The sequence below is a fragment of the Nicotiana attenuata genome, unplaced genomic scaffold (genome assembly GCF_001879085.1).
Source record: "Nicotiana attenuata strain UT unplaced genomic scaffold, NIATTr2, whole genome shotgun sequence".
NCBI classification, from domain to species: Eukaryota; Viridiplantae; Streptophyta; class Magnoliopsida; order Solanales; family Solanaceae; genus Nicotiana; species Nicotiana attenuata.
This window is the reverse complement of record NW_017670530.1, coordinates 466,981-539,069: the sequence shown is the minus strand read 5'-3', so window position 1 is coordinate 539,069 and position 72,089 is coordinate 466,981. Positions and strand designations below refer to the sequence as shown.

Genomic DNA, 72,089 nt, shown 5'->3' with positions numbered 1-72,089 from the left:
ATCTACGTTGTTGAAGCAATAACAAGCTACATATTTCTAGGTCTAATTATATTCGATTACGATTTACCTTTGATTCATTTTGATTGTTTTTTCTTACAAAGTAATTAGTATCTTTTGAGCCAAACAATTTGGCGCCGTCTGTGGGGATTTCGGCAATCGAAACCATAGTTCATACCTAGGATATCAAAAAACAATGGTCACCGTTCTTCGTACTCCTCAGAAACCGAACGATGGCAGAAAGAGAAGCACGGATGAAAACAATAGCAGATGTAGCAACCAATCTCATAGGCCCGCTCAACGAGGCCGGTAGAGAAAACATCATAGGCGCAACACCTGGTAGTGCACCAGATGGGGAGATCTCACCCTCTTCACTTGAAGACTTAACAATTCTGCACGAGAAAGGGGCTTCTACATCGGCCGCCAAAGAAACACCCCCGGTAGTCAAGAAGCTACTGGAAGAGTGGTTGACAAACACTCTAAGCAGTTTGCTCGAGAAATTGCCTCAAGGCAACACCAAGGACTCACCGGCAGCAGACGTCACTACTGCCACCGGAGAACTTGGCGCTTTACGAGCAAACAACACTCATGTCGATGTCCAGGCCAACGATGGTGCACTCGCGGCCATCCTTAAAAAGATGGAAGAAATGGAGAATGAGAACAAAGCACTTCGAGATCAAATGAAAGAGCATCAGGAAAGAGTGGACAAAATTCCCGGTGCTCCTAAGTTACTACCAAAACGCGACGTAGGAAGATTCGTCGAACAGCCATACAGCAAAGAGGCTGCCCCTCATCCGATCCCAAAAACCTTCAAGATGCCACCTTACTTGAGAATATATGACGGGACTACGGATCCCGAGGACCACCTGATCCATTATGTGACCGCTGTGAAGGGCAACGATTTGTCAAAAGAACAAGTACCATCCGTATTGCTGAAAAAGTTCGGAGAAACGTTGACAGGGGGGCCCTAACATGGTACTCTCAGCTGCCAGCTAGGACAATATCAACATTCGAAGAAATGGCGGATAAGTTCGTCACCGCCCATGCAGGAGCAAAGAAAGCAGAGGCCAGGGTCAACGATATCTTCGCCGTCAGGCAAACCATAGGAGAGGGACTCAGGGACTTCCTGGCCAGGTTCAACAGGGTAAGGATGAGCCTACCAAATGTATCGGAAGGCATGGCTGTCGCAGCCTTCCAAAACGGGCTGAACAGAGATGGTTCAAGGGCGACCAAAAAGCTACTGAGCCGACTCATGAAATATCCCCCCACCACATGGGAAGAGATCCACAACGCCTACTGTGCCGAAGTACGAGCGGATGAGGACGACCTCAATGGACCGACCCAACGGCTAACGACGATACAATCAGAAACAAGAAGGGATCGACGCAACGACGGGCGACGGGAACAGCTCCCGCGCTTCAACAAAGAAAGGCATCAGCCCTACGTTAGATCCTCCCATCCACCACCGCCGAGGTACACAGAGGCATTGCAACGACATGTTGTTCCACTCCGGAACGAAAAAGGTATGCCCCCTTTATTATCTGCCCATAACTTTTGCGTGTCTCCCTCAGAAATAGTGTACGCACTGGAGAAACTGGGCACCAAGATGTAATGGCCGCAGAAAATGAAATCAGATCCTACAACAAGGAGATCGAATGTCCTGTGCGAGTTCCATCAGGAAAGAGGACACAAAACCGAAGACTGCATAGGTCTACGACAAGAAGTAGTCAGGATGCTGAACCAAGGACACCTGAGGGAGCTGCTTAGCGATAAGGGAAAGACCAACTTCGCACGAGGGCGGGAACAACCCCAAGGGCTGCCGAGACCACCTTCGCCAACACGCACCATAAACATGATCGTCGGAGGCGGCGATGATTCAACAATCAACCACGTAAAGTTCACCACCACGCACAAACTGAAACGAACAATCGCCCATGAACGGTATGACGACTTCGAAGAGAGTATCATCTTCGATAAGTCCGATGCCGACGGTTTGTCTTTTCCTCATTATGATGCTTTGGTCATAACTTTACGTATTGCCGATACTGATGTTAAGAGAATCATGGTTGACGACGGAAGCGGCGCCTGTATTATCCATCCAAGAGTCCTCATGCAAATGAGACTTGAAGATAAGATAATACCGCGTTGCATAACACTAACTGGTTTTAACAATGCAGTAGAACGGACCTCCGGGGAGATATCATTGCCGGTTTTGGCAGGGGGAGTCACGCTGGAAACCACTTTCCACGTCATGAACCAGGAGACAGCCTACAACGCCATCATAGGACGCCCTTGGATACACGCCATGCGAGCAGTCCCTTCAAGCTTCTACCAAGTAATCAAGTTCCCCACCCCATGGGGAATGTTTAGCATTCGGGGCGAGCCGCGCACCGCACAAGAATGCTACCGAATCGCTCAAGACTGCGCCCACACCAAACAGTTGGAGGGAGCAAGTGCGGAAGCATAGCAATCAGCCATGTCGGGGACTAAGGTCGACCCGACAATGGAAGTCATCGAAGATCCCGACGTCGTAGAAGCCTGCAAAGCGACGGTCGAGGATCTCGACCCAGTCCAACTGGACGTCACCAACCACACAAAGAAAGCCTACATCGGGCACAGCCTCTGCGATCCAAGTAAGTACCGTGAATTTCTAACTAACCACGTGGATCTGTTTGCCTTTTCTCATTCAGATATGCCGGGGATCCCGAAAGACATCACCACCCACAAGCTGAACGTCGACCCGCTGTATCCGCCCGTGCGGCAATTCAGAAGAAAGTTCAACGCTGCAATCAACGAGGCGGTCAGTGAAGAAGTAGATAAGCTACTGGCCAACGGGTCCATCAGAGAAGCAAAATACCCCCAATGGGTCGCTAACGTCATCATGGTCAAAAAGAAAAATGGGAAATGGAGAATGTGCATAGATTTTACCAACCTTAACAAGGCGTGCCCAAAAGATTCATTCCCGTTACCCCACATCGACCAGTTGATCGACGCCACGGCAGGACATGAACTGCTAAGCTTCTTAGATGCCTACTCCGGCTACAACCAGATCATGATGGCCGAAGAGGACCAAGAAAAGACAACTTTTATCACCCACCAAGGGACGTATTGCTATAAGGTGATGCCCTTCGGGCTCAAAAACGCAGGGGCAACGTATCAGAGATTGGTCACCAAAATGTTCAAAGAACAGCTCGGCAAAACCATGGAGGTCTACATCGACGATATGCTAGTGAAGTCGGCAAAGAAAGAAGACCACATCGACCATCTGAAAGAAGCCTTCGAGATATTAAGACGGTACGAGATGAAGTTGAACCTAGAGAAATGCGCCTTCGGCGTGGCCTCGGGAAAATTTTTGGGTTTCCTCGTGTCACAACGGGGTATCGAGGTCAACCTGGACCAAATCAAGGCAATAGACGCAATACCTGAGACTTTGAACAGCAAAAAGCAGGTACAAAAGCTGACGGGGCGAATAGCCGCCCTATCCAGGTTCATCTCGAGATCCTCCGACAGGTGCCACAAATTTTTCAACATACTGAGGAAAGATCACGGGCTACAATGGAACGAGGAATGCATCGAGGCCCTGAGAAAATTAAAGGCATATTTATCTTCACCACCGCTGCTAGTCAAAGCGAATCCAGGCGAGCCTTTGCTAGTATATCTGGCGGTATCCGAAGTCGCCGTCAGCGCAGTCCTGGTTCGCGAAAACAAAGGTACGCAGTCTCCTATTTATTATATCAGTAAAACCCTGGTGGATGCCGAGACACGGTACCCACACCTCGAGAAACTGGCCCTGGCACTGGTCGTAGCTTCACGAAAGCTTAGACCCTATTTTCAGTGCCACCCCATAAAGGTAATAATGACCTTCCCCCTGAGAAGCATCCTATACAAGCCTGAGCTGTCTGGCAGGCTCGCCAGATAGGCCATAGAGCTCAGCGAGCACGACATATCCTATCACCCAAGAAACGCCATCAAGTCGCAGGTACTTGCCGACTTTGTCGTCGATTTCGGCACAGAGGTATTGCCGAAGGCGGAATTGGAGGCCATTCGTGCTTCCTCCATTGCCGACCTTTGGACTCTCTACACTGACGGCACCGCCAATGCCTCAGGCTCGGGACTGGGACTCGTTCTCGAAGTCCCCATGGGCGAAGTGGTTTGCCAGTCCATACGATGCCCCGAGATGACTAACAATGAAGCCGAGTATGAGGCTGTGGTTGCAGGTATAAAATTAGCCGTCAAGTACGGGGCTCGACGACTTATCCTCCATTGCGACTCCCAACTCGTGGTGAACCAGATCACCGGGACTTACCAAATCAAGGAGAAGAGACTGCAAAAATACCAATCGGAAATCCACAAGCTAATGCTTGAGTTCGACGAGTGCCACCTTGAGCAAATCCCTAGGGCGCAAAATGTCGAAGCAGACGGCTTAGCAAAACTGGCCGCAGCCACCAAAAATATCAACAAAGGAAGTGTAGTCACCCTCCTCCATTCGACCATAGACCACGCTGAGGTACTCTCTTTAAATCTAACCTGGGACTGGCGCAACCAGTTCGTCTCCTATCTGCAGGACGGGACACTCCCACTCGACAAAAAAGAAGCCAAAAAGCTCCGCGTACAAGCTGCCCTGTACTGCCTAATAAATCACGATCTCTACAAAAGGACGTTTGGCGGACCCCTCGCTAAGTGCCTGGGGCCGTACCAAACGAGGCCAGTACTCGAAGAGGTGCACGAGGGTCACTGTGGCGCACATACCGGTAACCGCGCCCTCGTCCGTTGCATTATTCGAGCCGGATACTACTGGCCCACTATGAAAAATGAGGCAGCAGAGTATGTTCGCAGGTGCGAACAGTGCCAAAAATACGCCCCCATGATACATCAACCGGGAGAGCCCCTCCACTCAGTAACCTCACCTTGGCCCTTTATCAAATGGGGAATGGACATAATCGGTCCCTTACCAGCCGGACGAGGAAAGGTACGGTTTCTGTTAGTTTTAACTGACTATTTTTCCAAGTGGGTGGAAGCAGGTGCGTACGCCCAAATATGCGAACAGGAAGTTATCGCCTTCGTGTGGAAAAATATCATATGCCGTTTCGGCATCCGCAAGGAAATCAGATGCGACAAGGGCCCCCAATTCGTTGGCAAAAGGACAACGGAGTTCTTCGACAAATGGCACATCAAACGAATACTCTCCACTCCATATCACCCTGCCGCCAACGGACAAGCAGAATTCTCCAACAAAACAATACTGAACATACTAAAGAAGAAACTCGAAGAAGCCAAAGGGCTCTGGCCCGAACTATTACCAGAAGTACTGTGGGCACATCGAACCACGCCCAAATCCAGCACGGGAGAAACTCCGTACTCACTGGTCTACGGAACTGACGCGGTCATACCCGTCGAAATCGGAGAACCAAGCCTGAGATATTCACATACCTGCGGAGCGGAAAACGACATGAATAGACTCCAAGACCTCGACGAGGCCGAAGAACAAAGGGATATGGCCCACATAAGAATGACGACTCAAAAACAACAGGTCTAAAGGTATTACAACAAAAAGGCCAAAATACGACCACTCAAAGTAGGCGACTACGTCCTCAAGGCCAAAACTTTGGCGTCAAAAGATCCGAGCGAGGCGAAACTGGGCACCAATTGGAGCGGGCCATATAAAATCACGGCAGCGGCAAGCAAAGGAGATTTCCAGTTAGAAATAATGGAAGGAAAAACACTTCAAAACAACTGGAACGTCGCCCACCTCAAGTACTTCCATTTCTGAAGGGCGTCTCCGAAGTCGTACTCTTTCTCCCTTACCCGAGTTTTGTCCCAATCGGGTTTTCTCGGGGAGGTATTTAACGAGGAGGCAAAGGAGACACCTAGAGATATCTAGAGGCAGGTTTATCATATCGGCCACTCGACTTTCTCTCCAGGTCGATATAATAAAGGGACTAGCCTAGTTGGATCTCCATTATGTAAGCGGCTAAGGCCACCTTCTCCATTATGTAAGCGGCGAAGGCCACCTTCTCCATTATGTAAGCGGCCAAGGCCACCTTCTCCCTTAGGTAAGCGGCCAAGGCCACCTTCTCCATTATGTAAGCGGCCAAGGCCACCTTCTCCATTATGTAAGCGGACAAGGCCACCTTCTCCATTATGTAAGCAGCTAAGGCCACCTTCTCCATTATGTAAGCGGCCAAGGCCACCACCTCCATTATGAAAATGGCCACGTTCCATCGCCAGTAAACGTCGACCCAGCTCGACGACAACGGATAACGCTTCAACAACAGTTGAAGTTACATCCTATGGGCCAAAGGCCATCACCCATAATCGTCGACCACGCTCGACGACGACAGATAACACTTCAACGATAGTTGAAGTTACATCCTATGGGTCAAAGGCCATCGCCAATAATCGTCGACCACGCTCGATGACGGCAGATAACACTTCAACGACAGTTGAAGTTACTTCCTATGGGCCAAAGGCCATCGCCAATGATCGTCGACCACGCTCGACGACGACGGATAACACTTCAACGACAGTCGAAGTTACATCTTACGGGCCAAAAGCCGTCACAACCGATGCGGCGACCAAGCTCGACGGTGACAAACTATGTATAAACAAAGAATAACACAAAAGAATAGCAACAAAAGTATAATTCTTTCACTATGACAAAAATTATATACATTTAGTCCCATGGAGGACTCCCATTACATTCCAAAAATCTTAAGGAGCCTCGCCAGATTTACCGTCGCCATCCGCTTGCTCTCCTTCTCGACCATCGCCACCGAGACGGTAAGTCTCATTAAACCATGGGTCGGACTCGAGCCGGTTGACGTCCTCCGAAGTGTAGCCCTCTCGGTCAGGAGAGTCGGAGCTGTACCCACAAGCTACACGAGCGGCACGAGCCTCGCGCCACTGCTCCTGAACTTCCTCTTCAGAGGCACGTTCCGCAACAAGAAGTTTTTTATACACGTCCAATTTTGCCTCCGCAGATATCCACACCTCGTGTGCATCTTGGGTCGCATCCCCGGGACGTGGCGGGGCAGTACGCCTGAGGACATCGATCTCAACCGCCTTAGCTTTGATAAGTTAGGATTTTAACATGATTATACCCCTACTTCCTATTGCTTTTGTTATGAATTGCCACAAAATAATCCCAAAATCCTTACAAGTTGCGCTTGATTGCAGGTTTGAGCGACAAGATGACAAATGTCAAAGATCGGCTCAAAACGGAGTGAAAGCTGCCAAGTGTCAAAGACCAATTGAAGTGGGGAACAAGAAGACCTAGCGCGGACCGCACTGTTTTGCCACGCGGCCGCGCTCGGAGATTCAGAGACTAGTTCATTCAGGGGCAACCTGCGCGGTCCGCGCTCCTTTTTACGCGGTCCGCGTAGATGAGATTCAGAGAGATAGTGTTTTTGCCAAAGTACTACCACGCGGCCGCGCTCCGTTTATACGCGGTCCGCGCCCGTCCTGAAACGCGGCCGCGCTCCATTTCTGCGCGGTCCGCGGTCTCAACTTTAGAGAACAGAGTTCAAGAGTCCGAGAGCCAACGCGGGCGCGCTCACTTTTGCGCGGTCCGCGCCTACCCCTCAGAGGCATTTTTGTCCAGATTTTCTAGCTCGGTATAAATATATCTTTTTGACATTTTTAGCTCATGTTTTAGCTGCTGAGCGAGAGCTGCGCTCGTGAGAAGTATTTTGTAGCCTATTTTGGCAATTTTACTCTTGAATATCATAGATTTTAAGTAGTAATCAATTATTATGTTCATTTCATCATCTATTTCTATTGTTTCTTCTTTAATTATGTCTAGCTAAACCCATTAGCTAGGGTTGTGGCTCAACCCTAGTGTGGGTAGTTAATGGGTGTTGCATTCTAGGGTGAGATTGAGATTGGGTATCTGTTATTTGGGTTGATTTTGTGTTTCAATCTAGAATTTGTGGTTGCAAACATGAATTCAAGCTTAGTGGGTCTAACTCTTCTTGAGAGAGAGAGTCATATGACCCTAAAAGTTAACCCAATAAGGAATTGAGATGGACCCATGAGAATGGTAGTCCCAATTAACGGGTTAAACCTCGAAAGAGTAATTACCCTACTTGAGCCCTAGTTGCCCGGTCTAATTGGCCTACCTAATTGGTCTCGAGAGAGTCAATTTGGCAAAATTGTTCTCTCTACCAAGAGGTGTGAGAACGAGTGCAATTGTGCAATGGCTATAGCACTAAACCCAGATTTATCAATCTCCCCTTAGTAGCTTCTACCCGTTAGCTAGCCACCTAGGTAGTGTCACAACCCTAGTGCCTTTTTCCTATATCAAGCACAACTTAGCAATATTTCCTTAGCATAATTTTGCTTTAATCTTTTAGATTGCAATAATAGTTTTAAATATAAAAACCCCCAAAAATGTTAGGAGTGCAATTAGAAGTACGAACGCAATTCTAAACTAAGCAGGCAATACAACTCCATTCCAAGCTCCCTGTGGAAATTCGACCCCGATCCACTATTCGGGTATTAGTTATTGCTTCCCACTCTTCCTACCATTGTGTAGTATTGAGACGACCGCGATCAGTTACAGAGCCCAATTGGCCTAAAATTCCTACTGTTGTTAGCATTTGAAATTTTGGGTATTAGACAAAGATAGATTTTGTTAATTATGGGTGGGATTACTTGCGTATTAAAAATATCATGACATAGTTTCCCAACTGAAGGGCCTATAATATTTCAGAATTTTTGGTTAAAAAAAAGGGTGGAGTCCGTCTGGTCCTGGAGCTTTAAAGGGTTTGAAGGAGAAAATGGCTCTTTTAATTTCCATATCAAGCAAGGGTCTGTCTAATGCACTAAGGTTTAAAAGACCAATATTTGAGCTATAGTTTAGAGGACTCTTCCTGCTTGTATTGCTGTGTGAATTGGTGAAAATATTTTTAAAATAATTTTGGACATGAGACATAATTAAAAGGGGATCATTGATCCAATTTCCAGCATTATCTTTGAAAAAATTAATCTTGTTTCGTCTCTTCCTATTTGAGGCACAAATGTGGAAAAATTTTGTATTGGCATCACCTTCATTTAGCCACATTACCCTAGATCTTATTTTCCAATAATCTTCCTCAATCATCAGAAGATCATTATAATCCCCTTTTAAGTCTTTTTCAAGGGTTTGGAGAAAATGCTAGTAGCATAACTTTTGGAATTTTGTATACCATTTAGACGAGCTAGAAATTTCCGCCTTTTCCCCATAATATCACCAAACGTCCTAGCTTTCCAATCTCTAATGCATTGAACAAAATTTTGACTAGATCTAAGGTAGTTAGGGTCACACCAATTGTTTCTAACTATAGGCGGGAATTTCGAGTGTTTATACCAAAAGGTTTCTAGCCTAAATGGTTGTTTGAGTAGGGTTCTAATTCTAGGTATTAGTTCAATTAGGATAGGGTTATGATCCGAGTATATTTTAGGAAGATGAATTATGAAACATTTAGGGAATAAATCTACCCATTCATCATTCCCAAATACTTTGTCCAATCTCCATTATTAGACCCTTATTTTTTATGTCTATGGTTAGACCAAGTATATTTGCATCCCTTGAATCCAAGATCAATGAGTTTGCAACTATTAAGCTTAGAACAAAGGAATTTAGCTCTAGTATCGTTGAGAGGTCTGCCTCCAAACTTTTCATTAGCACCAAAAATATCATTAAGATCTCCTCCCACCATCTAAGGGCCTATATGATTTCTACTAATATTTTCCAGATTTTCTCACATAACATTTCTATTATAGATATCAGTACTAGCATATATTGTACTAAAAAGCCAAAGTTTACGAATAGGAAGTACCTCTATCATTGCATGTATTTCTTGATTCCTACGGACAGAGTTTTGGACAGTCACAACCTCGTGGTTATGCAGCACCACAATTCCTCCTGCTTGACCATCAGCTGGAACCTCTATCATCTCCGTAAATCCAAAGTCGTTAAGCAGTTCCACATGATTTCCCATTCTAGTTTCTAGTAAAGCCACCATGCATGGTCTATGGGTGTCGACCATTTCCCTGAAATTTCTTCTAAAATTTTTGTTATTACCACCCCTCTTATTCCAAATGATGATATTAGTTGGTCGATTCATAGAGACATTAAGGAATTGATTTGCTGGCTCCCCGTTTTCCCTCACTGCCCCCAGTATTGGATTCCTTCTCAATGCTGGAACTAGTATCATTGCCCTGTTGCCCACCATTGGATCCTGAGGTGGCCTGATGTCCATCGAGCATTTATATAATGCTAGTGGGCAGTTAAGTACGTGCCTCTTCTCCTGCATCTCCGTAAAGAGAAATACTTTTACCCCGTCTAGGTTTGAGAACTCTAGGACTCATTCTAAGATTATATTGAGTGGTTACTCATCCTCCTCCATCTCTGCTTCTACTGGTTCTAGGTTTTGGGCAGGTTGATGAGGTGGTGATGGAGGTTGCTGGGGTGGTTGAGGAATATGAGGCTCCTGGACTGGAGGAGGGTTCTCCCATGGCATGAATAGGATTGAGTTGAGTTAGTGTTTCTGGGGGGAAAGAATGACATATCTAGGAGAGCATTCTGTGGGTATATTGGGTTGAAGTGGGGTGGTAGATTCCAATGGTTTCTCATAGCATGCACTAGTTGTGGGTTTACAGAGGGAGCTAGGGGTTGTAGGATGTTGTTTAGCCATACTTGATTAAGGTAGTTGTTCATGGCTAACCCCATGCCCTCCGCTACTAGTTAAGTTAAGTATTGTGTGTTGTGTAGTATGACAATTGAGTCCTGGCCATTGATTTGGAGATTGAACGACACTGCATGGCCCATAAGTCCCATTTCCATCCACGACACAGGTTGGTAGTCTTGTGCTTGTGGAGGTTGGACATATATTATTTGTGGATTTTCTAGTTGAGGGGAAAAGGGTGGTAGATTCTCCATGGCAAGTGTTCTGTGTTGCCGTAGAATTTGTATAAGTCTGGGTCGTCTCCTTAGGGTCGATGGAATTCTGGGCATTTTAAATAGAGGGAGGAATACTTAAGGTCTCCAAATCAGGCGTGGAAGAGGGGCTAGGGGTAGCGTGTGAGGGATTGGGTGGTAGGGCAATGATTTGGGTTGCCGATTTCATGGCTTTTGGATGCCCAATGCCATTATTTATAGGCTTCTCTTCCATGGATATAGTATCCATTGCGTGGCTATGGCTATAAAACATTTGTAAGACTTGGCTATCCTTTTTTTCCATTTGACTTACATGCTCAGGGAGGGAAAGATTATCAAATCTTAATGAAAGATTGTTGTCCAGATTTTTGGTTAAGCTAGGGTAATTACTAAATTGTTTTATTTCTTTGGTAGTAGGGGCAGTAGAGTTGGTATTAGTATAAGGGGTAGTTTTGTCATTTACCCAATTTTCTTGCATGGCTTTGTTTTCAATTTTTTGGGGGGTAGACACGTTATTTTCCACCATGTCAAAATCTTCATTTGGGGTGGACATTTGTTCATTTGCATGGCTATGATTTGGATTATTATTAAACATTTTATTTCCATGAGTAGTTTCATTGGTGGTTCATCTAAAACCATTTGCTCATTATCTAAAAGAGTGAAATTATTTTTTATTAGTAAGGTGGTTTTTGGTTTAGCTATGGTGGCCGGATTTTTTGCCTTAGCTATGGTAGTTGGATGTTTTGCCTCCTTTATTTCCATTGGAGTAATGGATTCCTTTGGATCCATGGATTTATATTGTAAAAGCTTTGTATCTAGGTACTTACCAGTGCTTGCATTGAACATCTTAACGGGAATACCTGGACCATTGTTGTTTTTGACCGGCTTGCTGATTGCTTATTGATTACCTCTTGAGACTTGTTTTCTTCCTTTGTTGAAAGATACTGTCGTCCACTCCTCTTGCTGATTTTCCAGTATTGAGGTTGTTGGTTGTTCCTTGGTTGTTTCTTTACTGGCCTTGGCATCTAATTTAATATATAAACACTGTTTTGTTGTGTGGCCTAGTCTGCCACAGTTAGTGCATAGGAAGTTATCTCCCTCATAGTGAATGTGTTGTTTATGTTGTCCAACGTATAGGAAGGGTTGGACTAGGATTTCTATAGGGAGTTCAACACAAAGTCTTGCATATCGTCCCCTTAGTGTGGTTGAAGTACAAACGTCAATCCTTAATAGGCGACCAATTGCATTGCCAATTTTTTCAAGTATTTTGCCATCATAAAACTCTGTAGGCAATTGTGGGAGCCTAACCCATACTTCCGTTGTTGTTAGTCTCTCTTTTGATGCCACAAAATTTGGTTTCCACTCAGTTATGGAGAGAAAATGACCATTGATGAATCAAGGTCCTTGCTGAATAGCCTTCTCCATGTTTTCTTTATTTTTGAACTTAATTATGTAATAATCTTCTCCCAGATCAATCAGTTGGATATCTTCCGTTGGCCTCCATAAATCCTGAATTTTCTTTTTTAAGTAGTGGTGCAACATACGTTTGCCCACTAACTTCACTATGCATTTTTTCAGGGCTCGTAAATTCTTTGTCTATCTTCATCTGACAAAGAAATAACTTTGATGCCTCGTGTGGAGGAGGTTTCAGATTGTTCAATCCTACCCTCTATAGGGGTATTCTCTGCTAACTCCATTTTTTTTTATTTAGAGTGGAGTCAAACATCATTGGACTAGATGTTGTTAGCATTTCTTTGAAAGATATTTTATTTTGTAGGTTGTTTTGTGAATTGTCATGATCAATATCAGGAGGTTTGGGTGGTTTTTGGCTTGGGGATTCATGATTCTGGAGTTTCATCTTGAGAGAGTTAATTCCTTCTTCTTTTTTGAAGTTACAAATATAGGTTAAAAAGAAGTTTGTTGGAAGCTGAAGTTATTTTTGGACACCAACTTCACTTAGAGAAATTCTTTTCTGAAAGCAGAAGATGTGAGAGTGGAGTGATAATTTAAAAACCTCACTTGAATTACACATTTTAAACCAACAGTTAAATATTTCATTCGAAAACAAAAATTTCATGGACAAACAAGATATTTGTAAATAATTATTTTTTTTTCGATTTTACTATTGTCATTAAATAGATATTTCTCAAACTAATTGAAGTACTTATAAAAGTCAAATTTAGTTTCCAAAGTCTCATTAATAAGAATAATTTAATTAAGAGAAATTCTTTTCTGAAAGCAGAAGATGTGAGAGTGGAGTGATAATTTAAAAACTTCACTTGAATTACACATTTTAATCCAACAGTTAAATATTATATTCGAAAACAAAAATTTCATGGACAAACAAAATATTTGTAAATAATTATTTTTTTCGATTTTACTATTATCATTAAATAGATATTTCTCAAACTAATTGAAGTACTTATAAAAGTCAAATTTAGTTTCCAAAGTCTCATTAATAAGAATAATTTAATTAAAAACACATAATTAATATTCTGTTAAGGGGGTGTAAAACGCAAATGGTACAAATAGGATGGAAGAAGTAACATGTTTGCATCACTCTTGTTGCTGTTTGCAAAAAAGTCAAAAGAAATAAATGCATATGCGGAGTTAGTATTTAAAGTTTATGGTTCTAAATTTAATTATGATATCATCCAAAAGATTGACTTAGTTATTGAATTCGCAATTAAATGATATATATATATATATATATATATTTAATAATTTTTTAATATAAATATAAAGTATAAGCAAAAATTATTTGATACGGTCGAACCCGTATCAAATAGGTTAGCTCCTCCCCTGAATAAAAGAGACTAAGATAAGTATGGTTGCTTGGAGAAAATTTATGTCAACAGTTCTGATCTATCTTTTATAACCTTTCTCGATTACAATTATCCCAAGGTTATCCAAACTTCATTAAAGATTGAATCAATGTTGTCCTCATCTGCTTTTTGTTTCTCCTGTTTATTGACAGTCAATTTCCATTTTCGAACCCAAAAAATAAATGCGAGTAAAACTTCAAAAATTTCATAAGATATACACTAAGTACCTATTATCCGAGTAGATGCCAGCTAGGTTTGGCGTGTCACATTTTTCTTACCAAACAATAAAAAAAATTCCATAAGATACAGCTACCATAATTGTGATTACTCATTTGGTAGACGTCATTTAGCATATGTCACTGCATGACTTCTGACGACCAACTCATCGGATGATTTGGAGCTTTTTTTCCCTTAAAATAAAAGATCTTTAGCCTAGCAACTCTAGAAAATGTCCAATATACTCACTTGAGCCGAATATATCTGTCTTAAATTGAATATATGAACCCCTTGTTGTTATTATTTATAATGCAAAGGCAAAGATTTCTTTTTGCAAATTCATTTACAACCAATAGCTATGGGTCTTTTTATTTTACTAGTATCCTACCTATTTTTAAGTGGCCAAATACTCTTAGATAATTGGTACATGGCTAGAGTTTTACATATGGCATTGATTTAAAGCCAAGTGTTGAATGACTTTGATAAGTGGCTATGCAAATCTACCATGTCTCTTCATGCATGGAAGACTAGGTACACTTGTCAAATGGACTAATATACTTGGACAAGTGTTAAAAGACTCTTCACACTTGTCAAACATGCAACCTCCCTAATTGCCTATAAATAAGATGATCATTAGCCATCATATTCACTCAATTCTTAACCAAGAATTCATCTTGATAATCATTACTTTCTTCCTACAATATTTTAATTTCTGTAACAACTACAGAAAAAAAACCTTCATCTTCTCTTCTTTCTGGGCAACTGTTTTGTGCAAATTCTAAACTTCCAGCCACGAGTGCACGTGTTTGGAGATGCTATGGAACCTTGGGGAGCGACCGATCTTAACGATTTGCACCTAGTCAGGCCGAAATCGCTTTCAAGGCAATGGCTTGCCACTACACAATATTTTTGATAAGTTGTTCTTCTTTCCTTCTTGTTCTTAGTCAATATTATCTACTCATTTTTCTTACAATTTGAAAGTGATTTTATATATAATATTGACTAATGGCCACCACTTTGAACAAAACACTTCCTGATCTGTCAAAGCTTGATCCTTTAGATGGAAACAATTATAAGCGTTGGTCCCAGAAACTTTTAATTTTCTTTGAACAATTAGAACTCGATTATGTTTTGTTTAACGATCCTCCTGCTGATATTGTTGCTGATAATTAATGCTGCTAATACTGTCGTTGTTGACGATGTCATTGCTGCAATGGTTGTTGAGGCGAACATGGTGGCTAACAAGACTGACTGGATATTGGACACAGGCGCTTCAAGGCACCTTTGCGCCAACAAGGAGTTGTTTCACGACTTTGAGGAATCTGCTGATGGGGAGTGTGTCTACATGGGTAACTCCACTACAACTGGAGTTATGGGTAAAGAAAAAATTCTCCTTAAGTTAACTTCTGGAAAACCCTTGGCCTTGAAATTTGTTTTGTATGTACCCTCCCTTCGTAGAAACTTAGTTTCTGGTGCTCTTCTCAACAAAGTAGCTCTTAAACTTGTTTTTGAATCCGATAAAGTTGTTATTTCTCATGGGAGAGACTTTGTTGGGAAGAGTTACCTTAGTGGGGGTTTATTTATACTGAACATCGCTCAAGAGATTACTAATAATGCTAGTACTTTCAATTCTGCTTATATTGCTGAGTCTATTGATTTGTGGCATGGTAGACTAGGTCATGTTAATATTGCTTCTATTAAAAGACTTAGAAAAATAGAATTAATTCCTGCAATTAATATTGATAATTTTTCTAAGTGTCCTGTTTGTGTAGAAGCAAAACACACCAAAAAGCCTTTTAAAAATATAACTAGTAGAAAAACAGAATTGCTTGAACTAGTACATTCAGACTTAGCAGATTTCAAGAACACTGTTAGTAAGGGTGGAAAGAAATACTACATACCTTTGTAGATGACTTTTCTAGATACACTAAGGTATATCTTCTTAAGTCAAAAGATGAGGCTGAAAGCATATTTTTGAAATACAAGGCAGAAGTAGAGAATCAATTAGACAGAAAATCAAGAGGCTTAGGTCTGACAGGGGTGGTGAATATAGTACTAATACTCTAGAAGCCTTTTGTGAGAAAAATGGTATTATACATGAGGTTAGTTCTCCCTATACTTCCCAACAAAATGGTGTAGCCGAATGGAAAAATAGAACCCTTAAGGAAATGATGAATTCTATGCTTTTGAGTTTGGGTTTACCTGATAATATGTGGGCGGAAGCTATTTTATCTGCATTCTATGTTCTTAATAAAGTCCCTCATAAGAAGTTAGATAAAACCCCATATGAGTTATGGAAAGAGTTTGCCCCTAACTTAAAAATTCTGAAAGTGTGGGGGTGGTTGGCTAAGGTTGATCTACCTGATTTTAAACAAGTAAATATTGGACCCAAGACTTTTGATGCTATTTTCATTGGTTATGCTCAAAACAGTATTGCATATAGATTTATGTCTTTCAATGATAGTTCTATTTGTGAATGGAGAGATGCAGAATTTTTTGAGCATGTTTTTCCATTGATAAATAATGTGCCTAGTGATGTGCCTAATAATGCTTCTACATCTATGCCTGTTAATTCTCATATTGTGCATTCTTCTAGTGTTACTGCTAATGAGCATGAAAATAAACTTAGAAGAAGTAAGAGGCGTAGAATTGAAGCTAGCTTTGGTCATGACTTTATTACTACTTTCTTGACTGAAAATATTGATCTTGATGTTTTGAGTGGTGAATTAGTGTCAATCTATTTAATAGAAGAAGACCTAAGCCATACAGTGAAGCAATGAGGTCAATAGATGCTAGTTTTTGGAAAGAGGCCATTAAACGTGAATTAGACTCTATAGTTTCTAATCATACTTGGGACTTGTCTGATTTGCCTAAAGGTTGTAAACCCATAAGTAGCAAGTGGATATTTAAGAAGAAATTGAGACCTGACGGTACAATTGAGAAATATAAGGCTAGACTTGTATTAGGGGTTTTAATCAAAAGAAAGACATTGATTACTTTGACACTTATTCTCCTGTGACTAAGATAGCGACTATTAGAACTCTTATTGTTGTATCCACTATTCACAATTTAGTAATACATCAAATGGATGTTAAAACAGCTTTCCTAAATGGCGATTTAGAGGAAGAGATCTATATGTCTCAACCTGAGGGATTTATGATCCAAGGACAGGAGAATAAAGTATGCAAATTGAGAAAGTCTTTGTATGGTCTAAAGCAGGCACCTAAGCAATGGTATGAAAAGTTTAATATCACATTCGTGGTTAATGGTTTTGTTGTTAATGCATCTGATACTTGTGTTTATTCCAAGATGATAGGATCGGATTGTGTTATTATATATTTGTATGTGGATGACATATTAATCTTTGGCCCTAATGTGAATGTTATTAATGAGACTAAAAATTTTTTGTCTTCTAAATATGAAATAAAAGATCTTGGAAAAACAGATGTGATTTTAGGAGTTAAAATCAAAAGAACTTCTGATGGTTTTTCATTGTCTCAGTTTTATTATAATGAGAAAATGTTGAAAAGGTTCAATTGTTTTGATGTAGCACCTGTGAGAACTCCTTATGATCCTAGCATACACTTGCAAAAGAATAAGGAATCTAGTATTTCTCAAATTGAGTCTGCTAAGATAATTGGTAGTGTAATGTTTCTCATGAATTATACACGACCTGATATTGCTTTTGCTGTTAGTAGATTGAGTAGATATACTCACAACCCCAGTAGTGAACACTAGATTGCTCTTCATCATTTGCTAAGGTATTTGAGAGGTACTATGGATTGGTGTTTGCATTTTAAAAAATTTTGTGTTGTTTTAGCAGGATTTTGTGATGTAAACTGGGTTATTGACAATGATGAAGTTAGCTCCACTAGTGGCTATGTGTTTACTTTGGGTGCAGGTGCTATTTCATGGAAGTCTTCAAAACAGACTTGTATAGCACGATCTACTATGGAGTCTGAATTCATTGCTCTTGAGTTGGTAGGGCAAGAAGCTGAGTGGTTGAGAAACTTATGGGCAGACGTGCCTTTGTGGGGAAGACAAGCGTCACCAGTTTCTCTACATTGTGACTCACATGAAGCAATTGGAATTGCCAAAAATAGTGTGTACAATGGAAAAAGAAGACATATCCGCATTAGACATGGTGCGGTAAAACAGTTGTTGCAACATGGTGTAATTTCCTTCGAATATGTAAGATCCGAAAGAAATTTGGCGGATCCTTTAACCAAGGGTTTGGCAAGGAGAGTTATCCTTGAAACGTCGAGGGGGTGGGGCTAAAGCCCATGGATTGAGGAAGTATGGTGGATACCTGTTTGTGGTCAAACGAAGCCATATGAGATCTCAATATGCACTATATTTCCTATCCCCGTGGCATGTAGTTGTGCTTTATAAGGTTGAGCTTATTTTTCTCTTAATGATTCCATACCCTTAAGGTAGTCTATGTGTAGATAGACTTGATGGAATCACCTATGTGAGTGTAAAGGTGTGGTCGCCTTTTATGAAAGACTTGGGATGTCTTTCTAGAGCACTCATGAGACCCAATTTACGTGCATGACCATAAAAGCACTTTGTTAGTATCACAGAGTTTGCATAAAATTAAGGATATAGTATGTGTTGTGAGGGTCTCAATTAATGTCCATTCAGTTCAAAAGTACTTCACTTTGTGGATGTTAGTTGTTGCCTCATTTCACTACGTCTCAATTCAAATCGAAAGATATTGACACTTAAGTACATGTTCCTTCTTTTGCCTAGAATTATTCTATTTTTGTCTTTGCATTAGTGGGGGATTGTTGATATTATTTATAATGCAAAGTCAAAGATTTTTTTTGTAAATCCGTTTACAACCAATAGTCATGGGTCTTTTTAATTTACTATTATCCTACCTATTTCAAAGTGGCCAAATACTCTTAGATAATTGGTACATGGCAAGAGTTTTACATGTGGCATTGATTTAAAGCCAAGTGTTGAACGGCTTTGATAAGTGGCTATGCAAATCTACCATGTGTCTTCATGCATGGAATACTAGGTACACTTGTCAAATGGACTAATTTACTTGGACAAGTGTTAAAAGACTCTCCACACTTGTCATACATGCAACCTTGATGTTCTAAACGTCAATGCCACACAAGAGGGGGAGGGGTGATTTGTGTGGTACCCAATTTTTGCTTAAACTGGCTTCTGGAAGGACCTGGTTCTTCTAGGTGTACTAACGACTGCTGTTTGCGGAATTAAAAGTACATAAAATAAAGAACACAGAGATTTTTACGTGAAAAACACCTGGCTCAAAAGGTAAAAAACCACGACCTACTACTCAGTAGGATTTTCCCAAACTTCCACTAAAATCACTGAGCCAAAACTGCATTTACAAAACTCTTTGTAAACCTAAGGATTAACTCTAATCCCGTTGTGGCAACCAGCCTCTAACTGCTACGACAACTTCAAGTTAACTCTAACTTGAATACTCAAAATACCTATTACAATTGCTTCTATGAAAGCTGAAAGGTACAATATAAAAATACCTACTACAATTGAACTAGAAATAAAGAAAGACACATAAAACTCTTTATGGAGCTGGTTCTTCAATCTGGTTCATGTAGCTTCTGGTTTGCACACTTGAATCACACACGAATTGCTTGCAAAAAGCCTTGCTATTTTGCTCCCAATTCACATTTAACTTCTGCATTTTTGTGCAACACTTTAATGTGAGAACATCTTGCAATTTATAGAGTTAGTAGATGAAGAAATAACTAGAGTTCTGATGCAACTCTTCCTTGGTGGAAGAGTTCTAGTTGATTTCAACTTCTAACTCCTTCCCTATCTTGGATAGTGTTCTCTTTGATTAAGGAGTCCTTCTCCTTATCAATTATGCAACCTTTTCGATAAGGAGATATTAAATACACCAAGTTAAGCTTATCTCCTTCACGTGCATCCCACATGCTTGAATCTGCCCGTTTTTGTGAACCTGAGGGATGGACCACTGGATGGACCTGGTTCATGTCTGAGTTCCTTTGTCAGTCTTCAAAACTAGCCTTTACTTGGGCCAACAAATTCCCCCTTTTTGATGATGACAAACACTGTGCTTTTCATACACTTAGGCCCTGCCAGAACTCAGCTCAAACATCAACACAATGTTAGAAACATTTTTCCTTTATACCACTTATCATCAAGGACCAGGTACATTAGGTTATAAACATCATTGTTCAAAGTGTAAACATCACTTGTTTAAAGCACAACCTTTTTTTCCCCTTTTGGCATCATCGAAAAGTTGCATAAAAATGTGAGATAACCAGTCTTTAAAACTTACGCATGGCCACTGGGGCTACTTCAAATGCAATCATGGATTAATCATCATAGATCAAGCTAATAATTTTAACCATCAAAGAAATATGAACAAACAGTTAGAGCAAAAACAGTGAATTTCATTGATGATTGATAAGATTCTACCACAAAGCATAAGAAGAAATAAAAATACTGAAAACATGAGCAAAAGAAACAAAACGTCCCGAACTGGGTCACTGGTTGATCTACACTAGGTTAGGAGTCTTAAGGCTTGGAAGAGGTAGGGCTGAGTTATTTGCTTGGAGAAGTTTCAGCATATCTTGAAGAATTCAATCATTCTTCTCCTTTTCCCTTGCAAGTTCGGTTCTGAGAACATCTCTCTCAGATTCTACCTCAACCAATCATGTCTTCAGCCTTGCTATCTCAATATCCTTTTCCTCACTCTCCTCTACCAAGACTCTGACTTTGCTATTGATAGGTGTCTTTTTAGATGAGCCAGGTTCATTAGGAATGACATTGACTTCATAATCGCAAGCAAGCAGAGTATTAACCCCAAAATGATCCTTGCTTGTACCTTGAAATGTGCAAGCACAATTGTGAGAATAAAACCATAGGGAATGACATGAGTTTTGGTGCCATTGATAACCCTATCAGTAGGTCCACGAGGGTTTCCTGTTCAGATGGAACAGGTTCATCTATATTTTTCCCAAGTTGAACCTACCCCTCAGCAGCTTCGCCAGACCCACTTCCCCCTATTTTGCTCACACTCTCTTCTATTTCAGTAAATTCCTCTCCCCAAACAACCATTGCACCAGTTTCTTTTGTTATACCAACAGGAGTGGGTGAAGAATCAGCCACTCTTGTCCCCTTTACCCTTACAGTACTCCTAGCGCCCTTGCTCTCCTTTTTTTTTCATTTTTACCACCAACTTCTCCAGATTATGTAGTCTCAACACCTGCTATACATCCTACAAATCTATTCTCCAAATTTGCAGCAACTTTAGAAATTGTCTCAGGAGAAACTTTAGAATCAGAAGATACATGTTCAGTTTCGAAAGACCTACTTTCTTCCCCCTTAGTAGCAGACTTAAATGAATCTTTAGATTTCTAGGATTCTTCTTCCCTACCTGCTTTCAATTGCTTGTTTATTTTCTTGATCTCCTCACCTTCAGCGAAAACCTTACGAGCCATCATCTTTACTCTACTTTTCTTAGAGATTGCTGTGGTTGAAGCAGTGGTAGAAGGTGTGGAAATGGTTTCTTGTGGTGGTGATGAAGGATTTTCAGAGGTGTTTGACATATCTAGGCTAGGGTATGGAAAAGAAGAGAATTAGATTGTGTTTGGAGATGAAAGAAGAATGAGAGTTTTTTGACGGCTTGAGAGAGATGAAGTAAGAAATACACTAAAGCTAATCAATATACAGGAGAATAATTGATGGGGTAACTACAGCTTTTCAGACTCTTAGAAGTTTAATCAAACTGAAATTCAGCGTTGGAGTGTATCCCTAGAATCTAGGTACTTCCATTCAGTTNATTTGCACGGATGGAGTGATAAGAAGATGTGTGCCGGAAAGTGAACAAATGAGCATACTGGAGGCTTGTCACTCTTCTTCCTATGGGGGGGGGGGGGGGTGAGGACGGCCTCAAAAGTTTTGAGTTGCGGATTCTATTGGCCGACGTTGTTCAAGGATGCTAGTGAATTGGTGAAGAGATGTGATGCATGTCAATGAGCCGGCGGTATTTCCAAGAAGGATGAGATGCCCCTCAATACAATTCTCGAGGTGGATATTTTTTATGTTTGGGGCATCGATTTCATGGGTCCGTTCGTGAGCTCTTGTGGTAACACTTACATTCTCGTGGCGGTGGACTATGCCTCAAAGTGGGTGGAAGCCGTGGCTCTACCCAATAATGAAGCCCGAAGTGTTGTAGCATTTCTGAAAAAGAGTATCTTTACGAGGTTTGGTACTCCTCGGACCATTATTAGTGATGGGGGGTCCCATTTTTGCAACAAGGCTTTCGACTCATTGCTTGCTAAGTATGGAGTTAACCACAAAGTGACCACCCCCTATCATCCACAAGCTAGCGGACAAGTGGAAGTCTCAAATCGGGAGATAAAGAGTATTTTGTCCAAAACGGTGAATGCTAATAGGACCGATTGGTCGAAGAAATTGGATGATGCTCTTTGGGCTTATCGGACGGCTTACAAAACTCCAATTGGTATGTCTCCGTATCGGTTGGTGTTTGGTAAAGCTTGCCATCTTCCGGTGGAACTTGAGCACAAGGCTATGTGGGCATTGAGGAAGTTGAACTTGGAATGGGATGTTGCAGCCAATCTCCGAGTGGAGCAATTGAATGAGCTTGATGAGTTTAGATTTCATGCCTACTCCAGCTCGTCTTTGTACAAGGACAAGATGAAGTACCTTCATGACAAATATGCTCGGGGAAAGGAATTCAAGGTTGGTGATATGGTTCTTCTTTTCAACTCCCAGTTGAGGTTATTTCCGGGCAAACTCAAGTCTAAGTGGAGTGGCCCTTTTGAAGTGGTATTTGGGACTCCTTTCGGTGCTCTTGATCTCAAAAACAAAAATGGTGAGGTATTCCGGGTTAATGGGCATCGCGTGAAGCATTACTTGGGGAAGATTGATGACAGCCACGTGGTGGCACTCCTTCATTTGAAATGATGAGATGGTAACATGCGTCGTGCCACGACGTTAAATCAGGCGCTTCTTGGGAGGCAACCCATGTCTTTTTCTATTTCTTTGATTTTCTTTGTAGACTAGGATTTTTGAGCTAATGGTTTGTGAGATGTTGCAGGGATAATGTTGAACCAGTGTAGAACAAAAATGTCAGGTCTTTGAAGTTTGCCAACGCGGCCGCGCTACAAAACAGTGCGGTCCGCGTAGGCTGGTACAATGGGGTGTTGAGTCTCTGAAGTTTCCAGCGCGGCCACAGAGCACTTTTGTGCAGTACGCGCTGGGAAGGCCCAAATGTCATGCTCTCTAAAGTTTCCCATGCGGCCGCATAACAAAACAGTACGGTCCGCGTGGGAAGCTCATCTCAATGTGAAGGAATGAAATCCAGCGCGGTCCGCGTCCATTTTTGCGCAGCCGCGCTGGTAGGTAGGTGATGGGTTCCTCAGTTTTTCTATAAATAGAAACCCTAGGCCTCATTTTACCCTTTACGCACTTTGACTTCCTGGGCTTAAATTTTTACTATTCACGGAGACCTTTGCTTCAAATAGTTGAATCTTCATAACACCTGGTAACATTCCTTGCTAATATCATTCATAGTTTTATTTTTTAATTATTGTGCTTGCTTCGCAGTAGTATAACTTCTTATTTTCTTCTCATTTTTCTTAGGTTTAATGATTAGCTTAGCTTTTTTGTGTTTATTTTGAACATTAGGCATGAACTTCAATATGAGAAATTGAGTAGGGACAACTAGGACCCAAAGATTTGATGAAAAATGGACCAAAATGCTAAACCCTAGTTCAGTTCATTTAAATGGCCCAGCGCGGCCGCGCATCATTTTTGCGCGGTCCGCGTAGTTTCTTCTGTGGTGTCTACTTTAACCAGCGCGGCCGCGTCACATTTTTGCGCGGTCCGTGCTGCCCAACGCGGCCGCGGTCCATATCAGTGCGGACCGCGTTGGTAGGATTCAGAGAGCTTCACCAGGGGCATATGCCCTACGCGGTCTGCGCTCCAGCTCTACGCGGTCCGCGCCCCTGTGTTCTGCTTCTGTGTTATGCATATTAACTGTGTTTTCCCTTCCTGCGTGATTCATATAATTCACTGCATGTGCTAAAACTAACAATATTAGACGTGTAATTTTTGCAGATCATGGTTAAGAAACGAGGAGGTACAGAACAACAACAACCCGGGAGAGGTGGTTCCTCCCGAGAGGGAAAGGGAAAATAAATTTCTAAACTCACTCCCCAGGCCCGGGCAAACATTAAAAATAACCGTAAGCTGATACGGGCTGCTAATAGGGCTGCCTCCCACTCTTCGGGGAGTGAGTATGCACCCTCCCGGAGCATCGCCTCAGAATCAGCCCCCACTCACACCTCTGACCCATTCCAATTACATGACACTCCTTCACCTTCACCCACCTCCAAGAGACCAGTCAACGTAATTTCGGATTCGTCTGATGAGTCCGTAGCAAGAAGTGAGGAACAATACTCCACCTCCCCCACAGCTTCATTATCTGGGGAGAGTGCAGGATATGGTGAGGGAGGTGAGCCTCAAGTCGGGGGAGTTGATCGAACCAGAAAACCTGAAGCCTGGGCAGACATATTTGTGAGTGAGATAGCGTTCCACAAATTTAGAGAGTGGTGGCCCGTGAGGAAATAGATCCCGGAGAGACAATTCATTGACAGTGATCTTCTACCTCTTAACCCGAAGGTGCAAGAGCAATTCCGTACTAGAGATGGCTGGGGATTCTTCAAGGAGAGGTGTATTGATGCCAATGAGCATATGGTTAAAGAGTTCTATTGCAATGTTTCTCATGTGGTTAAGGACACAAAGGCGACGAAGGTGCGGGATAAAATGGTGGTTTTTTATGGGAAGTCCTTGAATGAATATTTGGGGTTCAAAGAGGAGGATGAAACAGAATACTTAGCGAAGTTAGCATTGGGTGAGGAGGTGCATTCCTGGTTGGCCGAGTACTTGGCAGCCCCGGGCACTGTTCCAAAATGGTTGAAGGCGGGGGAGAAGATTCTACGGAACACATTCAATTTTGAAGCAAAGGGTTGGTTGACATTCGTTTGTAGAATCTATCATGGCCGGGCTTCCTCTCAATGTGGGCAACATCATCTCGAGGGTGATCTCTACAGTTGGACAGGAGACCAACACAAACTACCCCTTCCCGAACACTCTGTCCATGTACTTTAGGGATTTGGAGGTGAAGAAAAAGCGATTTGATGTCAAGACAAAGTCGGTGGCCCCCTATTCATGGTATAGCCAATTGGGTTCAGACAACCCAAAATCCAAAAAGTACCAGCCACCCACCTCTGCCCCAACTGGCCAGTCTGAGGAGCCAGTTGCGGTAGAGCCTTCTATTGGACCATCCTCCATCCCGACCACTTCCACCAGTGAGCCCTTACCCCCAGGTCCGTCTACTTCAACTGACGCGGCAGTTCCTGTTTCAAAGACTCATCGGTTCACTGCCCACCAGCTCAGTCAGTCTTTAGCCAGTCTAAACAACTGGATGTCAGCAGCGACATCCAAGTTGTCCACTTTGGCTACTACAGTTGAGGCACATTCAGCACCAGCCATTGCTCAGATTCCTCCTTCCATTGAGGAGACATTGAAGAAGCTCCTGGCCAACCAGGAGAAGATTTTGGAGACCCAGGCCACCTTGACTACGGCGGTAGCCTCACATGGTAAGGCTTTGAAGGAGCTTGCAAAGGAACATAAGAAAATGAGAAAGTCGAGGGCGTCTCGGGAGTCGGTAAAGAAGCTGCGAGAAAGATGTGGACAAGTTTTTGGCAGACCAGATGCCATTAGACTTGCTATTGGGGGATCCAGCTCTAGATCCAGCAGCAGCGCAGCCACAACAGGAGGATGAGCCTAGGCACCCAAGGAAGAAGGGGAAGCTTCCTAGCGCTGAAGGTGTTGTGATAGAGGTGGCACAGGTTTAGGAGGGTACCTACACTGCTCCACCAGATGTTCAGCCGGTCCATGACCCGACCCCTATCCCAGCAGCAGAGCAGCAGCAGGCCGGGAACCAGTCTAAGGTTCCTACCAGTACAGAGAACCAGGGGACCACTGATCAGCCCATGCAGACGGATCAAGCTTGAGGAGCCATTCTATATCCTTTCTCTGTTTTTATGCTTATTTTGGTAGTTGGCATTGGGGACAATGCCAGCTCTTATTCGTGGGGGTGCGCCCTACTGTTTTGATTTTTGATACATTTGGATGATTGTATATATTTGACTTTTAGTTTATGTTTTTAGATTTGATAGTTGGCCTGTATATAACTGCTAATTTTGGCTACTTCTCTACTTTATGTATATATTCATCCCCGTTGTATATTCTACTCCCCATTGTACATATTCATTCGATTTTTCTATTTTCGTTAAAAAATTTTGTTTTTAGCTTGGTATTTAGGCTCGTAGCCTTTTGTTTTGGTTTTGGAGTTGTCAATAAGCCCTTGGTTTTCTTAACGCCACGATTCTTTCCAAGGGTAGAGTGTTGTGCGAACCGGGTGGCTCTTCCTAATGATGGATGGCGTGACAACCTTCTTAAGGGTTTGAGTCCGTTTTTGATTTTTTTTTTCTTTTGATTTTGCGTAGTTAAGGGTACCTCAGGCAAAGCTTCACTTGGGCCTAACACATTTGCCTTAGATCCCATGGTCAAAGACATAATGTTGTGCTTAGGATGGTGAAAGTCGTGGCCTTGAGACTCTTGTGTTGACCAAACAATCATCATGTGCTAATGTTGAACCATTGTGCACTTGAATCGTAACTAAGGTCGTTGTGGGCCCTCGACTCGATGTCTTTTGCAATCCTTGAGGGTGTGCGGTGAGAATTAGAATTGTGAGTCCATGTCCCGAGACGATGGTCTTGAACTTGCCCCGAATGTTTATTGAGGCGAAATCCTAGGTGAAATTTGACTTGAGAAGTGATTATAGGCTCTCCTTGATCCAAATGCTAAGTTGAACAACTCCATAGCCTACCAATGAAATGATTCCCTAGTTAACCCTTTTGAGCCTTAAACTTCCTTCTTTCAAGAACCAAAACTACAAGCCTATACCCGTTTTTAATGAGACCCTCTCTTGGCACCCACATCTTCCCTTGAGTAAATGACAAATGTCTAAGTTTGGGGGGAGAGGCAAGAAAGTAAACAATGTGGTAAAAGGTATAAAAACAAAAGAAAAGAAAGGCAATGAAAAAGGAAGAAAAGACAAGACAAAAAAGAAAGACCAAAGTGAATAAGGTCAAAAAGGGGATTCAAAGAAAACAAAGGTGAAAAAGGGAGTGGAAAAAGCAGAAAAAGGAGAAATGTGTTGAATTGCATAAGAAAGAGTGACAGTGTGTCTCTCTAACCCCTTGAAAAAGAAGTAAATACTCAAATGAGTCAAGAAAAGTGTGCCAAAATGAATCAAAAGAAGTGCTTAAGGGAAGATTGAACCCACTTGAACAAAAACATGTCCTATCCTTGCCCAAAAGCCTTTACAATGACTCCACAAAAGCCCTATATGATCTTGAGTTGAACGGAACCTACATTAGTGGATACTTACATAAGGGGCAAGCATATGGTACCTAGAGCCGGATTTGTGACCTTCTTTTTGAGAGAATTGAGTGAAAATCCCATCAACCTCGGTTTGTGTGTCACTACTCTAAAAGGTGAGGTTCGCTTAGGGAAAGTTGAGGATGTTTGAGTTTGGGTTCCACAATGACCAAGGTATTTGAGAAAAGCTCTTTGATGAAATGTGTCAACCCTTGATGCTCTTGTGGCACACTTGATCCATAGTTTTCAAAAGCCTAAAATGTGTTAATGATGCATTCGTATTGAGGGCAATTGTTAGTCCCAATTGATGCTTGTTGAGGTACTTTAGGATAGCTGGAAATTCTTGGATTGCTCTTTTGGGGTAGGTCTTATTTTATTTGCTTGAGGACAAGCAAAGGTTTAAGTTTGGGGGAGTTGATAAGTTAGGATTTTAACATGATTATACCCCTACTTGCTATTGCTTTTGCTATGAATTGCCAAGAAAAAAACCCCAAAATCCTTACAAGTTGCGCTTGATTGCAGGTTTGAGCGACAAGATGACAAATGTCAAAGATCGGCTCAAAACGGAGTGAAACCTGCCAAGTGTCAAAGACCAATTGAAGTGGGGAACAAGAAGACCTAGCGCGGACCGCACTGTTTTGCCACGCGGCCGCGCTAGGAGATTCAGAGACTAGTTCATTCAAGGGCAACCTGCGCGGTCCGCGCTCCTTTTTACGCGGTCCGCGTAGATGAGATTCAGAGAGATGGTGTTTTTGCCAAAGTACTGCCACGCGGCCGCGCACCATTTATACGCGGTCCGCGCCCGTCCTGAAACGCGGCCGCGCTCCATTTCTGCGCGGTCCGCGGTCCCAACTTCAGAGAACAGAGTTCAAGAGTCCAAGAGCCAACGCGGTCGCGCTCCCTTTTTGCGCGGTCCGCGCCTACCCTGCAGGGGCATTTTTGTTCAGACTTTCTAGCTCGGTATAAATAGATCTTTTTGACATTTTAAGTCATGTTTTAGCTGCTGAGCGAGAGATGCGCTCGTGAGAAGTATTTTGTAGCCTATTTTGGAAATTTTACTCTTGAATATCATAGATTTTAAGTAGTAATCAATTATTATGTTCATTTCATCATCTATTTCTACTGTTTCTTCTTTAATTATGTCTAGCTAACCCATTAGCTAGGGTTGTGGCTCAACCCTAGTATGGGTAGTTAATGGGTGTTGCATTCTAGGGTGAGATTGAGATTGGGTATCTGTTATTTGGGTTGATTTTCTGTTTCAATCTAGAATTTGTGGTTGCAAACATGAATTCAAGCTTAGTGGGTCTAACTCTTCTTGAGAGAGAGAGAGTCATATGACCCTAAAAGTTAACCCAACAAGGAATTGGGATGGATCCATGAGAATGGTAGTCCCAATTAACGGGTTAAACCTCGAAAGAGTAATTACCCTACTTGAGCCCTAGTTGCCCGGTCTAATTGGCCTACCTAATTTGGTCTCGAGAGAGTCAATTGGGCAAAATTGTTCTCTCTACCGAGAGGTGTGAGAATGAGTGCAATTGTGCAACGGCTATAGCACTAAACCCAGATTTATCAATCTCCCCTTAGTAGCTTCTACCCGTTAGCTAGCCACCTAGGTAGTGTCACAACCCTAGTGCCTTTTTCCTATATCAAGCACAACTTAGCAATATTTCCTTAGCATAATTTAGCTTTAATCTTTTAGATTGCAATAGTAGTTTTAAATATAAAAACGCCCAAAAATGTTAGGAGTGCAATTAGAAGTACGAACGCAATTCTAAACTAAGCAGGCAATACAACTCCATTCCAAGCTCCCTGTGGAAATTCGACCCCGACCCACTATTCGGGTATTAGTTATTGCTACCCACTCTTCCTACCATTGTGTAGTGTTGAAACGGCCGCGATCAAGCTTCGAGCTCGGCTGTCAAAGCCGCCACCCTACGGTGAAGATCGCTTACCTCTGCCGCCACTCCACGGCTGAGCTCCAACTCCTCCTCCCTCAGTTTGAGGAGTGATTCCAGCTCGCTATTACGATCCACAGCCTTCACCAACTCCTCATCCGTTTTCTCCAGCTCCGATGCCCTGCGACTCAATTGTGCCTCCCTCTGTTCGAGGCCTTCTCGGAACACCTGGAATTATGGATCTTGCCGGAAAAGATCCGCCGCCGCTTGATGCTTGGAGCGATACCGTTTATACCTCTTCACCATCTTATCAAAAATGGTCGTTCTCTTCTCCTCACGGCGCCTCCTCTCCACTTCAAAAACCAGGGTCTAAAGAAGAATATATATACATGAATGTAAGTTAGTACACATCAAAATCAACTTCACGACACACGGAAGAACAGAGAAGTTACCTGTAACGCCATACCAACGACCCTCCGAGACAGCTCCGCATCGCTGACAGCGCTCAACATCTCCCGCTCAGGGGCAGCACACAGTAGGGCCATCTCCAGTGCAGCCTGCTCGCTGTGCTGTAACAAGTTATAAGCCCCTGGAATCACGATGCGGCGGCCAGATCCGTCTGCTGTCATCTCCACGCGTGCAGAGTTTTCCGCCATCTCATTCACATTCCCGTGGGCGGCCTCAGCAGTTGGTCCCCCAGCGTCGCCACCAACAAGGGGCGATGAGCTACCCTCGGCAACACGAGCCGAGCTGGTACCAATATTAGCACTTATCTGGTTGGCCGGCCTCCCCGAACGGATGGCGTCGGCCATAAAGACGGGCCTAGTTGTTTGGCGAGGCGCGTCACCCTCTTCATCTCCAGTCGCCACTGCCTTACCCGTCACGAGCCTCCTCCTTTTTCTCTCCTCAGGCTTCTCTCCCTCGGAAGGCTCGTTCGCAGGTTGCGGAGACAATGTCGACGGCCTCGCCTCATTTGTAGCCACCTCCACAGGAACAGCCTCTTGTAAAGAGGCTACGGTCACCCCTTCCCTGGCAGAAGCACAAAGTATTTCCTGCATATTCTGACCAACATCTGATCGGGAGGAGGCGGATGCCATCGCCCTCCTCTTAGGAGCACTTCGACCTGGCAATAAAAGTCATTTAGCTGACGAAGTTTGTCAAAGCGACTAATTAAAGTCAAAGAAATACCTGAAGGGCTCGCGGGACCGTAACGTTCAATGAATTCAGCCCACGTACGGGTCTCTTCCGCGAGAGGCAGCAAACCGGACACCCACTGCTTAATATCGGTTATGAACCGGGGGACGTGAGCTATTGCTGCAAAATAACAGAAAAATCATAAGGATGGTATAATCGGAACCGCTAAAGTCACGTACGATAAATGACTCGACGGATAGGAATACTTACGTCTCGAATTCCACCTCTCAGGGAATCCGACGGGGTTAGACACCAGGTTCTCCGTCTTGATAAAGAAGTATCTACGCCAATAGCCCCGGTTAGCCCGATCATCGGTTTGCACGACCAACCCCTTCGAGCCACGATTCTTTAGATGCAGCATGGTGCCCCTCAGGTAGCTGGCGCTGAATAGCTGCAATAGGTGGTGGACGGAGACCTCCAGCCCGACCAGCTCCGCGTATGTAGACATTACCCTACATACCTTTAGGGTATATGGAGTCAGTTGGGCGGGACACATGTTATAGTAACGGTAGAGTTCTTCCGCCAATGGAAAAATTGGGAGGCCGTAGCCGATCGAAAAGGGATATTCGTAAAACGTACAGTATCCCGGTCTATGGGTGTTCGCGTAGTCCGCTCTTGCTAAAACCATCTCCACGTGAGAGGGTATATCATAAGACGCACGAAGAGTATCTAAATCAGTTTGTTTTAACTCAGATTTCTCCCAAGGTTGTTCGGGAGAATCCCGTTGAAAGTCCCTCCTAATAAGGAGTTGCTTCGGGAGCACGTTATCTACGGTAAGAGGGGTGAGATCCTCCACTTTCTCTCCCTTATTGCCGCCAGATGGAGGCGGTATGTCAGATGATTTATTATTACGAGCCCCCGGAGCGTTATCCCGTTTAGGTTTTGTCATGGTTTCCGATTAAGGAGTGATGTACTACACAGCCACAAGTGTACTTTTAGGGAAGCGGTGATTTTTCGTAAAACGGAAGCGATTTCTTGGAATAGTTGGAAAACGTTTGCAAATGATCTAAAGTTAGATTAAGTTGAACCCTTTCCCTATTTATAGGGTTGGGTAGCGTTGAAATCGAAGAGGCAAAACCCCAAACAGGCGCGGGAAACCAAGCATCAGAACACCTTTTGTACTTCCTCGGGAACACGCGTAATGATGACGCCTGCATCTGGTGACGTCATCTCAGGGAAGGGATTGCGCGCCAATAGATCAACAAATTCAAATGATCGCCCCCCACGTCGTCGTCTCCAAACATGGTCAAAATTTTCCTAGTACAAGGATCATGGTTCCGTCCATCGGCGACGCACTTCGTTACGTCACCAACGAACGGAAGGACTATCTGTATGGGGTCAAATTCTGCCCACTATGGTAGCAACGACCCACGACTAAGCAATAGTCGAAGTGAGGGTACGACCTAAGAATGTCGGAGCGAAAACGTGCCCTTAGGTCTCGTCGTCTCCTCGAAAGCACGTGCTCCCTGTATTATTTTATTATTTTTGAGGGGGTTCTCTTGTTATATAAAGGAGAATCCCAATGCTGTAAAGGAGATCGGATCTTGGAAAAAAGAAAGAACTCTTTTTCTCTCTCTGTCTTTTTCTCTCTCTCTCTAAACAAGCACTCCTTTCTCTCTCGAATATCCACGTTGTTGAAGCAATAACAAGCATAATACATATTTCTAGGTCTAATTATATTCGATTACGATTTACCTTTGATTCATTTTAATTATTTTCGCTTACAAAGTAATTAGTTTCTTTTGAGCCAAACACCTTCCTTGCTGTGAAATGAACCCAAGGCGAGTTCCACGAATTAATGCTTCAAAAAACTCTGGTTAAATGTCGAAATCAAGATCAATGTGAAATCATTGACCATTTCTGCTAATGAATTCGTAGGTAGTTAAGAGTGATGTTTTGTTAGTTCAAAGTCTTGTTATAGATGTTGATTACATTGAATGAAGAAAAAGACATATAACTTACAAGTGATGCGCATATAAAATTTGGAATGATTGTTACCGCAACACTAATTACATACATTAGGAAACTTTACTTAAATAAGTGGGACCGATTTGGAGCATTTTCTTTATGAAGGGCAGGCAAAAGAATCTAAAACAAAACGATGTGATAATTATTTTTAAAAAATTTATAATAATTGTGTGGTTACAAAAAAATTATATAATAGAAACTCTTTTGGATGAAGAAATCATGGCTTGGGGTACTTCTGGAACCAGAAAATATTTCTAATCACAAATCACTAAAGAAATTAAATAGAGCACTACAAGTATCCATATGAATTTAGTGTAATTGTTATGAAAAACGTAAAACAAAATTTCCACATGATGACCGCAAAATAATATCGAACACAAAAGAAAAGATAGCCCCGTGCATAAAGTATCCCGCATTTAGGGGTGAAGCTACATGTCCTAAAGGTGGTCAATTGACCACCACTCGTCAGAAAAGTACACTGCGTATATAGGTAAAATATCAGGTTTTAGAGGTATATAACATATACTGAACACCCTTTGTTGGAGAACTTTTTTCACTTCTTTCAAGTTTGAACACCCTTCAAGAAATTCTTGACTTTGCCAATGCTCGCATTCATGCAGGATTCGTAAAAGAACCATATCCCAAGGTGTATGACGTAGATAGCTTATGACAAAATCGTAAATGAAAGAGATAAATTTGAGCTCAGACGAGCTTCAGTGGAGGAAGAGCAGTAACCCTAGCTAAGAGAGAAGAAAGAAATGAGAAGCTTCGAGAAGCATAATTGGGGAAAACGTAATTGAATATTCCGCTTTACAAAAATCTCCAAATACTCCATATATACACGCGACTCTTCTTACTCACTCACTTGACAGCTGGCAACAGCTGGCAACAGCTGTCCACTAACTGATAACAACTAACATCTATTGACAATTAACAACTATTAACAATACTAACCAACTGAAAAAGAAAAGAACTAAGAGGAAAAGAAGAAGAAAATAAATACAAGGGATAAATGTATAATAGATCTCAATACCCCCCCCCCCCTCAAGTTGGAAGGGAGGAATGCACTGCCAACTTACTGAGTGGGTCTGAATGTTTGATTCCAGTTAAGGACTTAATGAAAATGTCTGCGAGCTGGTCGTTGGTGGACACATGGAGTAAAGAGATCAGTCCCTCTTGTAGCTTGTTTCTAACAAAATGGCAGTCAACTTCTATGTGTTTTGTGCATTCATGAAACACTAGATTTCTGGCTTTCTGCAAGGCAGCTTGACTGTCACAAAACACTGGAATGGGAAGATTCATTGGTACAGTCAACTCTTCAAGAAGTGTAACCAACCAAACTAGTTCACCCACAACTTGTCTAACTGCTCTATACTCTGCTTCAGCTGAAAATAAAGATATGGTGGACTGTTTCTTTGATTTCCAACTAATAGGACTGTTTCCAAGCAACACAATGTAGCCACTGACTGACTTTCTAGTCTCAGGGCATGCTGCCCAATCCGAGTCACAAGAAGCTCTTATTGCATAGTCCTTGCTGTTGGAAAAGAATATCCCCAGGCTTGGATCACCCTTTAAATATCTCAAAATATGTTATGCAGCTTTCAAATGAGTTTCTCTAGGTGACTCTATGTATTGGCTAAGATGCTTGACACTGTAGGATATACCAAGCCTTGTATTTTTCAAAAAATTCAGCTTACCTACCAACTTTCTGTAATTGGAAGGGTCAATCAACAATGGACTTTCATTTGCCTTCAGCTTTGTAGAGGGATCAAGAGGTGATGTTAGGCTGGAAGATTGAGCACAGTCAAACTCTTTCAGTAGATCCATAATGAACTATCAGCACTCCATCTTCCTTGTAAAGTACTTCCATTCCTAAGAAGTAGTGTAACCTTCCTAAATCTTTTATCTTGAAAGTTTCATGCAAGACTCTTCAAAGAATCAATCTCTTCCTGGTGGGTCCCTGTTACAATAACATCATCTACATATACAGCCACAAACACCACTAAAGGTCCCTTCTTTTTGTGACATAAGAAGTAGTCCAACAGTGAGTGTGTATATCCTTTGGAACATAAAGCTGCAGTCAAATTCTCATACCATTGCCTGCTTGCTTGCTTGAGTCCATATAGAGACTTATTCAACTTTCATACTAAACCTGGCTTGTCTACTACTAGGCCCTGAGGCACCTCCATGTATATTTCCTCATGTATATCTCCATGAAGAAAGGCATTGTTTACATCTAATTGAAACATCTGCCAACCCTTCTTCACAACAGTTCCTATTAGTGCTCTCACATTTGTCATTTTTACAATAGGTGAGAATGTTTCTATGTAATCTATCCCTGCTTTCTGTGTGTATCCCTTTACCACTAATCTAGCCTTAAACCTCTCAACACTACGATCAGACTTATATTTTATTTTATACACCCACTTACACACTATTGCACTTTTACCAACTGGCAGTGGTACAAGACTCCATGTATTGTTAACCATCAAAGCCTCAAACTCTTGATTCATGGCTGACTGCCATGCAGGGCTTACAGCTGCCTCTTCAAATGAAGCAGTGTGAAATATTTCTTACCAACTGCTGACTATCAGAACTTAACACATTAAGAGAGATGTATTGTGCATTGGGTACATAAGTGGAAAAAAAAGAGAAGAGTTACTGTCATTTGAGAAATCAGTCTATGGAGAAGATTGATGTTGTAGGTCATGTAGCTTAGGAAGAGAATAGTTATAATCTTTCAGGTGTGTAGGAATTTGGTGTGTCAAGATGGTCTAGTTTGTGTGAGGCCTAAAAGATGTTCTTGTTGGCTTGCAATGCTTGGACTATCTGTATTGGGTGGATATTCTTGGTATTCATTGTTAGGTGACATGTGTTCACTGTGGTTGAACTTTATGAACCGTGTCCTGTTGGAGCTGGATTGTGGTGAAAATTGCGTATGTGAAGGTTCAGGTGACACTGCATTGTGATGTTGGTTTGATGGGTTTGAAACTGTTCTCAAGGAAAGAAATTAGAAGCTAAGTCTGTATTCACTAGGGGAAATGAAGGAAAAACTTTGTTTGACTTAGAAAGCAAGGTGAAAGGAAAGACTTCCTATGGAAAACTACATCTCTTGAAACACGGATCCTCTTTGTGATTAGGCTTAACACCTTGTAGCCTTTTGTCCCAAAAGGGTACCCCACAAACATATGAGGCAGAGTTCTAGCCTCAAACTTGTCCGTATGAGTTTTAAGTGTGGTAGGGAAACATAGGTAACCAAAACTCTTGAGATGTGAATAGGAGGGCTTTTTCTTATAGAGTAGCTCAAGAGGGCATTTGCCTTTGAGAGAAGAAGAATGTAATCTATTTATTATGTAAGTGGAGGTAAAAATGCACTATCCCCAATACTGTAAGGGTAGTTTTGATTGATACAACAGTGCTCTTGTTGTTTCTAGCAAGTACTTATGTTTTCTCTTTGTTGGGGTGTGTATGGACAGGTTCTTTGGTAAGTAACTCCCCAAGATTGAAAGAAAGAGGTAATCTCTAAATTGATGAACTCAGTAGTCCCATTATCTGTGCTTATAGTTTTGACGGAGGTGTTAAACTGAGTTCATACCATAGCAAAGAAGGCTTTTATGGTTTGTAGAGTATTGCTTTTACAACTCAACAGATGTGTCCATGTGCACCTACTGTAATCATCTACAAAGGTGATGAAATACTTGTGTCTATCATGGGTTGCAATGTGATATGGTCCCCACAAATCAACATGTAATATTTCAAAGATTTTAGTTGTAAGAGTGGTTCTTTCTGGAAAAGATAGTCTGGTTTGTCCGGCCATTGGGCATATAGGGCAAAGAAAAGGTCGTGTAGGTGTGAATTTGACAGGTATCTCATTAATTCCCTTCATCTTGGCAAAGGAACATGTCCTAGTCTATTGTGCCACAGAAGTTCAACCATGTTCCATTTGATGCAGATGTGAAAGTAGAGACAGAGATAGATGTATTTGATAGAGAAATATTTTCTTTACTACTTGAGGATGAAATATTAACACTGGAGTGTTCATGTGAACCAACACACCTCTTATTACAAGCATGATATGAAATAGATAAACTAGATGCAACATGAGGAACAACATGTGAATGAGGGTTTGCATTATTCTTATTAGGTATACTAGAGGAAACTTGAGCAGGAAGTTGAGTAGGTGTTTCAACATTCTTGCAGAGTTCTGAAATGTGATAGTATAGGCCATCGGAAGCCTTACCAATCTCCAGAGGCCTCTTCAGTGAAGGGTCCTGCGGAAGAATACATGAAAATTTGGTAAAGATGACATAACAATCAAACTGAACTGTCAAACAATGGATAGATATTAGGTTGAATTTGAAACTGGGTACAAAAAGGACTCTTTTGAGGGTGAATTTAGGACTCAAAACCACATCACCCACTAGTGTCACCTTCACTTTATATCCATTAGGCAGTGTGACAAGAAAAGGATAAACTAAGGTTTTGATATTAGTTAGAATAGATTTGTTGTATGTCATGTGATTTGTGACCTCGGAATCAAGTATCCAAGAGTCAGCATTTGGTTTAAAACATTCATATGAACGAACACTAGAATCGGTAGAAGTAGAGCAAGTTGAAATACCTGCAAAATTTACTGCTCCAGCCTTCATCTCAGAACTGTCTTTTGTGCTTCTAGTCTGAAAATTTTCTAGAATGCTGATTAGTTGATTATACTGCTCTTTGGTCAAGTTTTTCATCGCTCGTCCTTCTTCTCGAGTCTGTCACCTTTCCCCATCTCCTATGCCAGTAACCTTGTCACCATAATCTCCAAACACATTTGCAACTACTCGTTTTCCCTTATTGAACTTAGAGTCTTGTGGATAACCATGGAGTTTGTAGCACCTATCATTGGTGTGCCCTGGCTTCTTGCAATAATCACAGACTGGTCGTGGTCTATCTGTAGGGTGATTTCCTCTAAAGCTATTTCCCCCAGTCCTACTTGACTGGTTGTAGTTCGTGTAGGAACTCCCTCCAGATTCATTTCCTTGCTGACCATAACTTGTTCTGAAGTTGTTGTTTGCTGCCCTGTTCACACTCAAAGTAGTGGAGTCAATCATCAATTGATTGTTTGGCTTCATCTCCCTTTGTTTCTCTTCTTGGACGAGAATCGCAAATGGTTGTGCTAGGGTAGGTATGGGGTTCATCATCAGAATACTTCCCCTGACAACAGTGCTAAACTTCATTTAATCCCATTAGAAACTGAATTAACCTCATGTCCTATTCAACCTTATGCATACTTGCCTTGGCACCACATGTACACTAGCATTTGCATTGAGCGTGGGCATTTAGGGTATTCAACTCTTCCCACAGCTTCTTCATCTTAGTATAGTATCCAGTAATGTCGAGTGTTCCTTGACTCAAATCGTTGATTTCTTTCTGCAACTGATATAGTTTTCCCCATTGGTTTGATCATATCTGTCCTCCAACTCTTGCCAAAGCTCTTTCGCATCGTTTACATACTTCAGGCTGTCTGCTAAGTCCTTTGATAGAGAGTTCAAAATCCACGAAGTCACTACATTATCACACTGTTCCCATTAATCAAAAGTAGGGTCCTTTGAGTCTGGTTTCCCACACTTACCATTTATGAAGCCTACTTTGTTTTTCACAAAAAGAGCCCTAAGTACTCCTCGCTTCCATGATCTGTACCCCGATCCATCAAAAACTACTGGTACAAGCATGGAACCTGCATTTTCGGATGGGTGCATGTAAAGCAGATTAGTTGAAACAAGTAGCGGATTGGTGTAATCCGATGTGTTTTCCTCAATGCCATGATTTTAATCGATGTGTGTGCGCAGAAGAAGCTCAATCACCGGATTTCTATGCCGAACTCAACTTTAGGGCCGAAGGTGCAGACTCCCTTTCCTAACACAAATAAATACAAAAAGATATGAAAGAGGTAAAGTGACGTTGAATTAAAATGTGGTTGATATGCCGACCCTTCAGTCCCTTTCATGATCTTCTTAATTTGGTCAAACAGGAAATTCCCACCTCCCCCACCCCCCACTGCACCTCATCGCACAGTCACGTTCGCTACTGACTACTCACTACTCTCAATATCTATCCATTCCTTTAACACACTTATTTGTATTTTTATGTTTTCTGCAGAGAAAGATTGATGTTTCAGCTCAAATAACTCAAAGAATGAGCCCCACAAGAAATGATTTTTTTTTTCAAAAAAGAAATTAAGAAAATGGATGCAATAACACAAGGGTATGTTACATACAGAGAATAAGGAAGAGCTGTCGTAAGAATTGTTCTGGTGCTCTGATGTGGATTCAATATTGTATGACGACATAAATGGATTTAGGATGATTTTTTCAAGTTCGAGTGAATTTATTGCTTCCGAACCAAATAATGTACGTATATAAAAAAAATAAAGCATATACATTTAGTAAACCAACGCGTAAAAATAGCACGGTCTAGCCAGTTTTCGGACTGGTCATTCAAAAATAGCCAGCGTTTACCAAGTCAATAAAAAATAGCCACTATTTTGCTGCAACAGAGACCGGTCCAGCATAATATACTGGAGTTCGGTGCACCTGTGTATGAACTTCCAGCATATTATGCTGGAACTCCAACACACGGAAAGTTCCAGCATAATATACTAGAGATTCGAGCACTTGTATATGAACTTCCAGCATATTATACTGGACCGTTATACTTTGCTGGAACTCCAGTATATTATGCTGGAGTTCTAGTGTACTTATGCTCCATCATATTATGCTGGAGTTCCAGCATACTTATCCTGGAACTCCAATATAATATGCTGGAGTTTAAGTATATTTATGTTGGTTTTCTAGCATAATATACTGGCGTATTTTTCGGGTTTTGAACAGTGTTTTCGCTCTAATTTATCTTTACATGAAAAATTGGCTAAATTTCGATTACTTTTGAAACTGGGCTATTTTTGAACAATCACTCATAAATATGGCTATTTTTTAATTTCTCCCGATCAACGCTCATTTTAGATTAGTGGCTTTAAATCTTAAATTTGCAGCCCCAACAGCTTGTGCTGATCACAGGGGGGAACTACCATTGAATTAAAAGTTCATTAGAATTTATTTTTAGCTCAAATTCTGCATGTAAATAAATAATTAACCGAAATCCAATAAGCTGCATTTTCTATGATGTAGAACTCATAAACTAAAAATATGGGGTATTGTTAGGTCCAGATATAGGGTGTTGAGGGCTGACCAGGTCAATAGTTATGTGTCTGGTCAAATGTCTAAAAACATTTGTAGACAACTTCTGACATGACCATACAGTCGTCACCTTTTCTTTATACACACTGTTTCAATCTACATATACTCCAACTTACTTTATCAAGTCGCTGTTGAGATAAACTTTAGTCAGCTCTTATCCTGTTATATCAACCACCTGTTTGGCCAACTTTTTCTTATGGCCAAAAGTGTTCTTGGCCAAAAATTGCGGTGTTTGGCCAAAACTTTTAGAAGGAAAAAAATACTTTTGAGGAGAAGCAGAAATTAGTTTTTGAGAAGCAGAAAAATATAGCTTCTCTCCAAAAATACTTTTTTGAGAAGCACTTTTGAGAAAAATACACTTAAGAGCAGTTTTTGAAAGCTTGACCAGACACTAATTACTGCTCAAAAGTATTTTTCAAATTAATTAGTCAAACACAAAAATGATTCGGATCAAAAGTATTTTTTTGAAAAGCACTTGTGAAAAAAGCTAGCACTTAACAAAATAAACAGATTTTAGAAGCTTGGCCAAACAAGGTATTAGTGATTAGTATGGAAATTCATAAAGCTGTTTGACGACTCAACAAAACCAAACATTCCATGTTGAAAAAGACTAGATCAGATCATCAGATATACTGTATGTTTTGGATTTCGGCTATTATACATATGCAACGACTAGTACTTCTATTACTTTAGTTTTATGAAATATACACATCATAGTTGCGTGCTTGCATGTGCAACACAGGTGTTTTATAGACAAAATTGGTAAAATATTGTTGGTGAGATTTGATAAAGAAAACGAGTAGTAAGTAGTAGTAACATATTTCAGCCTCTATAATTGGAGCTTCTTTAGCTTTTTAAATTAGTCTTCAGATGAGCAAATATAATTTAGTTAAATTGGCAGGTTAGGCATGGCGTTGTGCAAGTCAAATCAAGGTAGCCATATAATTAAATTCATTGAGAAGTAAGTAGAAAGAACAAAAGAAACTGTTAATAAGTTGCAAATAATTGGTGTTTGCCGAGCGGCACGTGGCTTGTATTCTATCCGTTGTGAATCAGAAAAAGGTAAAATAGATGGATATCTTATGCTAATTAACACAGTTATCTTTAGCAATTGCGTATGCAACTTCTGTGAACACAACATCATAAGCACACGTAGAACTTTGCCGCATGATATTTAAATGGAGAAGAATACAAGAATGAATTCATTATCTGTCGAGTTTAAAAAAGTGTACATGTATTATAAAGTGGATAATAACTGTGCCTCATCTGAAATCCTAGTGGCACGTACGGAGAGTGCTAATTTCTTCCCTCGAGGTTAAGAGAGAGCTCTCAAATGTTCCCCATAAATGGGAAGAAAAGGCAGCTTAAATTCTGCAAACGTCCTGATCTAGCTGGTTGGTGAAGTGTAGCATATCCAATCTATCCCCTTTGAGAAGATCGAAGACTTTACTTTTTATCAAATAATTTGCATGAAATTAGCGTTTGGATAAGCATGCATCACATGTTTGGTAAGATATACCTTTCAAAATCTAGAGGTATCTACTATCTACCCCACCATCCTAGGTTAATGGTTATCCACATATAGTCACCACTCGCCACATAAGATTTACAAAGGGATATTATAACAAGTTCAACTTGTATACATATATACGTACTTCCTCCGTCCTAATAACGTGACATGTGTTTGACTCGATACGACGTTTAAGTTAAAAAAAGAAGATTTTTGAAATTTATAATATAGAATAAATTATCAATATTTGTGTGACTATAAATCATCAATCTCATGCAAGTAGATTATTAATATATCCTTTATGCTATCAAAATAAGAATTTTAACTTGAAAAGCATGCAGTATACTTGTTAAGTAATAATCCTTTTAAAAGTTGAGTTGTTTGTGAACAAATATGTATGATTAACTTATAAGTATATACTATAAGTATATACTCATTTTTTCCCGAACAGCCCAATTTTCTGAAACTTCTCGTGACATTTTTCTGTGGGAGTTTATGGATTTAGTCGTAGTATATTACTGTTAACCGACTACTGTGAAATACTGTATCAGTATTCAGATTTTTTTTTTCTTTCACAAAACATGTTGATGGTGACAATATGTAACAAAAATAACAGCTCGATTAAAGAAATGCAGTAGCAATTTGCTGAGCTAGTGGAATGAAGGTTCATCCGAATTCCCTTCCCTAAATATATGATATATGTAAAGGTAAATTTTATCGAACCATCTTACTTATTAAGGTATTTACTTCTTCTTTTTGTTAAAATCTCGTTGATGAAAATCATTTCTCCATCCCATGACCAATAACACGCTCCAACCTTTGGTAGAGCGTGGCAATATTGTAGGAGCCGTGGACTTTATTGATGTGATACTACACTTCAGACTATTGTCAGGTCCCTTTTTAGTTGTAGTGTAACAATTGAAGAGCCCTTTCTAGAAAGGTCTGTCAGTTTCTAACAAATTGGTCAAACTAACAAGTTCACTTTTGGTGTCTTTTATTTTGAAGAAAATGTTATAAATATATATTATATTATGGATGTTCATTTAGGATTCCGTTATAAATAAGTTTGCTCAAAAAACTTATTTATATGGGACTTCGCCGTAAATATGTTTATTTATTTAGTACTCTATTGGAAATAAGCCTCCTGAAGAATCTTATTATTTCGTACTCCGTTATGGATAAATATTACCCCCAGTAGAAGATTATCTATATCTGGTACAGTAGCAGCTTACCAGCAAATTACAAGTAGCTTACACAGCAGATTGCAGTAGCAGCTTACACAGCAACTTGCAGTAGTAGCTTACACAGCAGCTTCCTTTCTTCTATAAATAGAGGAGATTTCAGCTCATTATGTACATCAGTTTGAAGTTGAATAATATATCGATCTCTCTCTATATTTGTCTTCGGTTTATTTACTTTATAGTTTTTTTTTATACCAGAAAAATAATTTTATGCATGAATTTTTTTGAATACAATTATTTTTGTTCCTTTGATTTTTCTCAGGATTATTTCTTGTAATTTGAGAAATGAATCAACATGTTTCTCGAACTTAAGATGAAACAAACTGATCGATGGATTTGGTTAGATTTCACTAGATTTTAAGCTATTTTTTTAATTTATGATTTATATATATATATATATATATATATACATATATATATATATATATTTCTTTATTTGAATTACGTAAAGTAATTATAGTTCTTTCTAAAAAAGAATGGTCAAAATCGGGCTTGCCCATTTAGTGAGACTGATCGAGGCTGGAGCATGATAAGTCAAGGATCAGCTTTGATTTATATCAGACTATGGTGCAAAATTAGATTGTCAAACTCGAGACCTGAGATCGATTAAGATCGAGACCGATCAAAACCGAGACCGACCAAGATCGGGACCGAATAAGATGGAGATTGAGGGAAGCTTACCGGGTTGAATAATGGAAAGATAAAATATCCGCAATCGGGCGAGGATCACGGCGCAAATTCCGGCACGTATCAAGAGGAGGCCGATTAATTAGCCAATCATGGGATTTCTTACTGTATTTTGAATTGTACCAAGAGTAGGATTCCTCTAGTCTGATCACTTATAAAGTACATCATATTTACGTTACATAAAACAATATATTCTCTTTCTCTTAAGCTCTTACTTTCCGGCGAAATATTCATTTGATTCGAAACAACCCAGCTCAAGGATCAAAGATATACATTCATTTGATTTGCTTTATTTATATTTGATTTAATTTCAGTATCAATTTACATTTTCTCTCAGCTTGTGCTAAGAAAATCACGTGTCCTTAAAACCACAGTATGAATTCAATTGTTATCCCTTTTTAGGGTAAACAGTTTGGCGCCCACCGTGAGGCTAACGATAATAGTGATTTCCTGGTACAAATTTTCTATACACACACTATTTTACGCTTGTTCTTCGAAGTGTCTTTGATTACAGGATTAAAAAATGTCAAACTCTCAGTCAGCACCTCAACAAATTAACAATGATCATAGCCACCACGGCGAGAATGAGAACATTGCACCAGGAAACGTTGTACCTCCTGCTGGACTCGATGGAGTTCCGGTTATAGACCCAATCGACATCAATTTGCATGTAGCCATCTATGGAAATTTGGCCGTCGATCCCGAAAGCAGCGTTCGTGGGGGTACTCGATCAGCTACTCAAAATGCACACGACGATGAAGATGGCGGGATCAACCTGCGGGTAATCTTCAAAATATTGCATGCCTAACAGGAAGCAATAGCTCAGCTCCAAAATTAGAACTAAACGCCAAGCAGGGTTGATCGCGCAGCGGACTCGACCTTAGGAAAAGTGGGCGCTAATACTTTTACCCAATAGTGGTATCGGGGTCAATTTCCATAGGGAGCTAGAAAGGGAGTTGGATATTTGCTTAGTCTAGAAATGCGTGTTTGCTTCTAATTGATCTTCTATCATTCTTGGGTTTTTATGATTATCAACTACAATTTAACAACTACTAATTATAACTAAATTATACTAAGATAGTAATTCTAGGTTGTATGCAAGATAGAGAAAGAAACTAGGATCGTGGCATTTACCTAGGTGGTCAACTAACGGGTAGAGATTCCTAATACAAGAATGATGATTATGGGGATTATGCTATAACCGTTGCACGATTGCACTCACTCTCACACCTCTCGGTAGAAAGAGTGATTTTGCCCAATTGACTCTCGAGAGACCAATTGGGTAGGCCAACAAGCCCAAGAAACTTAGGGTTCAAGTTGAGTAATTACTCTCTCGAGGTTTAACCCGTTAATTGGGACTACCATTCTCATGGGTCCATCCCAATTCCTTGTTGGGTTAATTTTGGAGTCACAGACACTCTTTCTCAAGAAGAGTCAAGACCCACTAAGCTAGACTTAGTGTTTGCAACCACCAAATCCTAGTTAAATCATAAAATTAACCCAAATAGCAAACACCCAACATCATTCAAGCATTAAACAATCACACCCATTAATTACCCACACTAGGGTTGAGCCACAACCCTAGCTAATGGGTTTAGCTAGACATAATAGCAACAGAAATTGAAGAAGTAGTAGATAAAATCAACATATTAATTAACTAGGATGTTAATCTACAAGAATCCACGATAAACCAAGATGAAAATGCCCAAAATAGGCTAAAACTTGAGTCTCACGAGTGCTGCTGCTATCTGATATATAAAACTTAACCTAGAAATAATAAAATATTCTACTTATACTAGGCTAGAAAAACTAGACAAAAATACCCCTGCGGGGCTGGCGCGGACCGTGCAGAAATGCAGCGCGGCCGCGTAGGGGTCTTGGACTTCGATCACTCACTTCTGAAGCTGGGGACGCGGACCGCACAAAGAGGTAGCGCGGCCGTGCAGGCTAATGGGTGCGGACCGCGCAACAATGAAGCGCGACCGCGTGGACAAAAGCGCTGACCGCGTAGAAAGGAGCGTGAACCGCGCATGGACACCCTTGAAATGCATACTCTCTGAATCTCCTAGCGCGGCCGCGCAGCAAATCAGTGCGGTCCGCGCTAGGTCCTCTTGTCCCCACTTCAATGATTGTTGACACTTGAGCAGGTTTCATTCCGTTTCGAGCCGATTTTTCACTTTTGTCATCTTGTCGCTCAAACCTGCAATCAAGTGCACTTTGTAAGCATTCTGGGTCTATTTTATGACAATTCATACATAAAGCATAGGCAAGTATGGGCATAAAATGTGTTAAAATCACAGTTATCAAGGGTCGAACTCGAGCCATCCCAAGAAGTTGTACATAGGGTCGAATCGTCTTCGAGAAAATCGAAGTAGAAGAAATTGGAGACCAATCCTGCTATTATGAAGATGCTCGAAGAACTGACAAAGCGGATTGAGACAGGGGAAAAGAAGATTGAGGAAAATGATAAGAAGGTGGAAACTTATAACACCAGGTTCGACCAAATCCCTGAGGCACCATCGATATTGAAAGGACTAGATTCTAAAAAGTATGTACAAAAACCTTTCCCCCCAAGTGCGGTTCCAAAGCCAATCCCCAAGAAGTTCCGTATGCCTGAGATTACTAAGTATAACGGGACGAGTGATCCCAATGAACATGTCACCTCGTACACGTGTTCCATCAAAGGAAATGACTTGGAAGATGACGAGATTGAATCCGTCTTGCTGAAGAAATTCAGGGAGACTCTATCGAAGGGTGCTTGTGATGACCCAAAAGGTCATCTCGTGTATTAGAAGTCAAATCTGTGTTCCGAGGCCTTAAAACCCTCATTTTGTTTTACTTCGATTTGCGTGCACAGTCCGGGCGTATATCCGGAAAGCCCTTATGTGAAAAATTTGAGAAAAATGCTAAGTTTTGCCTTTAAAATGGAATTAAGTTGACTTCGGTCAATATTTTGGGTAAACAGACCCGGACTCGTGTTCCGACGGTCCCGTAGTAATCGAATTCCGAGGTCCCTAGCCCGAGAAAATAATTTTTAAAGAAAATTATTTGACGGAAAATATAAAGACTTTTGGAAATGAAATGATATGTGTTCTTGATGGTATCGGGCCCGTATTTTGGTTTCGGGGCCCGGTACAGGTGTAAAATAATATTTAAGTCGAGCCTGTGAAATGTGGTAAGAATCGAAGTTGATTTGGTATAAATCGGACCTTTAGTTGAGAAAATGGAAATTTCAATGTTCTTGAAGAATTTCATGAATTTGAGGTTAAATTGGTAGTTGTTGATGTTATTTTGATGATTTGATCGCACGGGCAAGTCTGTATGATATTTTTAGACTTGTGTGCATATGTGGTTTGGAGCCCCGAGAGCTCGGGTGAGTTTTGGATAGGCCACGGAGTGATTTTAGACTTGGGAAGATTGATGGTATGTTGCAGCTGGGTAGCAGGCCCCTGATCTCGCAATTGCGAGATCAGGCATCGCAATTGCGAGATCAGGCGTCGCAATTGCGATGTAATCAGAGGCCGCAAATGTGAGCTTTTACTTCGCAAATGCGAAGAACTCAAGGCCAGCCTTTCTCGCAAATGCGAGATAAACTTCGCAAATGCGAAGGTTGCCCAAATAGGCTGGAGGTCGCAATTGCGACGTTTTTCTTCGCAAATGAGAAGATAGCAAAAATTCCTAGGGTTCGTAATTGCGAACCCCTGATCGCAATTGCGATAACTGCACCTATTAAGTGGGATTTCAGACGGGATTTTCAAGAGCAAGTTCTTCCCTAAATCATAGGTAAATAATTTCTAACTCATTTTCTTCAATCTATTTCATCTTTTTGCATAATTTCACTTCAAAATCTAGGGTTTTTCATGGGAAATTGGGGTTCTTGGGTAGAAGTTAGGATTTTTAAATTTTGGGGATTTGGACCTTAATTTGAGGTCCGATTTCAAAACTAATTACATATTTGAGTTCGTGGGTGAATGGGTGATCGAGTTTTGCTTCGAACTTCGGGTTTTGCCAAGCGGGCCCGGGTCGATTTTTGACTTTCTGGGGAAAACAATGGGAAATCTATTTTCATGCATTAGAATTGGTTTATTTAGCATTTATTGATGTTATTAAGTAAATTATGACTAGATACAAGCGGATTGGAAGTGGAACCGAGAGGTAAAGCGGTAGTTGAGGCTTAATCTTGTCCGTGGAATTGAGGTAAGTGTTTGGCCTAGTCTTAGCTTGAGGAAATAGGAGTTGTGGTCTTATTTGCTATGTGTTAATATGAGTACGACGTATAGGTGTGGTGACGAGTATCTATACGTTGGTGTCAAGCATGCCCGTGAGTCTTATATCATGATTGTTGTGGCTCTATTATGTATCGTTCATGCACATATTTATGATTAACAATGTTGAACAAAGCTTATGAAGGTTTCTTGGTAATTTACTATTGTTGAGTATTGACTCAAGTTGAGTTTCATTTTGTAAAGTAATTGTTGAAAACGAGATTGGTTATAGCTGATTCCCTTGACGGGATGTTATTGTTGATATTGTTGATTCCCTTGCCGGGATGTTATTGTTGATTACCTTGCCGGGATGTTATTGTTGATATTGTTGATTCCCTTGCCGGGACGTATTGTTTCTATTGTTTGAGGAAGAGTGTAAATCACGAAGGGTGATGTCGTGCATGATATTGTGAGTGAGTGCAATGCACGAAGTGTGATGCAGTGCTAATATTATGAGTGTTAATGCACGAAGGGTGATGTCGTGCCATGATTTGAGAGTTAATGCATGAAGGGTGATGCCGTGCCGATATTGTGAGGAATAATGCACGAAGGGTGATGTCGTGTCGTTTCTGTTGTTTCATATGGTGAGGACGAGAGTAAAATCACGAAGGTGGTGTCGTTCACGTGTTACCGTTTAATTATTCCTGTTGATATATATATGATGTTCATTATGGTTCTTTATTGATGCTTCTCTATTGGTTTGTTGTTAGAATCTGATATTCCCCGCAGCATGCCCCCTTCCCACCTTATTCTGTTGATTTATGTTATTATGATTCTGTTTGTATATGATTTAACTGCACAGGTTTATATGGTTGTGTGCCCTATCCTCGTCATTACTTCGCCGGGGTTAGGCTCGACACTTACTCAATACATGGGGTCGGTTGTACTGATGCTACACTCTGCACTCTTTTGTGCAGATTTCGGTACCGGACCCGGTGAGTAGCTGAGGTAGCTGCCTTCAGCCCAGGGAGACCAAGGTAGATCTGCTGGCGTCCGTAGAGCCTAAAGTCCCCCTTCCCTGTTTTAGCTTTCTGCTGTCTCTTTTCATTCCGAGAACAATTGTACTTTTCTTTCTAGACCTTTGTTTGTAGAAATTCGTAAATGTTCGTGAATTTGTGACACCATATTCGTGGGTAGACATGTACTGGATTATTTGAATTTGTTATAACTCTTCGGCACTTTTCATCTATTTAGCTTTAGTTATTGTTATATCTGTTTGGGTTGTTTGCTAATGGGTTAAAACCTTAATAGTTAGCTTGCCTAGGTTTCACGAGTAAGCAGCATCACGACTCCCGAGGGTGGGAAATCCGGGTCGTGACAGTGGTATTATATGGTATCATAATTTACCACCTAATTCTATTGATTTTTTTCCTATGCTTGCAAATTCTTTTGTATAGGCACACGTCATATCCATTAAGGTTTCAACAAGAAAGTCAGACCTTTTCAAAGTAAGGCAGAAGGACAACGAGATGCTTAGGGAATTCGTAACTCGATTCCAGATGGAACGAATGGATTTGCCACCGGTCACCGACGATTGGGCCGTTCAAGATTTCACTCAAGACCTCAATGTTTGGAGTTCCATAGCCTCACAGCAGTTGAAGCAAAACTTGACCGAGTATCCAGTTGTCACTTGGGCCGATGTACATAATCGGTATCAATCGAAGATCGGGATCGAGGATGATCAACTGGGACTCTTTCCGGGTCGGTTTATCCTAACAGGCCAGTGGATAGGATCAGGAGGGATATCGACCGAGAAACAAGGTTGAATAGAGAACGATATCAACCATATAACAGAGACCGTAGAGGCAGCGGGTCTGGGCAAAACTTTGCACGGAATGAGAGGAGAAATGATCGAGGTCAAAGTTCACGGGGACTCATGAGCAAGGGTGGTTTCGACAGGGATGCCGGGCCCAAAGAAGCACCACGATTGTCAGATTATAACTTCAACATAGATACATCAGCCATCGTATCAGCCATCGAACGTATCAAGGATACTAGATGGCGTCGACCTCTGCAGACCGATTTGGCCCAGAGAAATCCCAACCGGATATGCAAGTATTATGGTACCCATGGCTATAAAACAAAAGATTGCAGGCAACTAAGGGAGGAAGTAGCCTGATTGTTCAATGAGGGGAACCTTCGGGAATTCTTAAGCTATCCGGCCAAGAATCACTTCAAAAACAGAGATTCCAATAGACAGAATGAGCAAGAAGAACCACTGCAAGTGATCCACATGATCGTTGGAGGGGTCGAACAACCCCACAACGACGCACTGGTAATATCTGTACTTATGAATAAGACTCAAGTTAAATATGTTTTGGTTGATCCAGGTAGCTCGGTCAACATAATTAGATCGAGGGTCGTAGAACATCTGGGCCTACATGATTAGGTTGTACCCACGGCCCGCGTTCACGACTTCAATATGGCATGTGAAACCACCAAAGGCGAGATAACTTTGCCAGTAAACGTGGCTGGGACCATCCAAGAAATGAAGTTCCATGCGATCAAGGGCGATATAAGGTATAATGCCCTATTTAGGAGACCGTGAATCCATAACATGAGGGTAGTGCCTTCTACCCTTCACCAGGTTCTAAAGTTCCCAATGCCAGAGGGAGTCAAAAAAGTCTACGGGGAGCAACCCGCCGCCAAGGAAATGTTTTCCATCGACAAAGTGATTCCGATATCGGCGCTCTCATCAACGAAAGGGTGAAGTTCGAAGGGAAAGTAGAGGTCAAATAACCACCACAGAAACCAGCCTCGACCTAATCAAGGAAACAAGGGACTGACGAGGATGATGACTACGGGGTTCCTCGATCCTTCATAGTCCCCGATGATTCCGACGCCACGAAGTCAACGGTCGAAGAGCTGGAATAAATCATACCGATCGAACATCAGCTCGAAAGAAAGGTATACATGGGCACGGGGCTAGCCCTCGAGCTCAGAGAAAACTTATTCAATTCCCTAAAACTAACATGGATTGCTTTGCTTGGTCCCATCTCGATATGGCAGGGATCCCACCAGAAATTACCACCCATAAACTAAGCTTGGACCCAAAATTCCATCTGGTGAAGAAAAAAAGAAGGCCCTAGTCCGGTCAAACATGCTTTCATCAAAGACGTAACCAAACTTCTCAAAATAGGGTCCATCCGGGAAGTAAAATATCCCGAATGGTTAGCGAACGTAGTAGTAGTCCCTAAGAAGGGAAACAAACTTAGAATGTGTGTAGATTACAAATACCTAAATAAAGCATGCCCAAGTACGGATGAATCCGGAAGACCAGGAAAAGACCTCATTCATTACCAAATATGGTACTTACTGCTATAATGTATTGCCATTCGAACTAAAAAATGCTGGTGCAACCTATCAACGCCTAGTAAACCGAATGTTCGAAGAACAAATAGGGAAATCTGTGGAAATTATATTGATTACATGCTAGTTAAACCCCTGCGAGCAGTGCGAGCAGAGGACCATTTGAAGTATTTGCAGGAAACTTTCAGTATAATAAAGAAATACAACATGAAGCTCAACCCAGAAAAATACGCGTTCGGGGTTGGCTTTGGCAAATTTCTCAGCTTCATGGTATCCAATCGAGGAATCGAGATCAACCCCGACAAAATCAAGGCTATCGAGGATATAACGGTAGTAGACAACGTAAAGGCCGTGGAGAGGTTAACAGGGTGCATAGCCGCCCTGGGCCAATTTATCACGAGGTCCTCCGATAAGAGCCATCATTTCTTTTTGTTGCTGAAGAAGAAGAATAACTTCGCGTGGACTTTGGAATGCCTACAGGCCTTGGAGGAGCTTAAACGGTACTTGTCGAGCCCACCGCTGCTTCGCACGCCGAGGGCAGATGAACAACTTTACTTATATTTGGTAGTATCGGAGATAGCGGTAAGTGGAGCCCTAGTCCGAGAAGAACAAGGTGCACAATTCCTTATCTATTATGTTAGTCGGACCCTAGGTGAAGCTGAAACTAGATATCCTCATCTAGAAAAGTTGGCATTTCCTTTGATAAGTGCATATAGGAAACTAAAACCATACTTTCAATGTCATCCCATATGTTATCCTCTTCGAAATATTTTGCATAAACCCGAGATTTCGAGGCGATTGGCCAAATGGGCCCAAGAACTCAGCGGGTACGATATTGAGTATTGACCCGAACAGCCATCAAGTCTCAAATTTTGGCAGACTTTGTGGCACACTTCACGCCGGCCCTAGTACCCGAGGTTGAAAGAGAACTATTAGTCAACTCGGCTACATCTTCGGGGATCTGGACCCTCTTTACGGACGGTGCTTCGAACGTAAAGGGGTTCGGACTCGGCATTGTGCTAAAACTACCCACAGGTAACGGGGTTAGACAATCTATTAGAATTGTAAAATTGACTAACAACGAGGCCGAATATGAGGCCATGATTGCAGGTCTCAAACTGGCCAAAGGCTTGGGAGCAGAGGTGATCGAAGCCAAATACGACTCCCTCCTCGTTCTGAATCAGGTTAAGGGACCCTTTGAAGTTCGAGAGGAATGAATGCAAAGATACCTGGATAAGCTACAAGTAACTCTACACCGATTCAAGGAATGGACATTGCAACATGTGCCTCGAGATCAAAATAGCGAAGCCGATGCCCTCGCAAACCTAGGGTCGTCGGTTGAAGACAACGAACTCAATTCGGGGGGCTGTCGTACAACTCATGAGGTCAGTGGTCAAAGAAGGCCACGCCGAGATAAACTCCACAAGCTTCACCTGATATTGGAGAAATAAATACATAGACTACTTGAAGAACGAAAAACTTCCCTCGGAACCAAAGGAATCGAGGGCCCTGCGCACAAAGGCAGATCGATTTGGCCTCTCCGAAGATGGAACCTTACATAGAAGGATGTTTGCGGTCCTCTAGCAATTTGTCTAGGACCGGGAGATACCGAGTATGTTTTGAGGGAAGTCAACGAAGGCACATGCCGGAAGCATTCATGCACCGAATCACTGGTTCGAAAGGTAATCAGAGCCGGCTATTACTGGACTGATATGGAAAAAGATGCGAAGGAGTTTGTAAAAAAGTGTGATAAATGTCAAAGACATGATCCGATGATTCATTAACCTGGGGAGCTGCTACATTCAGTTTTATCCCCATGGCCGTTCATAAAGTGGGGGATGGACATCGTTGGCCCTCTTCCATCGTCACCAGGTAAGGCAAAATTTGTTTTAATTATGACTGACTATTTCTCTAAATGGGTTGAAGCACATGCCTACCAGAAGGTCAGGGAGAAAGAAGTCATCGACTTCATTTAGGACCATATTGTATGTCGATTCGGGATACCATCCGAAATTGCATGTGACAACGGAAGACAGTTTATCAGTAGCAAGGTGACCAAATTTCTAAAAGGCCTCAAGATCAAAATGATCTTATCAACACCTTATAACCCTAGTTGGAATGGGCAAGCTCAGTCGACCAACAAAACCATAGTACAAAACCTCAAGAAAAGGTTAACCGACGCCAAAGGAAAATGGAGAGAAATTCTACCCGAAGTCCTTTGGGCGTATCGCACAACTTCGAAGTCCAGTATTGGGGCTACCCTGCTCTCTTTGGTTTATGGCACCGAAGCTTTAATACCGGTCAAAGTTGGGGAGCCAAGAATCATATTCCGACATGCGACGAAGGAATGGAACGACGAGGCCATGAATACGAGCTTAGAGCTATTAGATGAACGACGTGAAGTTGCCTTTGTTCGATTGGCTGCCCAGAAACAATGGATCGAAAGGTATTACAATCGAAGGGCCAACATTCGATATTTTAATATTGGTGACTTAGCTCTGAGGAAGGTGACATTAAACACCCGAAATCCAAACAAAGGGATATTGGGTCCGAACTGGGAAGGGCCGTACCAGATTCTGGAAATCACTTGGAAAGGATCCTATAAGCTCGGAACGATGAACGGAGAACAACTACCGAATAATTGGAACGTAACTCATCTCAAACGGTCTTACTGCTGAGGTACGAACCCATTTGAGTTCTTTCTATTTTTTGACTAACACTTGCTGTTTATCGACAAGAAGCGGCACGAAGCCTTTAGGTCTGAAAGCACGCATTGCACTCTTTTCCCTTTAACCGTTCTTTGTCTCAAATGGGTTTTTCGGCAAGCTTTTTAACGAGGTAACAGTAGATCGTGCTAACTTAGAATAGAAGGTCGTTCACGAATCGGTGTCAAAGATTGTGTTTTTAGTATCCGAGATTTCTTTACAATCAACCTCGAATATTGGGGAGGATTACCCTTGGATATTGAATTGTTCTAGCAAGGAAATTATTTCGAAATAGAAGGGTCTCAATAGGTAGGATTTATTGTAAGGGACAAATGGTCAAAACGAACCATGCCAACATAAATTGCTCGAGCCCTGACATAAAACATGTATGCATGTGTGAATATTTTTGACAGGAATAAAGAAAAGTACTTTCCCTTCAAATATTTAATGTCTTGGGAAAATTTCCACTTTACAACCCATGCTTTCGTTCTATTATGAAAACGAGCTCAAGGGCTGATTGCAATCGGAGTTCGGATAATCACTCCAATAGTCGGGGACTACCGTCCTTAAAATAAACTCGAACATATTGAACTATTGAACATCGACGGCATAAGACCTCTTAGGAAACCCTCGAATTTTAAAGGCCACGGCCATACCCACTCGGGGACTGTTATCTTAGGCAAGTCCGGATAACTCGGGAAAGCGAGCTCACTAGGCTACACCCAACTAAAAGGCTACGGCCAATTTAACACAATTCGGAGACGTCCGAAACCCGTAACAAAAATAGGCCTTCAAAAAAAAAAATTCTTTCATAACCGGTTCTAAAAGGCTACCCTCGGTAGAATCTTGAACTTAAGATATTTTCGGGAAACAATTTCGGTAACTTCGAACCCCGGTAACGCCTTAACCTGAAAGGCAATAAAAATAAGGTTTTGTTTGAACCATCGAACACGAACTTACTATTTCATGCTAAGGCATTCCAACCTTTGCAAATACGAATGATAAAGCAAAGGAAAAAATTTGAGAGCCGAAAAGGGGTAGAAAGCCTTATATATATATATATATATATATACACATACATAAACAACCTTTTTACAAAGGCCAGATCGGCCAAATATAAAATTTGCAAAGGCCTAAGGGCTACATTACATCGAGTTCGAGAGGTCATTCTCACTTGACTAGAGAGCCTAAGAGCTACCTTATTTCGAGTTCGAGCAAGTCCTCACACGACCATTAAGCTTAAGGGCTACATAAGCTCAAGTTCGAATAATCATTTAGGGTCCATCGATTAGAAACGGTCGAAGGCAATGCTTATTATCGATCCTTACCATCTCAAACCTTGGACCCTCGAATACAACTTCATAATCTTATGATAAGGCGTTTTGACCCTTACATGAATTTACAAAAAGACAACAGATTCAGAAGCCATAGAAGGGAAAAAGTTTCATATATTCATCAAAATCTTTTTACAATGGCAACACGGCCCGTTGGAATTTCTTTACAAAGTTCGACCGGCCTCAACATAAAAGCAAAAATTACAAAGCCTAAGCAGTTTGGTCCTTATCGGAGGAAGCATCTTCGCCCTTGGAGTCTTCTCCACCAGATTCACTCAGACTCTCGAAGTCTTCCTCAGGAAAAGCTAGTCTTTGAGACCTTGGTTCTTCTGCTCTGGCAATCTCAATTTCAGCAGATATATCGAAACCCTGAGCACGGCTTCCCTCGAGGGCCTCCTTTGAGCTTGCCACTTCGCGTGAACCACCATGCTTCTGACCTGTGCTTGGGTAGCTTCGACATAGACCTTGTATTGGGTCGCATTAGCGTGGGCCTTGGTGTTGGCCACTGCTGCCTCAGACTTGGCCACTTAGAGCTCTTTGGCCAAGTTGGCTAAATTAGACTGAAGCTCCTCAATTTCTTTGCTTGTACCGAGGTTTTCTCCCTTGCACCCCAAAGCTGAGACTCGGGAGACTCCAAATTTGCTTGAATGACCTTCTTTTATGAAGCTAAGATGTCCATACACTCCTTGAACTTTTCAGCCTCGGCTCGTACTTCATCTATTTGCCTTTGGAGGTCCTTGATTTTTTTAAGCCTCTGTCAAACCTACAGAAACGGATCATTAGTTGTTATCTCAAACTCATCTTCACTATCATGCAACACTCGGAATACATGTTTATCCATCTCAGCATGCTCATCTCGAACCTTCACTAAATCTGCCTGAAGCTTCTCACTGAGAACCTTGTAGGTATCACATTTCTCAGTGAGGCCCCGAACCTCGGCCTTGCGCTCCTCTCGGATTCGAAGAAAGGCCTCATGATGAAACACCGAAGACTACATCTAAGGAAGAAAATGTTAGAACATCCACAATTCAAATTTAAAAAGTGATAATGGAATGGCCCTCGAACTTACCCGGTTCAGAGCATACAGGGCCTCGTTGAACAAACAAACAACTTCCACCTCATCCATCTTAGCTTTGTCTTCTTCGGTGACCAAGCATCGATGATAGCTAGCCAACCCTACGAGGGCAGAAAGAACACGAGTTTCCTTCGAGACCGAAATATTGATCGCTTACGCCCGGGATCGACACTGGGGGCTGAAAATTGATTGGACAGTTTAAAGCTTGAGGAGGCCTCACTCGAGCTTTTCCTCAGTACATCCAAGTCACCCAGACCGGTGACACCTTCCACTCCAACGAAATAGCCATGGAAAGGGTCTTCTGCTCCATGGACCCCTTCCCCGTGGCAAGACTCCACCACCTGGGCTTCATGCATCATCGACTCAATGGATGAAGAAAGGGAGGGAGAATCTCCGATATCTACCACCCCATGTAAATCTTTCGGGGCACCACCTCCATTTCGGGAAGCCTCGAGCATGGTTTCTGCACCAGCATCGACCGCCTCCTCGATAGCCTTCTCACCACGAGGTGAAGCATCTTCGGCTTTTTCTGGCTCAAGGACTTCGTCTAATCGAGGCAGAGCAGTTTTAGCTCTCGCCGGCCCAGTAGTTCGTTGAATCTCGGTGCCAGCTTGTACACGAGCCACCAGCCTGGAGTCTTATTCTTCTTCATCTTCTTCGGCCTGATCCCTTAGCCGTTGAACTGACTCCAGAGTTAGAGGGATGACGTTCCCCTTAGGTTTACGGGATGTCTTCTTTTGGGATTTCTGCCCTTCAGAGTTCGGGGAAGTCGAAGCCCTTTTCCTCTTCTTCTCCTTCACCGGCTTCAAGACAGATAGTGAGGGAAAGATTTCCTCATCACCACACGGGGGACTTATTGCTACATCCTTTCCGAGGCCTACAAATGAAAAAAGACGAGTAAGCTCGACACAGGACCCGAACGATTACCATTCTAAGAAAGAAAACTATCGTGGTTACGATCCTCCCATTGACCCTTTGATAACTCCGTCTAAGCAATCTCGGAGTAAGACTTCTGCAATACTAAGCCCTCGACCCATTTCTTGAGATCGGGGATTACTTCCAGTACGTGGGCCGCAACTGCAACACAAAAAACATAGATGAGGAAAGAAGATGAGAGGTAAAACGGCAAACTTAGATATTCAAGGCAAAGCAATACTTATGATTCATGTTCCATTTTTCAGGAAACGACATGTCTTCGGCAGGGATCAGGTCCGAGGTCTTTATTCAGACAAATGGTCCATCCAACCTCGGTCTCGAGTCTCGTCTATGCTCGAAAACGGGGGCCGACGGTTCAAATCCGGTAGTGGCCGACCGTCGACTGGCACACGTTAAATGCTTGGGAAACTGTACCGACGAGACGTTTTGGTTACCTCTGTTGCTTACATCATGGTGCTTATGTCACGATGTATCGAGGTGAAGATCGAGGGCTCAAGTCGTTTCCTGTCATTACTCTCCAAAAAATGAGGGGACTATCTGCATACGGTCAAAATCGGTCTTGCCCTTTTTATGAGACTAATCGAGGCTGGAGCATGATAAGTCAAGGATCGGCTTCGATTTATATCAGACTATGGTGCAGAATTAGATTGTCAAGCTCGAAACCCTGAGACCGATTAAGATCGAGACCGACCAAAACCGAGACCGACCAAGATTGAGATCGACCAAGATCGGTACCAAATAAGATGGAGATCGAGGGAAGCTTACCGGATTGAATAACGGAAAGACGAAATATCCGAAATCGGGCGAGGATCACGGCGCAAATCCTGGCACGTATCAATAGGAGGCCGATTAATTAGCCAATCATGGGATTTCTTAGTGTATTAAGAATTGTACCAAGAGTAGGATTCCCCTACTATATAAAGGGGGTCTGATCACTTGTAAAGGACATCATATTTACGCTACATAAAGCAATATATTCTCTTTCTCTTAAGCTCTCGATATTTCTGTCACTTTGTTCATACTTTCCGGCGAAATATCCATTTGATTCGAAGGCAACCCAGCTCGAGGATCAAAGCTATACATTTCAATTGATTTGCTTTATTTATATTTGCAGTTAATTTCAGTATCAATTTACATTTTCTCTCAGTTTGTGCTAAGTAAATCACGTGTCCTTAAAATCACAGTATAAATTCAATTGTTATCCCTTTTAGGGTAAACAAAATGAAATAAGCCAAAGTGAATAAACACCTTCTTGCAGACAAATAATTAGAAAATTATAACAGCAACATTCTCCTATTTGCTTTTCACAAATCGCAATTAAAACATATACAATTCTCTATAACCGTTAAGCAACAAAAATAACCAGTAACTATCAGCTTATGATGTTATGACAAAGCACATACTTGTATCTAGAGGGACACATGAAATTTTGTCCATTCAACTAAATAGAGTCTAACATATATTCATTGTTTCAAAAAATTTACATAAAATTTATACTCCATTTATTCTTTAAATTTAATTTTATTACTCGACCATATTTCTTTGTACTATGAGACTTTTAAAAATGTTGAACTCATGCTAGGGTGGATGCTTTTCCTCCATCTCATGTGCCCATGTGCGGATGCTAAGGATGTTATGGCCCGACTTCACTGCCAAAGGTTACACAAAGTACGATTTTTCCTAGGTTGGATGCGACGTATCCAACCTCTTCTCCTATAGCTAGAGCACCTTTTCTTCATATGTGTGCACTCCAAACACCCTAAATCATCACACACAACTCAATTAGTCATAAAACCAATAATTAACCCATGTTGGACATTTTAAAGATCAAATAGCATCAAAAAACAGTTAAAACATGAGTGTAGTAACATTATAACATATAGAAATATGACCAACATCATAGTGTAACAATTGAAGAGCCCTTTCTCTCGAGTTAAAGGTCTGTCAGTTTCTAACAAATTGGTCAAACTAAGAATTTCACTTTTGGTGTCTTTTATTTTGAAGAAAATAATTTTATCCATGAATTTTTGTGGATACAATTTTATTTGTTCCTTTGATTTTTTCTCAGGATTATTTCTTGTAATTTGAGAAATTAATCAACGTATTTCTCGAACTTAAGATGAAACAGACTGATCGGTGGATTTGGTTAGATTTCACTCAATTTTAAGCTATTTTTTAAATTTATGACTTTTTAAAATTTAAAATGGAAGGCAAAAAAAAGAAATATTAATCTACTTAGGGACTTCAACATCAACTAAAACTTTATATATATATATACCATCCTTATTTGAAATTGTGAAAAGTTTTAATATTTAAGACTTTAAAATTAAAATTTTACCTTATATATATTGTTTCTTTATTTGAATTACGTAAAGTAATTATAATTCTTTCTAAAAATGAAATAAGCCAAAGTGAATAAACACTTTTTTGTGGACAAATAATTAGAAACTTATAATAGCAACATTCTCCTATTTGCTTTTCACAAATCGCAATTAAAACATATACAATTCTCTATAACCGTTAAGCAACAAAAATAACCAGTAACTATGAGCTTATGATGTTATGACNGGGACCCATGACCTTTTGTCCATTCAACTAAATAGAGTCAACATATATTCATTGTTTCAAAAAATTTACATAAAATCTATACTCCATTTATTCTTTAAATTTAATTTTATAACTCGACCATATTTCTTTGTACTATGAGACTTCTAAAAATGTTGAACTCATTAACATTGGGTACGCGTAACACTAGTATACATATAACTGATAATTATGACATTGAACTTGTATTATTAACTGGAGAAGTAGTTATAGAACAGTATGAGAGAAAAGAAATAAAGAAGAAAATCTACAAGAGAAAGAAAATACACAAAAGTTTACTATATATGGGAATTAGGATATCTTTTAACTCCATTGGAACATCTGTACAACTAATCCTTCCAAGAAGTTGGACCAATAATTACGAGGCTGCAACTTTCTCAAATAGGACCAATCTATTATCAGCTAGTCTAGTCTTATATGCAGATTTTTTGTACTCAAACCACGTAAACTCTTTGTACAAGCTTTCTTCCCCTTCCATTAATGATGCCAAAGGTGCTATCTTTTCACTCAATGGCGGTCCTCCAAAATATATCATTGATAGCCTTGATTTTACACTGTTCGCCAATACCCTGTGCCTTACACTTTTAAACCTCCCGTTAGTCATTACCTGCAGTCAAAATACATTTCTTTCAGTTTCTTATACAAAAGAAGAAGCTACCAAAACACCATTGGTTAGTTTTGTTGTGTACCTGCAATGAGTCACCAACATTAATGAAGAAAGAATTTGGATCAGGTGGGACAGAAATCCAGTGTCCATTTTTGAGTAATATTTGAAGTCCGCAAGTGTTGTTGGATCTCAATACTGATATGATTTGCGGGTCAGTATGCTCTCCAAATCCAATCAAATTATTGTCACTAAATTGTTGAATTTCAGGACAAGGGGGATAGTGATTGAGCCTGAAAACAGAGTCACTCTTCTCGTCCATTAGAAGCTTACTGAAAACATTCCTCGGATGAATATTTAATCCCTCTGCTAACATTTCAAGAATCTCACATGCCATTTTCTTTACTGCTGACACATAATCATTTACTGCTGTCCTGCAATGAAAATGAAAGATATAATTAAGAAGAGATAAATGCATATATATAGCAGTAAACCATCATAGTCTCTGTTTCTACTAATATTTTACCGTATTGTTTCCGGGTTTACACCTAATATAGATGCAAACTTTTGGTAATTGAATTCAGAGTTAGTTGACAGGAGAATGTATTCGACCCAACCAACATCGCCATTGGGTCCAATCTTCTTGTTTCCATAGCCAAAAGGATCAGCTGGCCCAGCTTTTTGTTTCTCAGACAGAGGAGAAGAGAAAAATTTGATGGCTTCTGATTCAAGTTTAGTCATGAATTCCATAGGGACGCTATGGTTAATGACTTTGAAGAATCCAAATTCTTCACAGGCCTTAACAATGAGGTTCTTTGAGTCAGGTTTTGAGAGGTCTATCAATGGAACACCATTGAAGAATGAGGATGATTTGCAGTTTTTGACTATGGGGAAATGGTCAATGCCAGGTTTAGTTAAGATCACCATAGTTGCTTGGTGAAATTTACAATGATAGAGGAATAATTATGTTTGACAACGAAATCAAAAGATGAAAACTTGGGTATTAGTATTGGCTGTATTTCTTGTTTCTAAGAGGAGCAGCTTTTGAGGTAATAATAAGGGGTCGTTTGGTTGCCGGTTAGAGTTATGCAAGTATTAGTTATACATGTATTAGTTATGCAGGGATTAGTTATGCAGGGATAAGTAATGCAGGGATTAGTTATGCAGGTATTAGTTATGTAGAGATTATTCTTTTGAATATTGGTTTGTTATATTAGAAATTGATATACATTATATAAATTTTAAAGTTAAATGCTTGTTTACAACTATACCCCTGGCCTTCTTTTGCATTGTTTTTTCTCTCTTTCCATTTATGTAGGAAACAATTTAGTTAGGAACTTTGGGTGTTACTTTCACTTCTTCGTCATACTACTGAACTATGTGAAGTTTAGACATATTTGATTTTCACTTCTTAGTTTTGGTATTTCCATTTTCTAGTGGCTTCTCAAGTTTGCTTTTGCTAGTTTGTTCTTTAAAAATGAGAGAAGACAAGGTATATAGTTGGCAAGTGAAAGCAAGTGAAACCTGTTGACGGGTTGGCAGAGAAATAAGGAAGCCTTATGTGTAAAGTGATAGGGGTAAATTTGTCATTTCAGTATTTTATCCATGTATTACTAATACATGTATTAGTTATTCCATCTTCTACCCCGCATAAAATAATACACATATTGACTCATAACTTATACATGTATTATTTATGCATAATTGAAAAATGTCAACCAAACATGGTATTAGTTATGCAGAATTTTATACAAAATAACTATTGCCTACCAAACATGGTATAAGTTATGTTACCCCTTATACATGAATAACCTTTCTTCTAACCAGCTACCAAACGACCTCTAACTGTATGAGAGTAGCTATGTAGTAGTGAACACTTGGATACAGCTCCTGCTTCCCTATTTATAGGGAAATCCGAATACACCCCCCCACCCCACCCCCCCCCACCCCGCGAGCACCCCAAACCCTATACCTCAAAGATAATAACTGAAGGATTGCCCTAATATTTCTTGTCTCTTTAATTTGACTTGGTGCCCAAGTATATCATTAAACTTTTAGTTAATTGTGATACATATTTTTTAATCGCTTGAACTAAAATGTATCGTATATTATAAGGTATGTTATAAAAATATTATATTGTGGATGTCCATTTGTTATTCCGCTATAGATAATCTTCTTGAATAAGATTATCCGTTTAGTACTCTATTGAAGTTTATCTACAAGCAGCTGATGCAAGCAGGTTGCGAGCAGCTCATGCAGACAGCTTACAAGCAGCTCAAGAAAAGCCTCGCAACTGCTTCCTGAAAAGCCTTGCAGCTGCTTCTTGAAAAGCCCTGCAGCTGCTTCTTTTCTTCTATAAATAAAGGAGTTTTCAGTTCATTATGTACATCAGTTTGAAGTTGAATAATATATCAATCTCTCTCTACACTTGTCATCAGTTTATTTACTTTACAGTCTTTCTTTTATAACAAGGTACATAAAAACATCTCTAGATAAAATAGTACATATAAATTTTACTTGTAATTAATATTTACATCAAATGAATAAATGCTAATATAAATTTTTTCATACATTTATTACTCTTATTTATTCACAATTAATTATATACTCTCATTTAACTTTTAACTGTTTTTGTTGGTCTAGTGTAAACATAAGGAGCTGATAAATAATTACATGATGATAGGCTATAATTGCATATTTTAGTTGCTTATTACACTCGAATTTACTGCACTTTAATTGAGTTTGCGCTTTAATCGCTAGTGTTTTGCACTAATTGTGTGTTTTATGCCTTGTAGGTGTGATTCCGAGCTATATAGATGTTATGGAATGAATTTAAGTGATTTGAAGCTTTGAAGTCTGAGTAAAAGCTCAAGGAATTAAGCCGGGATCGTGTTCGGGGGTCAAATTTGATAATTAAGTACGAACGAAGACTTGAGGAGGCATATTGCGCACTGTCTAGTAAAATAGACATAACTTTTTGCTCAGAACTCCATTTGGGCTCCACAATATATGGTTGAAAACTAACTCAAAGGGCTACAACTTTCATGTTTTACGTTTTTCCAAATTCCAAACGAAACAGGGTGAAAAACGCGGTCGAAACCGCGACCGCGACCGCGGAACTGACTGCGGCAGAAAATCAGAGAGCTTGTCTGGCCGCGGTCCTACCGCGTTTTGGCCGCGGTCGCGCCGCTCCAGGCGTCAAAAAGAAGTCCTATTTCGCCCGGGACAAGTTTATTTCGGCCCTACACTATTCCAACTTGTATAAAAGGGGTCCTAAACCTATTTTGAAGAGGGGGGGGGGGCATATTTTGGACATAGATTCGACCTAAGGAGGCAAGAACACATTGGGAGCAAGGCGGAGAATTCTTCTACGAGTTTTTCCTTCCTCTTCCTATTTTTTCATTGTTGGTTATGACCTTTAGTATTGTAGTTTTACATACTATTATGAATAGCTAATTTGTTGTCTAGAGTTTTGATAGAACCTTTTGTAGGATAAATTCTTGTTATGTTTTTATATAATTGAGCCATAGCTTTTCTCTATTTGTTCAACTACGTTTATATTGTGGTTGGTTGAAGAGCTCTCAATTAGCTGTGCCTATTTAGTATGCATAACTCGGGAGAGAGTGCATATTTAGGTAATTGTTGAACAACACCACTCCCAGAGTATATGAGGGATCAATAACCGAGGGTTTAAAGGTGGGATTAGGGATAACGAAGCCTTGGGTGCGATCTGAAGTGAGCTGTGTTAAAAGCCAGCTAGCGTAGCTCGGGAGAGTGCGTCTAGTAAATTGTCGTAATTACTCGGGAGAGATTTACGGTAATAAGAGTGCTCATGATCGGTAGAGAATACTTAGGCGAAATTATAGAAGACATAGCGGGAAGGATTCCGACAATAGGGGAAATCATAACTCTAGACCTCCTTAATCTTTTCTCTAACCCTCAGTATCGTTAGTTGTTAATTTACTATTTTAATTTATTAGTTAAGTAGTTAAACACAAGAATCTTAATATCTATAAGTTAGGAATTGTTCAAGCTTGTCTTCTTGGTGATAGTGAACAGTTGTAGCTAAACCTTAGTTCTCTGTGGGATTCGACTCCGGACTTGTAAACCGGATTATATTTGCAGCGACCACTTAGTCTTTTTTATAAGGCATAGTTGGGCGAGATCAAATTTTGGCGCCGTTGCCGGGGAACTAACGGTGTAGTTGTAGGTGTACATACTGCTAGGTTTCAAGTTTGAACTTTTATTTTATTATTTGATTTTTTTATTTTTTATTTTAGTTTTATTTTTTTTATTTGAGAAACATGGCATCATGGAATTATGAGAATTTAGATGTTGGTAATTCTACTTTTAATCCTCCTTATGCATGTTGTGAAGAAAACCACTTAGGGCAAAATTACCAAAATATTCCTGAGAGCGAGTTTTGTGCACCAACTCAATCTTATGTGTGGAATGTGTGTGATATGTGTGGTGGTCAAGATGGTCACTTTCACGGTTGTGCTTATATTTCTTACCTTCCCCCAACCCCTTACTTTGATGGTTCTTCTTTTTCTGGTGAAGTTAATAGGAGCAAAGAACCCAGGTATGAGGACCTGAAAGAGATCGAGGATATGCTAAAGTGCCTTACGAAATAATATGATGAGATATAACTGCGGGTACAAAGGCAAGGGGCGACTATTCATAACTTGGAGGCTCAAGCGAATAAATTAATTGAACCTGGTAAAGCGCAACAAGTTGACACTGTGGATAGTAGCCAATATGAGCAAGAAAGGGCTGTAGAAATTGCCATATTACTGGAGGATTTATAAAAATACGAGGATGAGCTAGAGGAGGAGGCTAGAGTAGAACACCAACAATCAATCGCACTAGATTTTGAAGATGTCGATGTTGTAGAAGAGATACTAGAGTCAACCAAGGATATTGAGGATACATATTTTGTTGACTCTATTGTCATTAGTGTTGAGAATGTAGACAGTCCCAATGTTCATGTAGTTGAGCGCATTGGTCCTCACTCCAAGCATTTTTCCACATTGTGTTTAGATGATGATATGGAAATAGAGTCGTCCGAGCCATTTGAGGAGTCGAGGAATGAGGAACAAAGTGCTTACATTCTGGAATTCTTCTTGCCAGAAAATCGGGATTACACACCTCATCTAAAGGCCAAGAAGTGCAGAATACTACATTATTTTATTGGGCCAGCCAGATTCGTTCCACCACCCTAGGAGCATGATCATAGAGCAGAATCAAAACTTGGGGTCCGATTCATAAGTTCAAAGTGAAGGCAGAAAGTGATTCACGTCGTGCCGCGACGTTAAATCAAGCGCTCGTTGGGAGGCAACCCAGCTTTATTGCTTTCTTTTATTTTTTTTATATTTTTTTTATTATGTTATTTTTGTAGTGTCAATTTTTTTACTTTCTAGGAGGATGGAAAGCAAAGGTATTGGAAGGATGCACCAACAAATGAAATGGTTGGAACTAAGTGTGAGGTATCCGCACGAAGGACCAAGCTGGGAGAAGTCTGAGTACCCCATGAGCGGCTAGTGCTTTGGCCTTTGGCCTACCAGGGAGTTTCTTTTACCTTCTTGTATGTATGGATGTGCATTGGGGACAATGCACAATTTTAAGTGTGGGGTGAGGAGATTGTCTGGGTGGTTTTTCATGCTACTTTAGCTGTGTTTTTTTTAAAAGATTGGACTTTTCCTGATGACGGATCTTCTAGACAGTTTTCTTGAGGGAAGTAAGTCTAAAGAAAATACCAAAAAGATTATTTATTTTGTTAGGTAGTGTAGCAATTACCCCTTGGTTTTTCTTTGTGCCGCGATTCTTTTCCAAGGGTTTTATTTGAACCGGGTGTAGTTAGTTTTTTTTTAAGGAATAAGAGCCATTGTGTTGTGCTTTGAAATAAAGCAATATCTCTTGACTTTGTTATGCCTTTGAGAATAGTGAGTACTTTGGGTGTGACGCTTAGGCTCAGTTTTTGACTCTTGTAGAAGTACCTTAAGTTGTATTATCTTAACTTTGCTTAACTGCTTTGACTAGGGTGTCTTGATGAATCCATTCCTGAGTGAGTTATGTGCCATGTGTGTGTAAGGTTTTGTGTTATTCTGTGCATTGCATTTGATGCCTAGAACTTGCCCCGTGTGTTTGCAAAGCGAAATAGTAGTGTTGTTCAGTCTTGGAAGTGATATAGGCATTTTCTTGTTGAGCCAGATATGTATATTTTACTCACCTAATTGTTATGTATCGTAGTTAACCCCTTTGAGCCTGTAATCCTGTTTCCTTGGCAACCACATTACAAGCCTTACCCATTTGTTGGAATTAACCATCTATTTGAACCATTGTAACCTCTCATAAGCACTTGAATTGTTTATGAACTTTGTAAAAGTTAAAGTGTGGGGTGGTTGGTTTGGCTTTTGAGTGGAACTAATGAAATAAGGAGAAAGGTGCACTGTTTTGAAAAAGGAAGAGCCACTTGAATTGAAAATAAAATAGTTGGATTGTTTTGAAAAAAAAATTCTTGATAAGTGGTGGCTCTTGACGTAACTGTGCTTAAAGAAGTATGGGTTAATATAAATTGATGTGAAGGTGGAGTTTGGTTTGACATAAGTATGGGGTTGAATGTTAAAGTATATGTATTAAAGTGCTTAGGGAGGTGTAGTCACTCTTATATCTAAATGTATCCTACCCGTCCCGTAGCCTACATTACAACCAAATAAAGTCCTAATTGATCCAAGATTGAATGAGCTCGATTAGTGGAGTAGTACACTACGGGCAAGCTTATGGTGTATCTTTTGTGGCATATGAATGTTATTTCTGAGAGTGAGTGAATTCTTTCTATCTTGAGTTCCTAAGTGTTCGTAAATTTTATTGTGTGGAACTACTCTCTTTTGTTGTGTGAGGGCACTTGATTCATGAAGGAAAGATAATGTCAGTGACCTCTATATTAGAGTAAGTGGGTGAGTTGTGAATAACGTGTGGTACTTGTGAGTCAAATCTTGAGGTGAAGATGTTACGCTTTTGTGCTTAGTCTATTTTAAATACTCTTGGTGTGATGAGTTAGGAGAATTGTTTAAAAAGGTCGTGTCTATAAAAAAAGTGGAGTTTGATTGCTCGAGGACGAGCAATTGTTTAAGTGTGGGGTGTTGATGATAGGCTATAATTGCATATTTTAGTCGCTTATTACACTCGAATTTACTGCACTTTAATTGAGTTTGCGCTTTAATCGCTAGTGTTTTGCACTAATTGTGTGTTTTATGCCTTGTAGGTGTGATTCCGAGCTATATAGATGTTATGGAATGAATTTAAGTGATTTGAAGCTTTGAAGTCTGAGTAAAAGCTCAAGGAATTAAGCCGGGATCGTGTTCGGGGGTCAAATTTGATAATTAAGTACGAACGAAGACTTGAGGAGGTATATTGCGCACTGTCTAGTAAAATAGACATAACTTTTTGCTCAGAACTCCATTGTGGCTCTACAATATATGGTTGCAAAGCTAACTCAAAGGGCTACAACTTTCATGTTTTACATTGTTCCAAATTCCGAACGGAACAGGGTGAAAAACCACGATTCCACTGCGACCGCGGCAGAACCGCGGTAAAAGATGGTCGCGGACAACTGAAGAATCAGAAGGCATGTTTGGCCGCGGCTCCACCGCGGCTGGAGGCGAAAATTTCAGGGACTTATGTGCAAAACACGGGATTTTAAGCCCTAAACCCTATATTAAACCAAGGAAGCCGGCCTAGAAAGGGAGGGGGACATATTTTGGACATAGATTCGACCTAAGGAGGCAAGAACACATTTGGAGCAAGGCGGAGAGTTCTTCTACGAGTTTTTCCTTCCTCTTCCTATTTTTCATTGTTGGTTATGACTTTTAGTATTGTAGTTTTACATACTATTATGAACAGCTAATTTGTTATCTAGAGTTTTGATAGAACCTTTTGTAGGATAAATTCTTGTTATGTTTTTATATAATTGAGCCATAGCTTTTCTCTATTTGTTCAACTACGTTTATATTGTGGTTGGTTGAAGAGCTCTCAATTAGCTGTGCCTATTTAGTATGCATAACTCGGGAGAGAGTGCATATTTAGGTAATTGTCGAACAACACCACTCCCAGAGTATATGAGGGATCAATAACCGAGGGTTTAAAGGTGGGATTAGGGATAACGAAGCCTTGGGTGCGATCTGAAGTGAGCTGTATTAAAAGCCAGCTAGCGTAGCTCGGGAGAGTGCGTCTAGTAAATTGTCGTAATTACTCGGGAGAGATTTACGGTAATAAGAGTGCTCATGATCGGTAGAGAATACTTAGCGAAATTATAGAAGACATAGCGGGAAGGATTCCGAAAATTGGGAAAATCATAACTCTAGACCTCCTTAATCTTTTCTCTAACCCTCAGTATCGTTAGTTGTTAATTTACTATTTTAATTTATTAGTTAATTAGTTAAACACAAGAATCTTAATATATATAAGTTAGGAATTGTTCAAGCTTGTCTTCTTGGTGATAGTGAACAGTTGTAGCTAAACCTTAGTTCTCTGTGGGATTCGACTCCGGACTTGTAAACCGGATTATATTTGCAGCGACCGCTTAATCCTTTTTATAAGGCATAGTTGGGCGAGATCATTACACAAGACTGGTTGTTGCCTCTCGGAATTCGTTTTTGAATTATCATAAGCATAAGACGCTATTCCGCTATTTTATATCATCGTTGTCAGATAAACATAGAATTTAATATTAAAATACATTACTCTCTAGTCATTATATATATCAAATTACCTGATCAGTTACGAAATTTAATATAGTAGATGTAATTAGCAGTAAAAAGAATAAAATTGAAGTACAGTTCAAAGGTAACTGCTCAAATTTAAAAGCTTAAATCTAATTTGAAATGAACTAATATTCTTGAAACATTTAAAAGTTGTTTAAATTAGTATCGTTTTTGTCCCATTATTGGTTCTTACATTATTTCGAGCACACTAATTAGGATTCTGAGTGTCTATTTGTAAACTTTCTTTTAGGGGGGAAAGTGGGTTAAATCTATAAAGAAAATTACTTTTTTAAACTTGGAAATTTTTACAATGAAAATAGTTCTCATGGCATCTTTCTTCATGCGAATTATTCCAGAAACTTAGAATTATGCAGCTTGTCAAAATGAACACACGTTAAGCAACGTAAAATAGTAAGGGAAATTTGTGCTTTTAGTTCCTAAAATATGAACAAGTTCAAATTTTGGTCCTTATAATACATGTCTAAACCTTTAGCCTTCTATTAGTTGAAATGTGCACATTTGATCCCTCCGGTTGTGAATCTTCTCAAACTTAAAGAGTTATTAATCATTACACCTTTTAGTTAGCCATGTATTATATTAAATTTGTATTGTTACTTCATATTTGAGGGTAAAAATAGTCTAAACATAATATAATTAATTAAAAATTAAATGTGCTTAGTCATATATTACGAGGAAAGAATATATCAATAATTGCGGAATCAAAAGTATTATTGTTCCAAATATAAAAGTAAAAGACAGAAACTAGGGATAATAGGTCTTTTGGTCTCTTGGTTATTAGTAAATTTGTATTTTGGTCCTTGTAATATCTCATTAAACACAATATAAAGTTTAATTTACAAAAAATTTGTATTTTTAGTCCTTTTATGTAAGGAATACGTATATTTAGACTATTTATTACCCTTAAATATCGATTAACCATAGAAATATTGTAATTAAATAGTGTGATGATTGATATTCACTAATTAAATTTGTGAAAAGTCGAAAGTCGAAAGATTAAGACCCATAAAACCATTTGATCCTCAATTAATTGAGGGTTCAATTTAGTTATATATTACTTGAAGTAAAATCAGAATTTACCAATAATTGAGGGACTAAAAATGCTACTATCTCCAAATAACTATTATACGTGTTAGTCTAATGGAAAAAAATTAAAAACAAATGTTGCCGGGGAATTTTACCCACAGTAACGTGGCTCCTTATTATTCTGAGACTTCTCCATGTCATCACATTCATAGTATTCGTATCCGACACACCTCAACTTAGAACATTACTATTCTCAACTAAGCGTAGTCTTCAATTAGCGTCCGCTTTTGCTAAACACATCTTTTCATTCCCTCAGAAGAAGAAGAAAGAGGAGGAAATTTCGTTGAAGTGGAATTGTCTCTGTTAACAAAGCTAAGTGTATTTAATTTGATGGTAGTTTTTAACACCGAATTTATTGTACTTTTAAATTTAAAAAATAATAATAGAATGTCACACACACACACACACAAAAAAAAGCGGGGGATTATTAAAAAAACGCTCTCTTCTTTCTCATGAAAAACCCTACGCTGATGGCCTAAACCCTAGCTTTCATGGTTGCTCAGGCCACTGGCCAACCTCCTTCTGAGGTTTGCCAGTCGTCCACAAACCCTAAACAGCCTTCCCAAACACCTACAAACCCTACTTAGATCCCTAACTATGCAAAACTCTTACAGCCTCGAGCATTAAATGCCCCCATGCACGTAGCCGATATAAACCTAAAGCCAATTGAATACCTACATGGAGAACCAATGGTGCGATGGAAGAAAATAAAAGTTAAGCAATCAATAATGCAACAAGGATTACATCTTGCAGTACTGGGCAAGTTTTCCTATGGAAAACCAGTAAGACAGGAGTTAAGGAAGGTTATCCTAAATCACTACTAGAATTCCGGAAAAAAGCAACCAGCAAAAGCGACCAACGTTGGTCGCTTATTGGCCAAAAAGCGACCAAAAAGCGACCAACCACGCCTGGTCGATATTAAGCTGGTCCTTTTACCTTAGGGACCAAAGTTGGTCGCTAAATAGCGACCAACGTTGGTCTCCCAGGTTGTCACGACCCGGATATCCCACCCTCGGGAGTCGTGATGGTGCCTACTAATAGGAGCTAGGAAAGCCAATTAATTTAACATTTCTCTCAACAACATTAACAGTATAAAGAAGAACGAGGCAATTAATATAAAAACGGAAGTCTCGAAACATAAATAACTGAAACCAAGTGCGAAAATTCAAATACACTTCTACCCAGATCTGATGTCACTAACTCACGAACTTCTACTGAATGCTAAATACAAAGTCTGAATAAGAATACAGTACTGTCTGATCCGATACAAGGGAAATCAAACGAAAGATAGAGATAAGAGAGACTCCGGGCCATGCGGACGCCAGCAAGGCTACCTCGGAAAATATCCGGACTCAAGTAAGCTCCCAACACTCCTACTAATGTCCAAAAGCTCCTGCTCCGGTACTGTGATCTGTGCAAAAAGCACAGAAGTGTAGCATCAGCACAACCGACCCCATGTGCTGGTAAGTGCCTGGCCTAACCCCGGCGAGGTAGTGACGAGGCTAGACAGGACCTACCAAAAACAACCTGTGCAGATATGTATATACAAAGGCAACAGAAATAACAACAGAGAATATCAACTAAAAAGGGGAAGGGGGCATGCTCGGGGAAAAATACAGCAAACACAGATCAACGGATATAACGACGAAACTATCTCAATACCATAGCTCATTTATAGGTGGTCGGCGCGCCACACGATCCCATTTCTTAATTCATAAGTGGACGGCGTGCCACACGATCCCATTTCTTAATTCATAAGTGGACGGCGTGCCACACGATCCCATTTCATAATATATAAGTGGACGGCGTGCCACACGATCCCATATCATAGTATATAAGTGGACGGCGTGCCACACGATCCCATATTATAGTTCAAAATATCTGACTTTATAAAGAAGGCCCCATTAGGGGAATTCGACAACATAACACTTTAACCCGGCAAGGGTACAACTAACAACCCAAATATCCCGGCAAGGAAAAGTACATAATAATAGTGTACACGTCCCGGCAAGGGAATAATCACAACACATCCTCTTTTAAATCACTTCTTTCTCGACTATCACATTCTTGTTCGAGCCAACGCTCCAAAATATACCAATCGCAATTCTTCCTCAACCATTCACATTATATGAAATTTATCAATTTAACTAGGAAATTGTGTTACGTCATTCGAATTAAAAGCAGTTAAGACTC

At 40.6% G+C, this 72,089-nt stretch overlaps 1 protein-coding gene across 1 annotated transcript; it reads right to left on the bottom strand.

Moving 5' to 3' along the window:
* Window positions 1-59,594: 59,594 nt before the first annotated feature.
* Window positions 59,595-61,146, bottom strand: LOC109240617 (gibberellin 2-beta-dioxygenase 1-like). The gene is made up of 3 exons (XM_019407284.1): window positions 60,557-61,146; window positions 60,116-60,464; window positions 59,595-60,033 (listed from the first exon to the last, which is right to left on the bottom strand). Exons 1-3 carry the CDS (start codon window positions 60,955-60,957, stop codon window positions 59,785-59,787), a joined length of 999 nt encoding a protein of 332 aa, XP_019262829.1. The 5' UTR covers window positions 60,958-61,146; the 3' UTR covers window positions 59,595-59,784.
* Window positions 61,147-72,089: the final 10,943 nt, after the last annotated feature.

Bases quoted from the DNA above. Each gene is read 5' to 3' on its own strand.
- LOC109240617 (XM_019407284.1), bottom strand. From the start codon at position 60,957: ATGGTGATCTTAACTAAACCTGGCATTGACCATTTCCCCATAGTCAAA. The intron at 60,465-60,556 runs GTAAAATATTAG...TTTTCATTGCAG, and splicing joins GTAAACCCGGAAACAATACG to GACAGCAGTAAATGATTATG. The intron at 60,034-60,115 runs GTACACAACAAA...TTTTGACTGCAG, and splicing joins ATGTTGGTGACTCATTGCAG to GTAATGACTAACGGGAGGTT.